Raw genomic sequence first — 72,089 nt, 5'->3', positions numbered from 1 at the left:
CACAGAGCAGCTGCCTGGGGATTCTTGTTTCACCCGTGCGGATTACATGGCCAGTGCAGCGTAGCTGGGTCTGGAAGATCCTTGCCTCAATGCTTGTGCTGCTGACTCTGTCAAGGGCTTCCTGGTTGGTGATTCGGTCCTGCCATTGAATCCTCATGATCAACCGCCGAGAGCACATGTGAATCTGCTCCAGCTGTTTGACGTGCCTGTGGTACAGGGTCCAGGTTTTGCAGCTGTACAGAAGAGAGGTGAGGACCACAGCCTTGTACACCTTGAGCTTGGTTGAAAGCTGAATGTCCTTGTGCTCCAGAACTTTGACACAGAGTTTCCCGAGTGCCTGACTGGCTCTCTGGATCCTTGCTATGATGTCTGTGTCAAGGGATCCGTCACAGGAGATGGTGCTTCCTAGATACTTGAAGCTCTCCACATTCTTCAGGGCAGTGCCATCGATGGTGATGCATGGCTGAGGAGGGTGACTGTTTGGTGCAGGTTGTAGGAGAATTTATGTCTTACCGAGGCTGATTGTCAGGCTGAACTGCTTTGAGGCTGCGGAGAACTTGTCGACAATCATCCGCAGGCGGTTCTCCTGGTGGGCCATGAGGGCACAGTCATCAGCAAACAGGGCTTCAGTGATTCACAGTCCTTGTTTAAACTGAGCTGTAACCCTCATATGCTGGGCAACACGCTGACAGCAACATTTAATGAAACATCCGATGTGCCGACGCTACTAACCCGATTCAAAGCATAATACCAGCATTACAAGCAGATCCTGAAGACCTGACCAAGAAAGACTCAGATCACCTTTGGACAATCTTCAGCTCTCAAAGGTGCTTGAAACATATTGAAGGCGAGCTGCAGTGAACACAGCAGTGCAACTTTAGATACACCGCAGCACAGAAAATGGGAATGTGCAGGATGTCAGCTGTGGATATATCTGATTTCCCAGCCTGCCATGTATTCAGTACTGAGTGCAAGGCCATTCCAGAATTGGAGGATGGGTAATGTTTGTACCTCCTTCTGTTTCAGTCACAGTTATAGCAAACAAATTAATTTGAATACAGTTGTTGACTTCAACAGAGTCATTCAGCTTCATTCAACCCAACATGAAAAGTTCCTGCAAACTATGGGCTCGTTTTCAAGTACTCTTCATGTTCTCTATTTTTACTGCTTATATATTTACTATTATATTGTTTTGTGATTATTCTGATAATTTTCTACTTTCAATTTTTCTTTCATCTATTTCAAAATATCCCTGAAAATGGGACTAAAAACAATGAAGATGATGTTGAGAGACATCCTAAGATGCACTGGGACACTTTATCAGTGATGTAACCTGGGGTCGTTGGGTGTTTTGACATCAGACACACTTGCCCAGAGGACCCAGCTAGGGTTAAAGTTATAGAGTCATTGAAAAGTATAGCACAGAAGCAGGCCCTTCAGTCCATCTAGTCCGTACTGAACCATTTAAACTGCCTACTCCCATTGACCTATATCGGGACCATAGCCCTCCATGTCTCTAATATCCATGTATCTACCCAAACTTCAAAATGCTGAAATCGAGTTGCAATGCACCGCTTCCACTGGAATCCCCTTCCAAACTCTTATGACCCTGTGGCTGGAGAAGTTTCCTTTCATGTTCCCCTTAAACTTTTCGCCTTTCACCTTAACCTTTGGCCTTTGGTTGTAGTCCCACCCAACTTCAGTGGAAAAAAAGCCTGCTTGCATTCACTCTATCGATACTCCTCATAATTTCTATGAAATCCCCTCCAAATCTTCCACATTCCCAGGAATAAAGTCCTAACCTATTCAACCTTTCCTTATACTTCAGGTCCTCCAGGCCCAGCACTAACCTTGTAAATTATCTCTGTACTCTTTCGGACTTATTTACATCTTTCCTGTAGGACAGTGACCAAAACTGCACACAATGCTCCAAATTAGGCCTCACCAGTATCTTATACAACTTCAACATAACATCCCATCTCCTGTACTCAATACTTGGATTTATGAAGGCCCTTGTACCAAAAGCTTTATTTACGATCCTAACTACCTGTGATGACATTTTCAACAATTTTGGACTTGTATTCCCAGATCCCTTTGCTCTACCACACTCTTCAGACGTACCTTGGCTGCTCCTACTGAAGTGCAACTCCTCACAATAGTCTGCATTAAATTCCATCTGCCATTTCTCAACCCTTTTTTTTAGCAGGTCCAGATTCCACTGCAAGCCATGATAGCCTCCCTCACTGTCCATTATGCCCCCAATCTTGGCGTCATCCACAAATTTGCTGATCCAATTTACCAGATTATTGACTTGGATGATAAATAACAATGGAGCCAGCACCGATCCCTGCAGCACTTCACTAGTCACAGGCCTCCAGTCAGAGAGGCAACCACTATCACTCTCTGTCTTCTTCCACAAATCCAACGGCTAATCCAATTTGCTACCTCACCTTAAATGTTGAGCAACTGAATCTACTTGACCAACCACCTATGCAGAAACTTGTCTTGCTAAAGTCCATATAGACGGCATCCACTGCCTTGCCTTCATCAACTTGCCTGGTAACTTACTTGAAAAACTGTAAGATTGGTTAGACATAACCTACCATGCACAAAGCCATGCTAACTATCCTTAATCAGTCCAGGTTTATCCAAGTGCTTATATATCCGGTCCCTCACAATACCTTCCACTACCTTTCCCACTACTGATGTAAGGCTCACTGACCTGTAATTCCCCGGTTTATTTTTGAACCTTTCTTGAACAGCAGAACAACTTTGGCTATCCTCTAATCCTCTGATACCTCACCTGCTGCAGTCTATCTCTGCTAGGGCCCCAGCAATTTCTGCACTTGCCTCTCATAGTATCCAAGGGATCACCCTGTCAGACCCTGGGAGCCACCCTAATTTGCCTCAAAACAGCAAACACCTCCTTCTCAGTAATCTGTGTAGGGTCCATGAAGTTGTTGCTTTGGCCTACTCCATAGAATCTGTGTCAGTCTCCTAAGTAAATACAGATGCAAAAAATGAATTTAAGGTCTCCCCAACCTCTTTTGGCTCCACCCATGTATTACCATTCTGATCTTCCAGAGGACCAATTTTGTCCCTTGAAATCCTTTTACTCTTAACATTTTAATAGAATTCCTTAGGATTCTCCTTCAATTTCTCAGATAGGGCAGCCTCATGGCTTCATTTAACCCTCCTGATTTCTTCTGAAGTGAACAATTAACCTACCAACCTGTATGTTTTTGGCCTGTAAGAGAAAACTGGGGCACTTGGAAGACACCCATGCCATCATGGGGACAATGTACAAATTCCTTACAAGCAGCGGAGGGAATTGAACCCAGGTCGCCTCTACGGTAAACTTTTGTGCTAACCAGTATGCTACCATAACAGACACATACATGCTTTGTGCTCTCTAAATTTCACTTTTGAGGGCCTAACACTTACCAAGTACACTTTTGCCAGAAAACAACCTGTCCCAATCCACACTTGCGAGATCCTTTCTGATACCACAATTTAGAATCTCAACCCATGGACCACACCTATCGTTTTGCATATTTACTTTGAAACTAATGGCATTGTGATCACTGGATATAAAGTGTTCCCCTACACAAACTTCTGTCACCTGCCCTATCTCATTTCCTAAAAGCAGATAGTGCTCTCTCCCTTTGGGACTACTCAATACCGATAAAGGAAACTTTCCTGAGCATGTTTGACCAACTTGATCCCATCTAGTTTTTAACAGTTTGGGAGTCCCAGTCAATATGTGGAAAGTTAAAATTACCAACTATAACAACCTTATATTTCTTGTGTTATGAATGTACCACAGCTCTGAGGGGCCGAAGGGGCAGGAGCAGCCCCCTCCTTCCGGAGAATCGCAAGAGCACTATTAATTCGGGTCTCGGACCCAGGCAAATGAGAGACAATGTAACGGTTTTGGCCAGGGCTCTTAGAGACACTTGTGCTAAGTGCATGACCCTGCTACGTGACAGCTACCACGGATATGGACACCCTCGGGCAATGTGGGGGTGGGGATTGCATCACCCTACTTTGATGGACATCTACAACTCTGCAAGTCAAGATAAAAGGGGACTGCAAAAGGCGGTACCCCAGCGACGCACCAGAAGGACTCGATCGCTCAACGCTCCCGTGATAGCTGGAAGCCAGTCAAAAGCCACGTGCGCTCTGTAACTTCTCTGCCTGGGGAGCGGGTGGCTGATAATACCGAGAAGGACTTCGAACTAATAACAGGGAAACAACGCTCCCCTGATTCAACGGTGTTGCTTCATCAAAGACCCGGGCAAGTTTTGTTGTTTCTCCTCACTCTCTCTGAAACATGTGAAACCCAGCGATTCCCCAAAAAGACTGAAGCCTGCAGACTTCTGAGTGACTTTTATATTTCCAACGGACAATATATTATCCCCTAGACAACAGTCGAGATTATTTCTTAATGATGATTATTGCTATACCCGTGCTTTAGATTGAGTTTTGCCGATGTACATGTTCTGAATGTTTGTATTAACCTTACTTTTGTGCCCCCCTTTATGAATAAAAATGTTGAAAAATAGTGCCATCAGACTCCAACGGACCTCTCTATCTTTGCTGGTGAGTTATCCAGTTACGGGATACGTAACACTTGCAACAATCCGTGACCTCTCTGCAAATTTGTTCCTTTAGATTCCTCAGATTGATGGGCAGTCTGTAATATAGTCCCATTAATATGCTCAAACCTTTCTTATTTCTCAGTTCCAGCCATAAAGCCTCACTCAACAAGTTCTCCAGTCTGTCCTGACTGAGCACTGCTGTGACATTTTCCTGACTATTAATGCCACCTTCCCCCCTGATGCACCATCAATAACTCACACTGAGACGTAGGCGAGATATCGGCTTTTATTGACTGGAAGAAGGAACCAGGAGTGAGTGTCTATCATACAAGGTCCTGGAGACTGAGGCCGATCTTCAGGCCGCAGGTCTCCTTTATACAGGGGCCTGTGGGAGGAGCCACAGGAGCAGTCAGCAGGGGCGTGTCCCGACAGGCACATAGTTCACCACATTCACCCCCCCTTCGTTTGAAAAAGTCCTCATGTAGCGAAGGTTCTTACAAGTCAAGCCGATCAGGCGGTCGAATCTGTCGCTGCGATCTACGTAGCACCGGCTGTGACCGCATAGGTGCCGGCAACATTGGCGATTGCACAGGGGACGGGGGTTGCGCGTGTTCTTGCCCACTAGGCGCCGGTGATCCCTCATGCATGTGCGAGGCGCCTGGTATAAATGCGTACGAAACGCCCGGTATACAAGTGTCGTGAGGAGTCTGTGTAGGGCCTGGTGAGTACGGTGTCACCTCTGGTGCAGGGTTCACAGTTACCGGAGAGCCTTCAGGGTAGTGGTCTGCTGCACCTGCGGGTGCCAGGTCGCGGATGGAGACCGTGTCCTCCCGCCCATCAGGCAAGACCACGTAAGCATACTGGGGGTTCGCATGGAGAAGGTGAACCCTCTCCACCAGCGGGGAGTATTTATTGCTCCTCACATGTTTCCGGAGCAGCACTGGCCCCGGGGACGTCAGCCAAACTGGTAGGGTGGTCCCAGTGACAGACTTCCTGGGAAAAGAGAATAGGCGTTCGTGAGGGGTGGCATTGGTGGACGTACATAACAGAGAGCGGATAGAGTGCAGTGCCTCAGGGAGGACCTCCTGCCATCGAGAGACCGGCAACCCTTTGGACTTAAGGGCTAAAAGTGTGGCCTTCCACACTGTGGCATTCTCCCGCTCTACCTGGCCATTACCCCGGGGATTATAACTCGTGGTCCGACTGGTAGCAATGCCCCTAGCTAGCAAGTACTGGCGCAGCTCCTCACTCATAAAGGAGGACCCTCTATCACTGTGGATATAGCAGGGATACCCGAACAGAGTGAAGAGCTGGCGCAAGGCTTTTATGACGGACGTGGCAGTGGTGTCAGGGCAGGGGATGGCAAAGGGGAACCGTGAGAACTCGTCAATAACACTGAGAAAATAGACATTGCGGTCAGTGGAGGGAAGGGGGCCCTTAAAGTCAACACTCAGGCGTTCAAAAGGGTGGGTGGCCTTGACAAGTTGTGCCGTGTCAGGACAGTAGAAGTGCGGTTTGCACTCGGCACAAGTTTGGCAGTCCCTGGTCATCGTCCTGATGTCCTCCAGGGAGTACGGCAGGTTCCGAGCTTTCACAAAATGGTAAAATCGGGTGACCCCCGGATGGCAAAGTTGTGCATGAAGGGTGTACAGCTGGTCGAGCTGTGTGCTAGCACATGTTCCCCGGGATAGGGCATCAGGGGGCTCATTGAGTCTGCCAGGCCAGTACAGGATATCATAGGTGTAGGTGGAGAGTTCTATCCTCCACCGCAAAATCTTATCATTTTTGATCTTGCCCCGCTGTTGGTTGCTGAACAGGAACGCAACCGAGCGCTGGTCGGTCAGCACAGTGAATCTTTTGCCAGCAAGATAGTGCCTCCAGTGCCTAACAGCCTCCACTATGGCCTGGGCTTCTTTCTCCACCGCGGAGTGCCGAATTTCAGAGCCTTGGAGGGTGCGAGAAAAGAATGCTACTGGTCTGCCTTCCTGATTAAGGGTAGCAGCCAGAGCGAAATCGGAGGCATCACACTCCACTTGGAAGGGAGCGGTCTCGTCCACTGCATGCATCGTAGCTTTGGCAATGTCCGCTTTAATGCCGTTGAAGGCCGCGCAGGCCTCAGCAGAGAGGGGAAACGAGGTAGACTTGACCAGGGGGCGAGCCTTGTCTGCGTAATGGGGGACCCATTGGGCGTAATAGGAAAAAAACCCCAGGCACCGTCTGAGGGCCTTGAGAGTGGTGGGAAGAGGGAGCTCTAACAGGGGGCGCATACGTTCGGGATCAGGCCCAATAACCCCGTTTTCCACGACATACCCAAGTATAGCAAGGCGGGTGGTACCAAAAACACACTTGTCCCTGTTATAAGTAAGGTTCAGAGCTGCGGCCACTTGGAGAAACCGTTGGAGGTTGGCGTCGTGATCTGGCCTGTCATGACCACAGATGGTGATGTTATCCAGATAGGGAAATGTGGCCTGCAGTTGGTACTGGTCCACCATCCGGTCCATTTCCCTCTGGAAGACAGAGACACCATTCGTGACACCGAAAGGGACGCGCAGGAAGTGATAGAGCCGGCCGCCCGCCTCGAAGGCGGTGTAGGGGCGGTCCTCTGGGCAGATGGGGAGCTGGTGATAAGCGGATTTCAGATCTATTGTCGAGTACACCTTATACTGAGCAATCTGGTTGACCATATCCGCGATGCGGGGTAGGGGGTATGCGTCAAGCTGCGTAAACCTATTGATGGTTTGACTATAGTCCACCACCATCCTATTTTTCTGCCCAGTCCGAACAACAACCACCTGGGCCCTCCAAGGGCTTGTGCTCGGCTCAATGATCCCCTCCCTGAGCAGCCGCCGCACCTCCGACTGAATGAAGGCCCGGTCCCCCGCGCTGTACCTCCTGCTTTTGGTTGCCACAGGTTTACAGTCGGGGGTCAGGTTGGCGAACAGCGGTGGGGGAGGGATCTTGAGAGTGGAGAGGCTGCAAGTGTCGGTAGCGCAGCTGTTGGCCTGGTTCTGGATGGGATGTGTGTGTCCGTGTGTGTGTGTGGTCAGTAGCGGGGTATGTGAAGAAGTCCCACAAAACTGAGGATTCTTGACAGTGAGTGGTGGGAGGGGCCCGTCGTATACCATAGTCACACTTTCGAGATGGCTCTGGAAGTCCAGCCCCAATAGCACAGGTGCACACAGATTAGGCATGACCAGCAGTTCAAAGTCCCGATATACTGTGCCTTGCACCACCAAAGTCGCTACACAACCCGCCCGGATGTCTGCGGACTGCGACCCAGAGGCCAAATGGAACCTCCGACTGACCGGCCGCGTTGCAAGTCCGCAGCGTTGCACTGTGTCCGGGTGAATAAAACTCCCAGTGCTGCCCGTGTCAAACAGGCATCCAGTCCAATGCCCCTCCACCTGGATGTCCATCATGGATCTTGCAAGCTGGTGTGGGGCGCTTTGGTCGAGAGTCACAGTGGCCAGAGTTGGATCGCCGTCGGGGTACCCGGTCAGCATCGGAGGGTCGGGGGCGGGGCATGCTGACGCCGACAAAGATGGCCGCTCACATCCGGGGTACCCGGTCAGCATCCGAGGGTCGGGGGCGGGGCGTGCTGACGTCGACAAAGATGGCCGCCCACATCCCGGCATGCAAGATGGCGGCCCCCACGTTTCACCCGCAGCGCTGCACTCCGCTCGAGGTTGAGACTTACAGACCTTGGCGAAGTGGCCCCGCTTTCCGCAGCTGGAGCAGGTCGCTTCTCGCGCTGGACAGCGTTGTCGAGGATGTTTCTTTTGGCCACAGAAATAACAAAGCACGAGTTTCTTACGGGCCACAGCCGTGGTCTGGGTCGGGGAGCTCGTGGAATCGCGACTGGCGGCGGCGTTGGCGAATTCGCTCCCGGGAGCCGGCGGTGGCGGGGTCTGAGGCGTCCACGAAACCGGCGGGGAATCGCGCGACTGGACAGCGTCGGCGTTATGCCGCGCGGCTTCTAGAGCGTTGGCCTTCTCTATCGCCGAGCTTAAGGTAAGATCCGAGTTCTCCAGCAGTCGCTGGCGCATGTACACTGACCTCAGTCCCGTCACAAAGGCATCTCGCACCAGCAGCTCCGCATGCTGTTCTGCCGTGAGCGTCTTGCAGTCACAAGCTCGGACGAGTGTCTGTAGTGCTCGGAGAAACTCAGCGCACGATTCGCCAGGCCGCTGTTGCCGGGTAGCTAAGCGATGTCTTGCGTAGACGGTGTTCACCGGCCGCAGGTACTGTCGTTTGAGGGCGTCCAGTGCCCCTTCGTAGGTCGGCAGGTCCCGGATAAAGGAGTAAACTTTGGAGGAGACCCTCGAGAGTAGGATTCTGTGCATAACGGCGGGTTCAGTCGCACGAAGCTCCGCCAAGTACGATTGGAAGCATGCAAGCCAGTGTTCAAAAGCGAGAGCTGCGTCAGGGTCTTGAGGGTCCAAATCCAACCGGTCCGGTCGCAAAACGGGTTCCATGTTTTAAAACTTCCAGTCAATAAAATTGATGCACCATCAATAACTCACACTGAGACGTAGGCGAGATATCGGCTTTTATTGACTGGAAGAAGGAACCAGGAGTGAGTGTCTATCATACAAGGTCCTGGAGACTGAGGCCGATCTTCAGGCCGCAGGTCTCCTTTATACAGGGGCCTGTGGGAGGAGCCACAGGAGCAGTCAGCAGGGGCGTGTCCCGACAGGCACATAGTTCACCACACCCCCGCTCGGCTGTGTCTCAAACTGCTGAGCTCTGGAATATGGAGCTGCCCATCCTGCAACCAATGGCTACAGTTTCTTATTTCCAGGTGTTGATCCTGAGCTCATCTGCCTTTCGTACAATACTTCTTGCACTGAAATATGCGCATCTCAGGACATCAGTTGCACCATGTTCATCCTTTTGGTTCCTGACTTTACCTGAGATCTTACCAACATCTGTCGGCACAACCTCCTCACTAACTGTTCAGGTACTCTGGTTCCCACCCCTTGAAATGCTACCTTAAACACCTCTGTGCAGCACTATCAAACTCTTCCGCTAGGATATTAGTCCCCCTCCAGTTCAGGTGCAAACTGTCCCTTCTGTACAGGTCCCCACTTCCCTGGAAGAGAGCGTAATGATCCAAAAATCATATGCCCTCTCTCCTTAGTCACGTGTTAAACTGTATCATCTCTCTGTTGCTATCCTCACTATCATGTGGTATGGGTAGCAATTCTGAGATCCCAACCCTCGAGGTCCTGCTCTTTAACTTACACCTTACTCCCTGAGCTCCCTTTGCAGAACCTCATCACACTTCCTGCCTATGCTATTGGTACCTACACGGATCACGACCTCTGGCTGTTCACTCTTCTACTTACGAATGTTGAGGACTCGATCCGAGATGTCTCAGACCCTGGCACATGGGAGGTAACGTACCATCCAGGAATCTCATTCTCGTCCACAGAACATGCTTTCTGTTCTCCAACCTAATGAATCCCCTACCACCACAGCATCCCTCTTCTTCCTCTTCTCCCCCCTTCAGTACCAGAGACCTGACTGCTGTGACTTTCCTCTACTAGGTCTTCCCCCTCTCTCCTGTCCCAACAATATCCAAAGTGTTGTTGAGGGGGATGGCCACAGGGACACTGTACAGGTTCATTAACCCCTTTCCCCTAACCGATTGCCACCCAGTTTCCTGTGTCCTGCACCCTGGGTGTAATTTCCTCTCTATATGTCCTATCTATCACCCCTCAACCTACCAAATGATCCGGAGTTCATCCACTTTCAGCTCAAACTCCTTAACGCAGAGCGTTAGAAGCTGCAGATGGATGCACTTCTCACAGGTGTAGTCATCAGGGACCCTGGGGATCTCCCTGCCTTCCCACTGGTGCATTCCACTGTCTTGCTTGGCATCAGTACTGCTCCTAACTGAGGAACGATAAAGAAGGGAAAACTGTGAGGGAGGAAAATAAAACTCTACCTACAGCTTTTTTGCCTTCTGTCACTCAAGCCTCTCCTCACTGAAACCTCGAAGAAGTAAAGCCTCAAAAACTAAACTCCAATGATGCCTGCTCCAACAATGGCCCCTACCTTCCTTTAATTTGCCAATCTATCCCAAACGCTGATTGGGCACTGCTCAAAGCTCTAAACTGCCACAAGTCCTTGTCTTTTCGACTCGGTGGATAGGCTCTGGCTTGAGAGCAGCAGCATTGGTCCACGGGTCACAGCTGTTTATCCACAGCTATCTGGAGGCTCACTCAGCCGCATCTCTGATGGGATGGTCCTGATGGTTCTTCTCTTTGCAAGCCCTGTAATGCCTAAGAGAGAGTAGGTTCTCATACACAGTGAACAGCCAGTAAAAACATCAAAGAGAAGTAGGGCAGTCCATGTGTGCATCGTAGATTCCACATCCTGTGGACTAGTTGGCTTGCTTAGTCTGCAACTTCTTGCAGAAGGCTGCATCATTATTGCTAACAATGTGCTGAGAACCATGTGATTGCCAAGACCAAGAACAACCATCGGACCGCAGTGTGTGGTAAATAAGAGGTCAGGCTTGGGTATGTGCGATCTGACTCAATGTGTTTGATAATCAGAGATACTTAAAATAGTTCAAATAATCTTCAATAATTAAGATGCTAAAAATAATATTAATAACTATAATTAAGAATTTTATAGTCCTAGAAATTAATTAGGACCTTTACAGAGAAGTAACACGAAGATGAGCCGTGTGCCTATAATTCCTGTTTTTCGAAACAAACAAATCCATTTACTTGCTAGCAATGGCTGATGTAAAGTTAAAGGGCTAGATAAAATGGCCTGTCTCCTAAGCTCAACATGTCAAAGTTCTGCTACTTAACTAGGCAGCAGTGTGGATGTTCAAACGTGCTGGTACTTGACCTCCAGTTCAACTCTGATTCTGCATTTCTGATGAAGGCTGAGTTTGGAACAGTCAGCTAAAGGTAGGTTCTTATATGAACCATTTACTTGATGTCTGTGCTGCAATTTAAATTCACTAAGCCAGGTCCCAGAGGGCTGACAAGTGGCTAATGTTGTACCTCTACTTAAGAAGGGAACAAGAGAAATACACCGGTCAGTCTCACGTCAGCTGTAGGGAAATTGCTGGAGAAAATTCTTAGGGATTGGGTATATGAGTATATGGAGCCAAATGGCCTTGTGTGGGGCAGCTCATGTCTTACCAACTTGGTTGTGTTTTTTGACAAGGTGACGGGAGAGATTGATGAGGGTAGGGCTGTGGATGTTGTCCACGTGGATTTTAGTAATGTGTTTGACAAAGCCCCTCATGGGAGGCTAGTCCAGAATTTTAAGATGCATGGGATCCACTGTGAATTGGCTGTTTGGATTCTGAACTGGTTTGTGTATAGAAGATAGAGGGTAATGGTTGAAGGGACTAATTCAAGTTGGACGTCTGTTATTAGTAGAGTACTGCAGGGATCTGTGCTGCGACCTGTGCTGTTTGTAATTTATATATATGATCTGGATGAAAATGTAAATGGGTAGGTGAGTAAATTTGCAGATGATACCAAGATTGGTGGAGTTGTGGATAGTGTAGAAGACTGGCAAAGAATACAAATCAGTTCCATAGATGGGCTGAGAAATGGCTGATGGAGTTGAACCCAGATAAATGTGAGGTGTAGCACCTCAGTAGGGAAAATGCAAGGAGACAGTACACTGTTAAGGGCAAGATCCTTAGCTGTGTTGCTGAACAGAGAGATCTTGGGGTCCAAGGTTATAATTCCATGAAAGTGGCTACACAGGTTGACCGGGTGGTTAAGAAGGGTTATGGAATGCTTGCTTTTATTAGTCAAGGCATTGAAATCAAAATTCAAGAGGTTATGTTGTAACTTTATAAAACTCTGGTTAGGTCACATCTGGAGTAGTACATACAGTTCTGGTTGCCCCACTATAGGAAGGATTTTGAGGCTTTGGCGATGGTGCAGAAGAGTTTTACCAGGATGTTGCCTAGATTAGAGGGCATATGCTATCACAAGAGGCTGGATAAACTTGGATTGTTTTCTCTGGAGTGTCGGAGGCTGAGGGGAGATCTGACAGAGGTTTACAAGATTAGGAGAAGCATAGGTAGAGTGGACAGAGAGTATGTTTTGCCCAAGGCTGAAATCTCGAATGCCAGAGGGCACACATTGAAGGCAAGAAAGGGTAGATTCAAGAGGAATATGAAAGTTTTTTACTCAGAGAGTCATGAATGCTTAGAATGCACTGCCCGGTATGGTGTGGAGTCAAATACATTAGAGGCTTTTAAGAGACATTTAGATAGGCCCATGAGTATGAGGAAGGTGGAGGGTTTAGACATTGTGTAGGTTTGGGTTTTCTTTTTAATTTACTTTTTTGTAGGCCAAAGGGCCTGTTCCATTATTGTACTGTTCTATGCTTTATGTTCTAAACAGCCACTTCAGCACCACGTTCTCTGCAGGGAATATGGGTTCTGTATGAACAGAAGCATCACTGGCATATTTCTTCAAGCAATCATATTAATTCCTTATTGAGGCATGCTGTCCTGCTGAATACTTGCCCATTAGAATGTTTAATCCATGCTAAATCATGTAGAGAAAATTTAAAATGAATTGGGAAAAAACCCCGAGATTAACTAATAAGTAAGGCAGGAAGATAAAAAAAAAGAGTTTTCTTTCAGCAACTGTAACACCAGAAAGGATGTTTGGAACAATTTAAGTATCATCACTATGCTAAAAGTATGTTACTTTTTAACAGGCGTTTCCTCAAGTAATTAGTAGAAGCACCAAAACCATACAGCATTCCTGTATATAAATGGTGCATCTCTCTGCAGTGTGTCAGCGGAGGAGCAGGGTAATTCAATGGAATTTCAAAAGTTCAAAGTAAATTTGTTATTGAAGTACATATATGCCACAATTTACAATGCTGAGATTTATTTTTGTGAGCAAATTCAATAAATCCATAGAATAATAACCATAACAGAATCAATGAAAGACCATACCAATTTCTACGTTCAACTGGTGTGTAAAAGACAACAGACTATGTAAATACAAAAAGTAATAACAATAATAAAGAAGCAATAATTATTGAGAACATTGGATGAAGAGTCCTTAAAAGTGAGTCCAGTTTGTAATTTTTTCTTTACTGGAAAATCAATAAAAAAAAGATTGAAAATGAAAATGAAAAAATGAAAGTGAGACCATTAGTTGTGGGATCATTTCAATGATGGGGCAAGTGAAGTTGAGTGAAATAAATCCTTTTGGTCCAAGAGCCTGATGGTTGAGGGGTTCTAACTGTCTCTTAATCCTGAAGCTCCTGTACCTTCTTTCTGATGATTGCAGTGAGAAGAGAGGATGTCCTGGGTGGTGGGATCCCGGATGATGAGTGCTGCTTTCCTGCAACAATGCTCCATATACTGTAGATTTGCTCAGTGCTGGGGAGAGCTTCACTGGTGATGAACTACTCTTTGTTTCACTACTTCTTGTAGAATTTTCCATTTAAGGACATTGGTTTCTTCATACCAGGCTGTGATACATTCACTACACGTCCACAGAAGTTTGCCGAAGTTTTGGATGTCATGCAAATCTTTGAAAACTCCTTAGGAAGTAGAGATGTTGCTGGGCTTTCTTTGTAATTACACTTATGCACCAGTCTCAAGACAGATCCTCCAAAGTAATAACAACAAAGGAATTTAAAGTTGCTGCCCCTCTCCACCTCTAATCCTCCAATGAGGGCTGACTCATGGACCTCTGGTTTCCTCCTCCTGATGCCAATAATCAGCTTCTTGGTCTTACTGACATTGAGTAAGAGGTTGTTGTATTGGCACCACTCAGCCAGATTTTTAATGTAGCCCCTATCTGCAGATTCATTATCATCTATGACAGTGGCCTATCGGCAAACCCCAAAGAGGAAATTCATGAATTTATACTGTTCAATATAAGACTATAAGCCAATAAGACATGGGAGAATAATTAGGACTTTTAGCCTATCAATTCTGCTTCAATCATGGCTGAATTATTATCCTTCTGAACCCCTTCTTCCCTTCTTTTGCCTTCTCCCATATCCTTTGATGCCCTTATTAATCAAGAATCAACAATCTCCATTTTAACTATACTCAATGACTTGGCCTCTATAGCTATCTGTGGCAATGAATTCCACAGATTCACCAGCCTCTGGCTGAAAGAAACTCCCAGATGTCCACTGTATGGGATAACCGGCAGTAGCGGTGAGGTACCGGTAGGCAAAGGGACATATTCCCTCTAATTAATTATTAAATGTATTTGGGATATTTAAGTTTGCATGTACAGTATATTTCTAATTTGTGAGTATTTAATAGGTTTTTTTTAGGAGTAGTCCTGCAATTACTTTCAATCGGTGGCTTTAAAGGACCAAGGCTCTTGGATAAAGAAATTTGATTTCTTCATTCCTATGGTTATGTGTGAACACTAAAGTTTCCTGTCTTGTCGTCATGGTGAACTGAAACTAAATGTGAATGGGTAACTGTGAAAAGATTATGCAGTCATGATAGAACTAGAAATGCGCACTGAACTCGTGTATGCAACCCAGTTAAACACTGACATTCTGAAACTGCTGTACAAGTTGATCATCCTTGTCAGAAGACGTGATACTTGCCAAAAGACTCTGCATGAAATGTGTGTGGTTTCTGTGTGTATTTATTAGACTGGGAGTGCATTGAGGGCACATAGCCCAGATAATGACCAGTGAACAACTTAAGTACATAAGTTATCCACATGTAAACAGTATTTAAAATTTCAATGAGTCAAATTTGATTGCTCTGCACACCTAACATCCCTGCAATAATTAACACATCTGTAAAAGTTAGGCTTTGTATATATCAGTGCAAATATATTCATAGAATTAGTATGGTAAGTTTATGCCATTCTTTTGCAAACTGACACCTCAGCTACCCAGATTTTATGACAGAATTGACTGCACAGTAAGGGGGTCCTGTAGACCCATATCATCTACGCTGGTCCCAACACCTATCTATTCTGTTCTTGTTTGTTCAAATTGAGCCTGTATTCCTCTACTCCTTTCCTAAGTATCTATCCAAATGGCTCTCAAACATTTTAATCCAAGCCAAAGAATTAGTATCAGAATCAGGTTTAATATCACCGGCATATGTTGTGAAATTTGTTGTCTATGCAGCAGCGGTACAATGCAATGCAAAATAACAGAAAAATGTGAATTACAGTGTATACATAATAGTTAAATTTAAAAAAGTAGTACAAGAATAATAATTTAAAAGAGTAGTGAGGCAGTGTTCATGGATTCAATGTGCATTCAGAAATAAGATGGCAGAGGGGAAGAAGCTGTTCCTGAATTGTTGAGTGTGTGTTATCAGGTTTCTGTACTTCCTTCCTAATGGTACTAATGAGTGCAAGGCATGCCCTGGGTGAAAGGGGTCTTTAATGATGGATACTGCCGTTTTGAGACATCCTTCCTTGATGATGTCCTGGATACTGCAGAGGTTAGTGCTCATGATGGAGCCGACTAAGTTTACAACTCTCTCCAGCTTATTTCGATCCTGTGCAGTAACCACCAACCCCCTCCCCCCCCCCCCCCCCCCCAAACGCCATACCAGACTGTGATGGAGCTAGTTAAAATGCTTTTCACGGTATAAGCTGGAGAAATTTGCAAGTGTCTTTGGTGACACACCAAATCTCCTCTAAAAGGGTGAATACATTAATTCAACCCTTTTCTTCCTGCCTCTGTTTTTTTTTTCTCTTTGTCTCGATTTCTTTGCTCTGCCACTCTCACTCAGCGCGCTTGGTTTGGAACTGAATTCAGTTTTCTGACACTGGCTTGCCAGTCGCCCGGCCGGCTCACACACCTCGGGTGCTCTGCAGAGGGCGTCGCGAACAGCCGGAGTCTCCAGGGTCAAGCAAGCGCAAAGTGAGAAACGGCGATCAGGAAACCAGCTACGTCTCTCGGCGATTGCCGGGTTGTTTGTGGCAGAGGAAGAGGCATTTGGAAATTGTCGCCTATTGCACCAGAAATTACTGATCCGATGTGAGTTTTAAGCGAAGTAGTTAGCGTGCCGATAACTCAATGCCTCCTTGTCCTACTGCCACCAACTACATGTTGAACCTCAGTGTCCTGGTTGAAGATGGTAAGTGTTTACACCAAGAGATACATTGAAAGCTATGTATATCATTGGACCATAAGCGTCCGGACAATGAATTCGCTCATTAATTGCCAAACACTGTGTGAGAGATTGCTTATTTGTTAATAATTTTTAAGAAAGACTGTGTGTTATTGTGAATTGATATTTCCTTGACCTGGCGGGTTGTTATTTCGGAGTATGTAAATATACCACGTCTGCAGACATACAGGTCACATCACAACATTCTGTGTGCGATAGATTATATTTGTCCTTTATTAGATGCTGGGGTATATTGTAATGGAAATAATTGCACATATCACATCGTAGGGTAGAATATCTTGACAGTAGTAGAGAGACGTTGTGAATTAGCGTTCATCGTTCGATTGTGTTCCGGAATAAAATTTAAATAGGGCACGTGCTGGAAAAACGCAGCCTAAAATGGCGAGCAGAAGAAATGTAAATCGAAAATTAATTTTCCCACAGGCAAGAACTTTCTGATGAAAAATCGCATGATATTATAAATATCAGTTTGAATATAAATGCAGGCAACTTAACTACACGACACTTGCATTGTAGGTTCCGGTGTAAATCTAAAGCTTTTTGACATTTGTACACCTTAAAAAGATAGTGACGAGGGTGGTTCATATTTGAATATATTTGATAGAAGCAAATAGGTTGTGGACTAAAGTGAATCAGCCGTAAGAGTAAAGGGGCTTGAAGGATTGTAGCTTCTTATATCGAAATGATAAGTTATAAAGTACATGTGATTTTCGTTCTTGAAATATAGTTATTTTAACCAATATAAATGCAAAAATAAATTTTTAATGTTAAAATGCCTTAAGCGATAATTAACTTATACATACACACTTTCTTTTTATAGTATGGATTTATTAACAAATGTTTGAAGTCTTTGATCATAGAATCATTTGGAGAAGAAAGTTGGGAGAAATTAAGGTAATATTTGATGCTGTTACTTTTAAATGAGATATTTATTGTTTTCTTACACTGACCAAAATATAACCACAAACATTGTTGAACTACCATATTAACTTGGGACTGCTGTTTGAAATGGGCAATATTTGTGATTTCCCAGTTTCAGGGCAAATGAGTGTCTCAGACTTCTGTTGATTATTAAAGGCATACTTCTAATCCAAGCCTTTATTGGTTAAAAACAATGTAATCAATGAAACTGAGATCTGTTGAACAGATTTCAGTTTATAGCTTGTGTGTATCTACTCAATTTGCAGACGCAGGGAATTCTTTGAGCTCAGATCATATATAACACGAGAATCTATGAGAGGTACTGCCTCTATGAGAGTCAATATTTTGACGGTATAGGTGAAGCTTTGGCTATTTTTGCTTACACTTTATGGATACAACTACAGTTTTGTGTTAGCTTAAAACAAGACAAGCATTTCTTTCAAGTGGTCCACATACATCTTCAAAGTAAGCCAACAGCATGTCTTCAGTTTAGCACAATTTGTATATTTGAATGGTTATGATTAATGTGAAGATAAAACTCACTTTTCTATATATTCAGCCCATTGCTTACAATTGTGAATATCACCTGCCTAAGATACCTGTTGTGTGATAGGTCCAGTGGGAAAGTTTAAATATTTCAGCAGGTGGCACTATTCATGGGCTGTGTAATTGTGTGAAACAGGTGACAGACAGACTGCAGTCTCTTGTCAACGTTTCAATCTACAGCTCTGATACCTTTACCTTTCTTAGGCAGCATTGACAGGAGTGCTAATATGTAAGAAGTTTTAATATTGTAGCTTTATTTTCAACTTAACATTATTCTCTCTATAGAATAGCAGCTGGAGTGCCAGACAATTTTATGAATTTTAAAGTTTACTCTGATGACAATACAATGCGGATGGTAGAGCAAGCCTGCAAATTATTAGGTACTGTATGTTCTATGTTATTTTTACAGAACTACTACATTATATATTTAATATTGCAATAAGTTCAAATGTATACTTAAAAATAACATATCAGATCCAAATATTGCTCCTAAAAACTGGAAATGTGTATGTTGCGAGTACATGACAAGGAGAATCCTTACTTCCTGAGATTTAAATTTAGGTGATACTTCTCTGAAAAAGCCACAAAGATCCCAATAGACCTCATAAGCACTGTGGAAACCTGATTTGTCACATAACTGGATTTTAACTTGTGCATTTTCATAGCATCATAGTGTTAAACAGCACAAAACATGCCTTTTGGCTCAACTCTTTCTTGCTATACAAGGTGCCTGCCTAAGCCAGTCATATTTGGTTGCATTCATCCCATATTCCTCTAAAATTTTCTTATCCATGAATCTGCAAATGTTTTTTAAATGTTCTAGTTGTACCTGCCTCAACCACTTCTACAGGCACCTTGTTTCATATACCCACTAATATCTGTGTGTAAATCTTGCCCCTCAGGTTCCCTTTAAATCTTACACCCCTCTCATCTTAAATCTGTGCCCTCTAGTTGTTGGCTCCCTTGCCTTGGGAAAAAAGCTGTGACCATCCAATTCCCTCCACTCCAGGAAAAACAGCCTCAGCTCTCTTTTCTTGTAAGTCAAGTCCCCCAGTTCTGGCAACATCCTTGTGAGCATTTTCTGCACCCTCTATAGGTTAACCAAATACTTGTTACACACAGTAGTCGATTAACAATCTCACCAATATCTCAGAAACATAGAAAACCTACAGCACAATACAGGCCATTTGGCCCACAAAGCTGTGCAGAGCACGTCCCTACCTTAGAACTACCTATGCTTTACCCATAGCCCTCTATTTTTCTAAGCTCCATGTAGCCATCCAGGAGTCTCTTAAAAGACCCTATCGGTTCCACCTCCTCCACTGTCACTGGCAGCCCATTCCACGCACTCACCACTCTTTGCATAAAAAAAACTTACCCCTGACATCTCCTCTGTACCTACTTCCAAGCGCCTTAAAACTATGCCCTTTCGTACTAGCCATTTCAGCCCTGAGGAAAAGCCTCCAATTATCCATATGATCAATGCCTGTCATTACCTTTTACACCTCTATCAGGTCACCTTTCATCCTCCGTCGCTCCAAGGAGAAAAGGCCGAGTTCACTCAACCTTTTCTCATAAGGCATGCGCCCCAATCCAGGCAACATCCTTGTAAATCTCCTCTGCACCCTTTCTATGGTTTCCACGTCCTTCCTGTAGTGAGGCGACCAGAATTGATCACAGTACTCCAAGTGGGGTCTGACCAGGGTCCTATATAGCTGCAACATTACGTCTCAGCTCTTAAACTCAATCCCATGATTGATGAAGGCCAATGCACTGTATGCCTTCTTAATGACAGAGTCAACCTGTATAGCGGCTTTGAGTGTCCTATGGACTTGGACCCCAAAATCCCTCTGATCCTCCACACTGCTAAGAGTCTTACCATTAATGCTATATTCTGCCATCATATTTGATCTACCAGAATGAACCATCTCACACTTATCTGAGTTGAACTCCATCTGCCACTTCTCAGCCCAGTTTTCCATCCTATCAATGTCCAGTTTTGCATCCTATCAGGCTCCCTCTGACAGTCCTCCACACTATCCTCCACACCTCCAACCTTTGTGTCTTCAGCAAATTTACTAACCCATCCCTCCACTTCCTCATCCCGGAAATATCTTGTAGCATAACAGCCCAACTTGGGTACTCAATGACCCATCCAATGAATGACATACACCTTCTTGATCAGCTTGTCTACCTATGTTGGCACTCTTGTTTCTCTGGATCTTTCTATTCTGCAGCTCTCTCCAGGATGCTCTCACTCCCTGTGTTTGTCCTACCCCACTTTAACCTCCCAAAGTGCATCACTTTGCACTTAACTGAGTGAAATATTATTTTCCATTCTTTTGCCCACTTTTCCTCAGTTAATCTAATCCTGCTGTAACCTTAGTAAACCTTCTTCACTGTCCTCACCATCAATTTTGATGTCATTTGGAAATTTACTCATCATTCCACCTGCATTCTCAACTAAATTTTAATATATATGACAAACACTAGGTCAAGATGGGAACTTCAGGTCAGGATGGTGCAGAGCTGCAGTGTCCATCAACGTTGTGGCTCTGACATAGGTTTTTTTGGGGTCAGTGCAGGATGCTGAGAGTCAGGTTAAGGACAAGAATGAGGGAGTATTAGAGGTGGGTAGGATCCTTCATAATATTGCTGGATGTTTTCTGGCACCTTCTGTATACGTGCTGTGATGGTAGGAAGGTTACCTGTTGTAGGAACTTGCTGACCACTGCAGAGCAGTTTCCGTAGCATGCAATGGTGCAGCATGTCAGGATGCTGTCTACTGCACATCTGTAGCAGGTAGTGAGAATTGATGTGCACAGTCCAACTCTCTTCATCCTCCTCAAAGAGAAGAGGTGTTGGCAAGCTTTCTTAATCGTGTGGGATGTACTCTGGGACCATAATGAATTGTACAAGGTGTGTACTCCCATGAGTTTAAATTGCTCGCAGTTTTCACTGTTATAGTACCATTGTAAAGAGGCGTGTGAGTGGAGTGAGTTCTGCTGAAGCTGATAGTCATCTCTTTTGTCTTACTGACGTTGAGGAAGAGGTTTCTTGCCTGACACCCAGTCTGGAGCTCTTCCACCTCCTCTCTATAGGTTATCTCATTGTTTTTGGTAATGACTCGTATTGTGTGTTCAGTATTTCAGTAGTATTTGAGTAATATTGTAAATACATCGTTTGATTAAGCATTCTTGTTCATTTAAATGATTCATTATGGGTTATATGTAAAAATACATGAATTGCATACATCATGACACTACCGTGTTATATGAGCATGCCTCACTTTAAGTAAAGAACAGAGAGTCCTGGCTCTCTTGTTTTTCTTCTAATTAGTTTAATGATTTGGAGTTACACAGCATAACAAGGCCCACCACTATTAAGTCACTGGCAAACGTTACAATATGATTACTCTGGTGTTTGGCTGTGCAGTCGTGCGTGATCAGTATGTACAGCAGTGGGCTCAGCACATGGCTTATGGGGCACCCATGTTGAGGATGATGGGAGGGAGGAGCAGTTGTGCGTCCAGAATATCTGAGGTCAGTTGGTTAGGAAGTCCATCACCCAGTGCTCAGTGGTATATTTAGACTGAGGAGTACGAGTTTGTTCATCAAAATCTGTGCAACCATAGTGTTGAATGCCGAACTGAAATCCAGAAACTGCATTCTGACATACTGTAAGTGTCCTTGTTTTCTAGGTGTGTCAGGGCCAGGTGCTTGACTGATGCCATAGCATCTGTTACCGAGCAGTTCTGTCGGCAAGCATATTGGTGCACGTCCGGTATGTCAGGATAGGAATTTCAGTTATTTGCCATTCAAAACACTTCTGCTGATTGGCATCAATGTCACCGGGTGGTAGTCACTTAGTTCTGAATGTGTAAAGTTCTTTGATACAGGGGTGATGGTGGCTGATTTGAAGCACATGGGGACAGTAGCCCGGTTGAAGAAGTCCATGAAGATGTCAGTGAGCTACTGTGCACAATCCTGAGTACTTGGCCTCATCCAAACAAAATCCATTTTGTTTACCCAGTTGGGTGGGGGGGGGGGTGGTGGTTGTGGATGTGCAAAGTATTTTAAAGACATGGATTGTTAAATTTTTTTTAGATGTTAAGAGAATCAATGGACATAGGATTAGGGAAGGAAAATGATGTCAAAGTAAGAAATCAGCCTTGATCTTATTGTATAGTGGAGCCACCTGAAAGCTTGAATTGCCCTACTTCTGCCTCTACTGATATTCATGTGCAAGTTTTCACTCTCTAAATTCTCTCCCCATGACTCAGGGTTTTCTCATTATTTTTACATATTTCCCTTCCTTCTTTAAGTACCTTGGGATATTTATTTTCTGCAATAGGATAATGATAAACAGTAGAAGTTGTTGCTGAAAGCCTTTTGATGTTTTATCTTGTTGTGAACTCCAGGTATGAAGCCAGATGTGTTGCTGGACAAATTTGGGGAACATTTTTTTGTATTTTGCAAAAGATCTGGATATGATCTTATGCTCCGTACTCTGGGAAGTAATCTCATGGAGTTCATCGAGAATCTTGATTTTTTACACCGTTACCTCTCATTGTCATATCAGGCAAGTTTACTGAAGTTTTCTGAGGTTCACTGCGATCAACTTGAAGAAATTTGTATATTGAAGAATAAAGTTTGCAACAAGGTTAACCTTATTGCCGCAAAATAAACTTTTAGTTTTGGGACTGCATAATTAAGTTAACTTGCAAGCACTATTAAACCCTTAGTAATTTTTTAGTATTCCATTTATGATGCCTATCCTATTTACAATTAATAATTGCTCTACATGAAAGGATGTCATATAAAAAGATTAAATATTGTGTTTCATTAATACAGTCTTTTTACTCTTTTCATCAGCAGTGTTAAGGGAGGAGGTTTGGTTACATCCTGTAAGGGTAAATAGGCTCCAAGATAACAATCTAGACACTGGAGAACAAACCCCAAACCTAACATTAAATAGTCAGAACATGTTGCACACCATTTTCCCGTTGCTGATAGTTAATCAGACTGTGCAGAAAGAAACATAATATGACCACAGAAAATGCTGGAGGAACTCAACAGGCCAGGCAGCATGTGTAGAAATGAGTAAACAATTGACATTTTGGGCTGAGACCCTTAATTAGTTCTAGCCTGCTGAGTTCTTCCAGCTTTTTGTGTGTTTGCTTTGGATTGTCAGCATCTGCATACTTTTTTCATATTTGTGAAAAAATAATGTGATATGACAAGAAAGATCTGCTAAAGAAAGGCTGGATGCTTTACATTTGAGTCTTTGTAAATACTGTAAAACCCTTTGGATGAAAGTCCTTGAACAATGTGTAGGAACCTGGATTCAATCCTATTCTCAGATGGATCAATTATAGGTTCTCCCTGTAACCACATGGCTTTCCACTGGCTGCTCCTGTTTCCTTTCATGTCCCAACCATGCGCTGGAAGATTCTGGAATCTGGAGCAACAACCAATCTGTTGGTAGAGCTTAGGGGGTTGAGCAGCATCTATGGTGGAAGGAGCAGGAGGCGAGGAATTGTTAACATTTCAGGTTGAAAGTCTGTATCAGGGCTAGATGTAGGGTTTCAACCCAAGGCATTAACAATTTCTTTTCCTTTACAAATGCTGCTCAATCTACTGAGCTTATCCAGTAATGTTGTTATATATCTGAGCAACCTGTGAAGCATATGTAATCTCATAATATTCCTTGTGAATTGTTAGATTTGACATTTAATTTATATGTATTAGGAGTGCACTTGATATTCTTTAATCAGAAATGTTTCTTTTGGTAAGAAGGAGCAATGTATTAGATTTTAATCCCGACAGTCTTTTGGGATTAAGTATGACTTTATTACTGAGAGTAATGTTGGAATTAATCTAATTAATAAGTGCTATCTGACAAATATTCAGTTTTAATACTTTATTCATATTATTAGGAGATGAATGCACCATCCTTCAGGGTGGAAAAAAATGAAGACAATTCCATGCTATTGCACTATTACTCTGACAGGAGAGGACTATATCACATTGTCCCTGGTAAGAATGGTCAGATATTATTTTTTTATCACAGTGCACAATTTATTAAAGATTGTATCAATTAAAACAAAAATAAAGATGGAAACATTTCCATACTAATTCACATGAGCATTCTGTTGAGTGAGCGTGTATTATGTGACACTTTTATGCAGCATTACATTTCAAATGCAAATGAAGTGATGCACTACTTAAAAAATATAGGTTGTACTTATGCTGAAGCATGCAATCTTTTCTCAGCTTTTTAAACATTAAAAGCATTGGCACTAAGATTAGACTGTCACGTGATTTTTCACCTCAACCCACTTCCGATCTAAAGGTTCCCTTTATGTCATGGTGATTGGAACTAGCCATTTAAAGAGGTGGGGTTAGAATCTGTCTCTGCACTTAACGAATGGTTAGGTCATTTTAACTATTCAAGACTCTACAGTAAAGTACACTAGTTTATCATTCAGAATGATAAATAGTTGAAAATATTGTTTTTTGCCACCCGTGTTAACTTGGTGACTGCTTTGCAAGAATAGCACCAACCTTCATGCACTTTTAGTGCGTGTGTCACAAAAAGCTGGCAGGCAGAACCAGAAAGTGGTTAAGAAGGCAATTGGTATATTCCCTTCACTGCAAAGGAGTAGGAGTTTAAAAATAGGGAGGTTTTATTGCAGTTGTATGTGGTTTTGGTTGAGGCCTCACATGGAATTTCTGAATAGTTTTAGTTTTCTAACCAGAAAAGAGATAAATTAATATTGGAGGCAGTACAATGGAGACTTGTTACCGCAAAACTACAAATTCCATGACAAACATAGATCAGTGATAATAAACCTGATTCTGATTGTTGTTCCTGAGGTGAGTGGATTGTCTGACCAACAGAGATTAATATTTTGTTCATGTATTCCTTGGAACTTGGAAGAATAAGCCGTGACCTTTTTCCGAGCACTTCTGATCTTAAGGGGCTTCATATGGTAGATGTTAGGATGTTTTCACTTATGGGAGGATCTCAAACAAGGGGACATAACTATAAGATCGGGGGCCAATCATTTAAAGCTGAGGTACTGAGAAATGTCTTGCAGAGGTTAGTGAATCGATAGAATTCTCTACCCTGGTAGTTGTGAAACCTGGATTATTAGGAGCAGTTAAAAGTATTTATACTGGAGCTATTTGGTAGATCAAGGAATAAAGGGATATGGAGAACTGCTGCATGTATACTCTCGGCTCTTAAGTCACGTCTGGGTTTTATTTGTTTTGTAACGGGTGAGCAGAGGTCTGCTGGAACTTCAGTAAAATTAGGAACGTAACAGATGTGCTGAACAGATGTTTATTGTCTGTGTGCTCTGATCAGCTTTGCCGCAGCAAGGTGTGTTACTCTCACGGAGAAAACAATGTGCTGTTTCCAGCACACACTACGCAAGTGCACAAGTTGACGTTGTTACGTATCCCGTAACTGGATAACTCACCAGCAAAGATAGAGAGGTCCGTTGGAGATATAAAAGTCACTCAGAAGTCTGCAGGCTTCAGTCTTTTTGGGGAATCGCTGGGTTTCATGTGTTTCAGAGAGAGTGAGGAGAAACAACAAAACTTGCCCGGGTCTTTGACGTAGCAACTCCGTTGAATCGGGGGGCGTTGTTTCCCTGTTATTAGTTCGAAGTCCTTCTCGGTATTATCAGCCACCCGCTCCCCAGGCAGAGAAGTTACGGAGCGCACGTGGCTTTTGACTGGCTTCCAGCTATCACGGGAGCGTTGAGCGATCGAGTCCTTCTGGTGCGTCTCTCTGGGGTACCGCCTTCTGCAGTCCCCTTTTATCTTGACTTGCAGAGTTGTAGATGTCCATCAAAGTAGGGTGATGCAATCCCCACCCCCACATTGCCCGAGGGTGTCCATATCCGTGGTAGCTGTCACGTAGCAGGGACAGGCAATTCACACAGGTGTCACTAAGAGCCCTGGCCAAAACCTTTACATTGTCTCTCATTTGCCTGGGTCTGAGATCCGAATTAATAGTGCTCTTGCGATTCTCCGGAAGGAGGGGGCTGCTCCCGCCCCTTCGGCCCCTCAGAGCTGTGGTACATTCATAACAACGTTAAGTCAGTAACTGCTGTTACCGAAGGACTGCACTCCGTTACAGTAGTTCTTGCATAAGAAACCCTGTATGAACATTTTGGGATGACATTTTTTTTTGGTATCGCTGCAGGCTTGACTGCTGAGCTTGCTTCTTCTGACAAATGCTACAGTGTTACTCCTTTACAGCTTGGTGCTTCAATGAAAAAAGAACTTGGTATAACTCTGGTCAACGCTGGCATCTGCTGCCAGCTTCTCTGGTTTCCAACTTGATCGACAGTGTTAAAATCAAGATCGGGAAAAAATCCTGTCAGCTTATTTAGGTATTTGACCTCTGCCTATTGCAAGTGCAGATATGTTCCAATGTCTCCAGGTCATGTGTAAAACTTCTGAGGAGCATGGGAGAAAATTGTGACCCAGTTTGCCAACTGGAAACCTATGGGATCAGATGGAATGTCTGCTTTTCTATCCATCCCAATTTTACTTTCCAGTGTCTACTTAGATTAAACTAGTCCAGAGCAGTAAATCCATTTTTTGGAGGGAAGTTGGGGGGGGTGGGGTAGGGTGGGGGTTAGAGAATAGTGATATTGCATATTTGTAGAGTGAATTAACGGGCATTAACATGCACAGTGGAGAGTAGACAGATCATCAGTTCACCTCATATACAGCAAGCACACGAGATGCTGGAAATCTTGAGCAACACATGCAAAATGATGGAAGTTATCTGCAAATCAAACATCACCTATGAAGGGGAATAAGCAGTCGAGGTTTCGGGCAGAGGCCCTTCATCAGCTGTATAAAAATGGCATTTCTTTGTTCAAACTTCAGAACGGTTTAGTGACATAGACCATGCTGTTCTTGTGCACAAGTAAATAAAGTATGGTTGAGGAACAAGAGCAAGTGTATAGCAGAATATAGTATTAATGGTAAAACTCTTGGCAGTGTGGAGGACCAGAGGGATCTTGGGGTTCGAGTCCATAGGACACTCAAAGCAGCTGCGCAGGTTGACTCTGGTTAAGAAGGCATATGGTGTATTGGCCTTTATCAATTGTGGAATTGAATTTAGGAGCTGATATGTAATGTTGCAGCTACATAGGACCCTGGTCAGACTCCACTTGGAGTACTGTGCTCAGTTCTGGTTGCCTCACTACAGGATGTGGAAACCATAGAAAGGGTGCAGAGGAGATTTACAAGGATGTTGCCTGGATTGGGGAGCATGCCTTATGAGAATAAGTTGAGTGAACTCGGCCTTTTGTCCTTGGAGTGAAGGAGGATGAGAGGTGACCTGATAGAGGTGTATAACATGGTGAGAGGCACTGATTGTGTGGATTGTCAGAGGCTTTTCCCCAAGGCTGAAATGGTTGCAACAAGAGGACACAGGTTTAAGGTGCTGGGGCATAGGTACAGAGGAGAAATCAGGGGTAAGTTTTTTACTCAGAGAGTGGGGAGTGTGTGGAATGGGCTGCTGGCAACGGTGGTGGAGGTGGATACGATAGGGTCTTTTAAGAGACTTTTAGATAGGTACGTAGAGCTTCGTAAAATAGAGGGATATAGGTAAGCCTAGTAATTTCTAATATAGAGACGTGTTTGGCACAACTTTGTGGGTTGAAGGACCTGTATTACGTTGTAGGTTTTCTACGTTTCTATGTAAGTGGTCAGAGTCCAGTTGACTGGCGAACACATCACCAAACCTCATAAAAGCAAGCAGCTGAGGAAGAGGAACATAAGATTAAATAGAAGAAATAGGAGTGAGGAGGCAACCCAGAAGGTGAGAGTCATAAGAATATGCAGCATAGACACAGGCTCTTCAGCCTGCCAAAATTGTGCGGACTGGGAACTATCTATCTATACTGATGCTTCGATAATCCCAATTTTTATTATCTCCACATTCTCAACAACTACTCCTAGATTATACACTTACATACAGACTAAGAGCAATTTGCTGTGGCCAATTAATCTAACAGCCCATATGCCCTGGGGATGTGTGAAGAAACCAGGGTAAGATTAGGAAAACAACATGGTCACAGGGAGAACATGCAAACACCAGACAGACCTGCACTTGGGTTGTTTACTCTGGGGCAGTGGGGGCTGAGGGGAGACCTGACAAAAGTTTACAAGATTATGAGAGACATAGATAGAGTATCTTTTTCCCAGAGTTGAAATGTCTAATATTAGAGGGCATGTCTTGAAGGTGACTGGGGTTAAATTCAGAGAAGTGTGGGACATGTTTATTACACTCAAGATAATGGGTGCCTGGATTGTGCTGCCAGGAGCGATAGTGGATGCAAATACAATAGGGCATTTAAGAGGCTTTTAGATAGGTACATAAATGTGCAAACAGTGGAGGGTTGTCAACATTGTGCAGGCAGAACAGATTAGTATAGTTAGGCATCTAATTACTCATTTACACAAAGTACACTGCAGGTGCTGTGGTCAAGTCAAAACATACAAAAAAGCTGGATGACCTCAATGTGCACATTTCAATGGATGCTGCCCGACCTGCTGAGTTCATCCAGCTTTTTTGTACATCTTAATTACTATTTAATTAGCCTGGGACAACATTGAGTGCCAAAGACCCTGTTCCTGTGCTGTAGTATTCTATGTTGTATAACAACATCCCCACACACACATTCATCTGCCTGTCTTGTTTCATTCTCCCCTTTGTTCACTTCTCCCAAGACTCCTTCCCCCTCCACTGGGCTCCATCCACTCATCATCCCTTCCTCATCCGGTTCCAGATATTATCTACCATCCTCTTATACTGTTAATCTTTCCTCTTTCCTCTCAGTCCTGAATTGTTAACTCATACCTTATGCCTCCATAGATGCTGCTGGAGCCACTGAGTTTTCCCAGTGTTTTTTTTGTTCTAGAATGACTTTATTTATGCTCTTTATTTATTGTCTCTTCTTCAGTCTTGTTCTCAAATAACACAAGCTGGCTTTCTAGTTGCTCACTACATTGATCTTGCAGATGCATTCTGCTGACCAACAATGCACTTGAAGCTCTCCCAATGCAGAAATCATTAAAATGAGAATCAAGTAGAAGATAACATATCATCTTCATGGCAACCAACCACTATACGTGAATTTCATGGTATAGATATTCAATCTTTTGCACAACTCAAGATTTCTACATATTGCAAGCATTGGTAATTAGTTTCAACTTGGCTCTGAACAGGCTGAGAAATCCTGGCTAACTTGTACTGGATTTTGACATTTTTCTGTGTCAAATAACATTAAGTTAGGGTTCCCACTGGAAGGTTGAAATCCTAACTCGATGTCAACTGCTTTTGTGGTTCTGCTGAATGCACTCAGAAAGCGATTCCTTGAGGAGTCCAATATGAACTTGCTTCATTTCCATCCCACAAAGACTGGAATGTTTTCCTCTTAAACTTGTGTACAGGAACAGCAAGACTTTCAATGTGAGTGGAGGAAAAAAGATGACGGGCAAGGGTAAATGTTTAGCTTGACTTAATCGATTAATTTAGTTATGTTTATGTCTTTTGGTGACCGTGCTTTTGCTATTGTAGCCGCTAGACTGTGGAACAACATTCTGCTCCCTATCAGATCTGCCCCCCTCCCCCCCATCGATTCTTTTAAATCCAGGCTCAAAACTTACTTTTATTCACTAACGTTTGAATCCTCCTGATGTGGTTGATTTTTGGCTTGTGCCTAAGCCCTTGTGATGTCTTTTTTGTGCCTATATGCAGTTTTCTTTGTTGGTTATGTCTCCGTTTCTTGTATTTGTGATTTTAGCTATCTGCTCTGATCTGTACGGCACTTTGGTCAATGTGGATTGTTTTTAAATGTGCTATATAAATAAATTTGACTTGACTTATGATCTTAATTTTTAACATAATCCTGTTATAAATTTTGAATAGTTTTTGAATGTTTCTGAAAACCAAGTGCCACAAGGAGCACATCTTTAAAACCTATTACAGTCATAGAAAGCACTGAAACAGGCCTTTTGGCCCAATTGCTCCATGCCGATCATAGCTTTCTCCCTGCTTGTCCTATTTTCTGTGTTAAGCACATAACCATCCATGTACCTATTCAAATGTGTCTTAAATGTTGCAATAGTACCCACCTTGACCACTTCTGGCAGCTCACTCTGAGCACTCATTACCTTAGGTGTAAAGAAGTTGCCTCTCATGTCTCTTTTAAATTGTTTCAGACTCCCCAACATGAGGTGAAGACTATGGTCAGCCACCTTATGCATACCCCTCATGACTTGCTAAACATTTATGAGTTCAGCTCTTATTCTTGTGAGTAAAAGAATAAGAAAGAGTCATAGCACAGTAACAGGCCCCTCAGTCCAACTAGTTCTTTCCAACCTGATCTTCTGCCTAGTCCCTTCTACCTGCGTCAACACCATGTCCATCCAAACCCCTCCAAACCATGTAGCTATCTCTTAAAGGAAGGGTTAATTTTACAGATGATACCAAAGCAGGTGGGGGGGGGGGGGTGAAGTGTTGGAGGGGTGAAAATATCGAAGAGGTACCTAACATTGAGGAAGAATTCATTGGAATACAAGAATTGAAGGTGTTTGGAAATGTAAACGGTCCTTGACAAAACTGACAGACAGTTAAGCCTTGAACTGTGGCTTAGCCAGTTGACTGAAGTTGATTTTGTATGGGTGATAGCCCCTCATCTTACATTGTTTCCATTCCAAGCACAAGAAGCAGCATGTTGAGGCATATCATTAGGTTGAGAAAAGCATTTGGCAGGTAGTTCATAATGATGTACCTACATAATTTATATAAGTACCTTACCAAAAAGTGCAGTAGTTCAAGGTGGCTGCTCACCTTCACCTTCTGAAGGGCAATTAAGGATGGGTAATAAATTTTGGCTTTGCCAACAATGCCCAGATCTTTTAAAAAAATGAATTTTAAAATGCAATTGATTTAAAAAAATAATTTTTGACGAGCAAACAAATTGGAACCAATTGAGCATTTTATGGAATTTTAGCTGGGCTACTCTTGTCTCCTAGCAACTTTACTGAAATTTGAGAAGTAAATTCTCCATGATTGTCTAGAAATTTATTTAAATGATAAAACAAAACAGTCATGCCAGAGTTTCAAATAATACTTTTTAGTAGTTGTTCTCCACATCAAAATCAAAGTCAGAGGTTATTGTGTAATAATTTAATAAAATTAGAAAATGTCTGTGATGCACTATGAATTGTTAGAAGGTCATGATTTTATTAGTGTCAAATTCAGTTGCACCTAATAATTATTTAGTGTCAGAAAATAGTTAAAAATAGATAAAAGCTTCAGTTTTTGACATACAGTGACAGCAGCAAGCACGATACAAATAAATGCAAGTAAAATATCTTTTCTGTGACAATGTTCCTTGACACCAATTTTGGAAGGGCAACAGAAAATTAATTTTCATTTCACCCTTTTGTGATTGACATTGCAAATTTAGAAAATTTATTTCAACAGGGACAATGTGTATTTTAACAATATCAGTTCAGTTTTCATTAAAGACAAACATAGAGCCTCTTGAGTTCTTCCAGAAGGTCCACGTCCATCTGTATCCTCAGACCCAGTTACCTTGGGTCTGCTTCTTTATTCAACATGGCCATAGCTGACTGCCCAATTTAGTACTGCTTCCACCTTCCCATGTCCCTTGATAACTTTGGCACTAAGAAATTTTTTCACCTCCTTAAATATGTATCTTGATAGTGTACCCTGCTATCTGTTCTCTGGTGTGAAAAAAATTCTCCTGTTCTGGCATAAACTGAATCCTGAGAATGTGACCTTTGATTCTGGACACCACACCTTCCCACTATCTTGTTTATAAGGCCAATTGTATGGTTTTCTATGAAACTCCCACATACTCTTCTGAAAAATGAATATAGACCTCATTGATCTAACTCTCTTTGTATGTCAGCGTTCGGGTTATAGAGGTGAACATGTTGGAATGGACTCATCATGTCTATCATGCCTGCCTATATTCATCCCATTTTCCTGTATTAATCCCATATTTCTCTATGACATGTTTACTCAAGTAATTGTCAGGATGCCACCTAAATGTTGTTACTGTAATTGGCTACATCACCTCCTGTATTTCTTCTGGCAACTCATTTTACATACCAAATAATCTTCGTGTGAACAGTTTATCCCTTAAATCCCCTTTAAACATCCCCCCCCCCCCCCCAACTCACCTTAAACCTGTAATCTCTAGTCTTAGCTACTTCTACCATGGAATTCAGGCAGTGAGTATCTATCCCGTCTATCTCTCTCATAGTTTTATACACCGCTGTTGATGCGCCATCAATAACTCTGAGACATGGGTTAAGGTAGGCTTTTATTGGCTGGAAGAAAGCACAAGCAGCAAGTGACCATCACACGACATCCTGGAGACTGAGGGTCAGTCTAAGGCTCCAATCACCTTTATACAGGGGTCTGTGGCAGGAGCCACAGGAGCAGTCAGCGGGTGGGGGGGGGGGGGCGTGTCCAGACAGGTATATGTAGTTCACCACACCTGTCTTTTGACCTCTCAGGCCCCTTCACTCTAAGGGAAATAGACCAGGCCTCTCGTACCTTTCCTTTTTCCTATCTATCACCATTTAGATAGTAATTTGCCTTTCTATTTTTAGAATTGTTACGTATCCCGTAACTGGATAACTCACCAGCAAAGATAGAGAGGTCCGATGGAGTCTGATGGCACTATTTTCGAATGGTTTTATTCATAAAGGGGGCACAAAAGTAAGGTTAATACAAACATTCAGAACATATACATCGGCAAAACTCAATCTAAAGCATGGGTATAGCAATAATCATCATTAAGAAATAATCTCGACTGTTGTCTGGGGGATAATATATTGTCCGTTGGAAATATAAAAGTCACTCAGAAGTCTGCAGGCTTCAGTCTTTTTGGGGAATCGCTGGGTTTCACGTGTTTCAGAGAGAGTGAGGAGAAACGACAAAACTTGCCCGGGTCTTTGATGAAGCAACACCGTTGAATCAGGGGAGCGTTGTTTCCCTGTTATTAGTTCGAAGTCCTTCCCGGTATTATCAGCCACCCGCTCCCCAGGCAGAGAAGTTACAGAGCGCACGTGGCTTTTGACTGGCTTCCAGCTATCACGGGAGTGTTGAGCGATCGAGTCCTTCTGGTGCGTCTCTCTGGGGTACCGCCTTCTGCAGTCCCCTTTTATCTTGACTTGCAGAGTTGTAGATGTCCATCAAAGTAGGGTGATGCAATCCCCACCCCCACATTGCCCGAGGGTGTCCATATCCGTGGTAGCTGTCACGTAGCAGGGTCATGCACTTAGCACAAGTGTCTCTAAGAGCCCTGGCCAAAACCGTTACATTGTCTCTCATTTGCCTGGGTCCGAGACCCAAATTAATAGTGCTCTTGCGATCCTCCGGAAGGAGGGGGCTGCTCCCGCCCCTTCGGCCCCTCAGAGCTGTGGTACATTCATAACACCTCCCCTCTAAAAAAGCATTTTTTACCAGCGGTTAAAAACGGAGTTGTACAGAGTCTTACAGGATTTTTAATCTAACACAATTACCCAAGCTTTTTCTTTTAATTACAGAGCCATACAGTTATACACGTAGTTCAGCATCGAGATAAACAATCCGCTAGCACATTATCACTCCCCTTAATGTGCTGTATCTTAATATCGAATTCCTGCAGCATCAGACTCCAGCTCAATAACCTCCTGTTTTTATTTTCCATATTGGCCAGGAATACCAACGTGTTGTGATCGGTTTTCATGGCCGCACCGACCACCGCGGGGGTAGTGTCATGGTACCTTTTCATCATGTTCACGTGAACTAACTGTGTCGGCTTTCGCTGATCGGGGGTTTCCATCACGTAATTCAGCGAGTCTATTTTCTTACGCACTGTATATGGTCCTTGAAACCTCGCCTGAAGGGGATGGGTAACTACCGGAAATAGGACCAAAACCTTGTCGTCTACGTAAAACTCTCGTTCTCTCGCTCTCGGGTTATACCACTAGCTCATTTTTTCCTGGGATTCTTTAAGGTTTTCCTTTGCCAAGGCGCGTACTTTATGCAGCCTCTCCCGGAATTTCAGAACATAGTCGATCACACTGACTTGAACGGTCGGGCTAGACCACTTTTCTCTCAGGAGGGTTAGAGGGCCCCTGGGTCTGTGACCGAAAACGAGCTCAAACGGACTGAACCCCAGTGAGCACTGGACTGTATCCCTGACGGCAAATAACAGAAGGGGTAAAGCCTCATCCCAGTCTCAAACGTTCTCCTGACAATAAGTTTTAAGCACGGTCTTTAGTGTAGCACGGAACCTTTCCAACGCCCCTTGGGATTCCGGGTGGTACGCGGAGGCTAGAATTTGTTTCACCCCTAGCTGGGTCGTCATCTGCCGAAATGCGTTAGATGTGAAGGTACTCCCCTGATCCGATTGTATCTCCTTAGGCAGCCCCACTGTGGTAAAGAATTTGATGAGGGCCCTCACCACCACAGCGGTCCTAATATTACCCAGAGGCACAGCCTCTGGAAATCGTGTAGCGGTACACATCATGGTCATGATATACTGCCGCCCCCTCGCAGTTTTAGGTAGGGGTCCCACAAAATCCACAATGATTCGGGAGAAAGGCTCCTCGCACGCGGGGATGGGTCGGAGGGGTGCCTTAGGGATAACTTGGTTCGGCTTACCCACCATTTGGCAGGTATGACACCTTTTACAATATTCAGTAATCTCTTTTCTCATGTTTGGCTAATAGAACTCTCTTTGAACCCAATCCACTGTCTTCGTTATTCCCAGATGCCCACCTAACGGTCCCTTATGAGCTAAGTTCAGAATTTCGTCCCGATACGCTTTCGGGACTACTATCTGATGTACCACCGCCCAGTCCTCATCGACCGACACCTTGGGGGGCCTCCACTCCCTCATCAACACACCCTCCTTCAGGTAGTAACCTTCGGGCTCGGTTTCAACCTTGGTCTCCGAAAGAACCAACTCTCTCAAGGCTATCAGCTCTTCGTCCTTTTCCTGTTCCCATATAAACTCTCGTCTGGCTAAGGGCAGGTCTACCTCCCCCTGTTTACTCTCTCCCCCCTCCTTACTGTCCGGTTTACCTTCCTCGAACCCTCGCTGGTACAGAGTCGGTAAAAACGTGTCGGCCAAATCAAAACCGGCCAGATTTAGACTGCTCTCTCTCTCTCAGCTGTCTATTTCGACATGCTGTGAGTGACCGCGCAGGCGGGGTATATCTTCAGATCTGAGGGAGGGGCCTCAATCCTCGCAAGCTGAGTTGTCAGCTTCACGGCTGTTCCCATTTTCCCTCCCGCTAGGTCGTTCCCCAGAAGGACATCCACGCCTTCCCCCGGCAACTCCGGCAGGACCCCCGGCTCCACTGGTCCCGACACCAACTCACAATCTAGAAGGAGCCTATGCAGGGGGACCAATTCGTAAGCCCGGAGAATGGCCTCCTTTACTTCAGCATAATTCTCTGCTTCCCCCTCCTCCAGGGACAACGCCGAATATGCTCGTTGGGCCTTCCCCTTTAACACACTTTGTAACAACGCCACCCACTGCTCTTTTGGCCACTTCTGATTTACTGCCACCTTTTCAAAAAGCAAGAAATAACTATCGACATCTGTCTCCTCGAACGGGGGTACCAATCTCAACTCCCTACTAACATTAAACCGCTCCGCTCGGTCTAACTCTTGATCTCTTCGCTCGTTCCTTATCTTCTCCATCTCCCAATCAAGTTGCCTCTGTTTCTCCTTCTCGGCTGCTTCTAGCTCCTTTAGGTGAATTTCATGCTGTCTTTGCCTCTCCCTTTCTCTCTCTCTCTCAACCCTTTCTCTCTCTTTCTCAGCCGCTTCCAGCTCTTTTAACTTAATTTCATGTTCCAGCCTTAATTTCTCCACCTCTAACTGAACCGTCCCACTTGATGGTACCTTTTCAGGGATATCATCCAATACCTCAGCTTCAAACACCTTCTTCCCAATGTAATACTGAGTTATGGCCCTTCACACCTCCCGCTTTTTCATGGACGACCTCACTTCTGCGAGGTTCAACCCCTTCGCCAAATTTAACAATTCTGATTTGGTGGCCACTTCTAGCGCCCCCCCAGTCGGGTTTTTCATAAATTCACCCATGTCCATCTTTGCTGGTTTCCCGTCTGGCTACCCGCGTAACCAGATTCAAGTTTTTGACTACAAGCCCGATTCACTGGCCTCCCAATTTGGTGTCAAATCCCGAGACGAGAAACCCCAAGTTATTACGTATCCCGTAACTGGATAACTCACCAGCAAAGATAGAGAGGTCCGTTGGAGTCTGATGGCACTATTTTCGAACGGTTTTATTCATAAAGGGGGCACAAAAGTAAGGTTAATACAAACATTCAGAACATATACATCGGCAAAACTCAATCTAAAGCACGGATATAGCAATAATCATCATTAAGAAATAATCTCGACTGTTGTCTAGGGGATAATATATTGTCCGTTGGAAATATAAAAGTCACTCAGAAGTCTGCAGGCTTCAGTCTTTTTGGGGAATCGCTGGGATTCACGTGTTTCAGAGAGTGAGGAGAAATGGGAAAAACTTGCCCGGGTCTTTGACGAAGCAACTCCGTTGAATCAGGGGAGCGTTGTTTCCCTGTTATTAGTTCGAAGTCCTTCTCGGTATTATCAGCCACCCGCTCCCCAGGCAGAAAAGTTACGGAACGCATGTGGCTTTTTGACTGGCTTCCAGCTATCACGGGAGCGTTGAGCGATCGAGTCCTTCTGGTGCGTCTCTCTGGGGTACTGCCTTCTGCAGTCCCCTTTTATCTTGACTCGCAGAGTTGTAGATGTCCATCAAAGTAGGGTGATGCAATCCCCACCCCCACATTGCCCGAGGGTGTCCATATCCGTGGTAGCTGTCATGTAGCAGGGTCATGCCCTGAGCACAGGTGTCACTAAGAGCCAAGGCCAAAACCATTACATTTTCTCTCATTTGCCTGGGTCCGAGACCCGAATTAATAGTGCTCTTGCGATTCTCCGGAAGGAGGGGGCTGCTCCCGCCCCTTCAGCCCCTCAGAGCTGTGGTACATTCATAACAGAATCTAAGTGGATAATCTCATATTTCCACCATACAGTTGTTCATCCACTTGTCCATATCACTTTGGAATGTCCTTGCATCCTCCTCACAGCTCTCGCTCCAGTTTTTTGTCATCTGTAAACTGGAATTCAGTATGTATTACTTAGTTTCCTTACTAATCTATTGATGTGTATTGGATGAAAAGTTAGCGCCCAGGCACTGAAGAAAGAATCAATGGTTTTGAAATTTCTTTATTCATAATACTAATTTCCCACCTTTCTGAAGGTAGAGAGTTGCATTGAAAAAGTGCAGCTCCCAACACTCAGAAACGTGGGATATTTTTCTATTCACCTAGTTAAAGATACTTTCGGAGACTTTTAAAATTCTCTTCATGTCTCTTCTCATTCTCCACCTTTCCCCTCTTATTGTGGTTTCTTATCTCTACTGTGCTGAATTCTAAACTTCTCCTAATCCTTAAACCAGCTGTTTTTTTCTGGAAATTATATAGTTGAGCCCTCTTTCCTGGGACAATTTTATGCCAGATAAGAATGAATCATTGCTGTAATTTACATACGCTCTCTTTAAATATCTATTGCCTACTCATATTCAACTCATTTAGTGAAGTTTCAGAGTCTATCCTCACCAGGTTATGCCTTATATTCTATATTTTCTTTTCGTCTGATGCAAGAATCCAGTATTTGATTTTAGTACTGCACTCCACTGTAGTGAAGAATTCTATTAACTTATGGTTGTTCCCTGAAGGGCCACACACAACAAGACAGACCATAAGAACGTAAGACATATGAGCAAAATAAGGCCACAATACTCCAAGTGGGGCCTCACCAGTGCCTTACAAAGCCCCAGCATTGCATTCTTGCTTGCATATTCTAGTTCTCTCAAACTGAATGCCGACATTGCATTTGCCTTCCTCACCACCAGCTCAGCCTTCAAGTTAGACTTTAGGGAATTCTGCACGAGGATTCCAAAATCCTTTTGCCCTCATATTTTTGAATTTTCTCCCCATTTAGTAAATGGTCCACTTTCCTTCTTATAAAGTATATTTCCATACACTTACCAACACTGCATTCCATCTGCCACCTCTTTGCTCATTATCTAATCTATCTGACTTCTTCTGCAGCCTCCCTGCTTTCTCAACATTACATGCCACTCCACCTATCTTTGTATTGTCTGCAGACTTGGCCATAAAGCCATCAATTATGTCATTCAAATCATTGGCATACAACTTAAAAAGAAGCAGTCCTAACACCAAGCTCTGGGGAATAACACTAGTCACTGGCAGCCAATTGGAAAAGGCTCCTTTTTATACACACATCTTTTCTCCTGCCATTCAGCCATGCTATATCCATGGTAATATCTTTCCTGCAATACCATGGGCTTTTATCTTATTAAGCAGCCTCATGTGTGGCACATTAACAAAGGCCTTCCGAAAATCCAAGTACACATCATCCACCAATTCTCCTTTGTCATTCCTACTTGTTTTTCCTTCAAATAATTCCAACAGATTTATTAGGCAAGACTTTTTCTTAAGGAAATCATGCTGACTTTGGCCTACTTTATTCTGTGCCTCTAAGTACCCAGAAATCACATCTTTAACAATTGACTCCCACATGTTCCCAACTCCTGAGGCCAGATAAATTAACCTGTAACTTCCTTTCTTCTGACTTCCCCTCCTTCTTGAAGAGTGAAGTGACACTTGCAATTTTTCAATCCTCTGGAAACATGCCAGAGTCTAGTGAGTCTTGAACAATCATTACTAATACCTCCACAATCTTTTCAGCTAACACTTTCAGTTCATTTGGTCTAGGTGACTTATTTACCTTCAGACCTTTCAGTTTCCTAAGCACTTTCTCCCTAGTAATAGCAGCTATATTCACTTCTGCCTCCTGACACTCTTGAATATCCAACATACTGCTAGTCTCTTCCACAGTGAAGAACAATGCAACATCTTATTCAGTTCATCCACCATTTCCTTGGCTGCCATCACCACTTTGTTTCCAGCAGACTCATATCTCCTCTAGCCTCTCTTTTATTCTTAATAGATCTGAAAAAACTTATGGTATCCTCTTTGATATTATTGGCTAACTTACCTTCATATTTCATCTTTTCTTTCCTGACGGCTTTTTAGTTGCCTCCTGTTGATTTTTAAAAGTTGACCAATCCTCTAGCTTCCCACTAATTTTGCTCGACTATTTGCCTTCTCTTTTGTTTTTAAGTTGCTTTGACTTTATTTGTTAGCCAGGGTTGTGCTATCCTGCCTTTAGAATATTTCTTCCTCTTTGGAATGTATATATATATATACCTCGTGTCTTCCGAATTGCTGCCAGAGATTCTAGCCATTGCTGCTCAGTTGTCATCCCTGTAGATGTCCCCTTCCAGTCAACACCGGCTAGCTCTTGTCTCATGACTCTCTCATGCCTCCTTCGCTTCACTCCACTGTAATACTGACACATCTAACTTTAGCTTCTCCCTCTCAAAATGCAAGATGAATTCTGTGATTTATTTCAGTGAAGAATGAGATAATGATAATTACATTTGGATTGTTTTGGGTGAGACTTAGAGCAGGGCAAAGCACACCACAAATCAAGAAAATGTGAATGTTAAAAATCACACCTTAAGTGTGCCTGTAGAAAGAAAGTCAGATTTAACTTTAAGAATCTAATGGAAGGTCTTTAACCTGAAATATTATCTCTATCTCTTTCTACAAGTGCTGCTGATATGCTGAATGATCCAACATTATTTGTAATTAACATGCGAGTTTACTGATAATACTCCACCCAAGCTCAGTGGTAGTGTGAATTTTGAGGAGTATCCAGAGGTGAGAAAGGAAAGATGGCTGGTAGAATATAATGCAGTAAAACTTGTTTTAATAGAACAAGATAGAAAAACAGAATTGTCTTTAAATGGTGAGAGATTGAACAATGAAGATATTCAGATGGGCTTGAGAGTCCTTTTCCATAAAACACTGAATGTGAGCACGCAGGCAGGCAAATAATTAAGCGTAAAACGGATATATGCAAATACACCTGCATGCAAAAGAGGAAAAAATAGTTTTTTTCAAAATTCTGAGCTTATTGTCACATACCCAAATGCACATATGCAGAACTGCAATGAAAGGCTTACTTGTATATGGCATCATGTAAGCAGTATTCACATGCAAAACATGAATTACATGTAAATTATACACTATGTATAGAAGGAAACAAAATTAGAACAAAATATAACACACACAAAATGCTGGTAGAACACAGCAGGCTAGGCAGCATCTATAGGGAGAAGTGCTGTCGACGTTTCAGGCCGAGACCCTTCGTCAGGACTAACCGAAAGGAAAGATAGTAAGAGATTTGAAAGTAGTGGGGGGAGGGGGAAATGCGAAATGATAGGAGAAGACCGGAGGGAGTGGGATGAAGCTAAGAGCTGGAAAGGTGATTGGCGAAAGTGATACAGAGCTGGAGAAGGGAAAGGATCATGGGATGGGAGGCCTCGGGAGAAAGAAAGGAGGGGGGGAGCACGAGAGGGAGATGGAGAACAGGCAAACAACTAAATATGACAGGGATGAGGTAAGAAGGGGAGGAGGGGCACTAATGGAAGTTAGAGAAGTCAATGTTCATGTCATCAGGTTGGAGGCTACCCAGCCGGTATATAAGGTGTTGTTCCTCCAACCTGAGTTTGGATTCATTTTGACAATAGAGGAGGCCATGGATAGACATATCAGAATGGAAATGGGATGTGGAATTAAACTGTGTGGCCACTGGGAGATCCTGTTTTTTCTGGCGGACTGAGCGTAGGTGTTCAGCGAAACGGTCTCCCAGTCTGCGTCGTGTCTCACCAATATATAAAAGGCCACAACGGGAGCACCGGATGCAGTATACCACACCAGCCGACTCACAGGTGAAGTGTCGCCTCACCTGGAAGGACTGTCTGGGGTCCTGAATGGTGGTGAGGGAGGAAGTGTAAGGGCAGGTGTAGCACTTGTTCCGCTTGCAAGGATAAGTGCCAGGAGGGAGATCGGAGGGAAGGGATGGGGGGGACGAGTGGACAAGTGAGTCGCGTAGGGAGCGATCCCTGCGAAAAACAGAAGGGGGGGGGGGGGGAGGGAAAATGTGTTTGGTAGTGTGATCCCGTTGGAAGTGGCGGAAGTTATGGAGAATTATATGTTGGACCTGGAGGCTGGTGGGGTGGTAGGTAAGGACAAGGGGAACCCTATCCCGAGTGGGGTGGTGGGTGGATGGAGTGAGGGCAGATGTGTGGGAAATGGGAGAGATGCATTTGAGAGCAGAGTTGATGGTGGAAGAAGGGAAGCCCCTTTGTTTAAAAAAGGAAGACATCTCCTTCATCCTGGAATGAAAAGCCTCATGCTGAGAGCAGATGCAGTGGAGACGGAGGAATTGTGAGAAGGGGATAGCATTTTTGCAAGAGACAGGGTGGGAAGAGGAATAGTCCAGGTAGCTGTGAGAGTCTGTAGGCTTATAGTAGATATAAACGCATCTCTCCCATTTCCCGCACATCTGCCCTCACTCCATCCACCCGCCACCCCACTTGGGATAGGGTTCCCCTTGTCCTTACCTACCACCCCACCAGCCTCCGGGTCCAACATATAATTCTCCGTAACTTCCGCCATCTCCAACGGGATCCCACTACCAAACACATTTTTCCCTCCTCCCCCTTTCTGCTTTTCGCAGGGATTGCTCCCTAAGCGACTCCCTTGTCCACTTGTCCCCCCCCCCATCCCTTCCCACCGATCTCCCTCCTGGCACTTATCCTTGTAAGCGGAACAAGTGCTACACCTGCCCTTACACTTCCTCCCTCACCACCATTCAGGGCCGCAGACAGCCCTTCCAGGTGAGGCAACAATTCACCTGTGATTCGGCTGGTGTGGTATACTGTGTCCGGTGCTCCCGGTGTGGCTTCAGGTTTCTGTACCTTCTGCCTGATGGCATAGCCTGGTTGGTGAGGATTTTTAATGATAAGTGTCGCTTTCTAGATGCGGTGCCTCCTGTAGATATTACCAATGGAGGGCCATGGTTGTGCCCAAAATGTATTGGGCAGAGTCCATACTCTCTACAGCTTCTTACATTCTATGTATTTGAATTGCCATACCAGATCATGATGCAGCCAGTGAGGATACTTTCAACAGCACCTCTCAATGACAAACCAAACCTCCTTATCCTCATAGGAAAGTAAAGATGCTGGTGAGGTTTCTTTATGATTGCATCTATGTGCTGGGTCTAGGACAGGTTTCCCAATATGTTAAAATCCAGGCAATTAAACTTGTTGAATCTCATCACAACTGATCACCCCAATGTAAACTGGTGCATGTCCGCGCTCCTCCCCCTTGCTGAAATCAACAATCAGCTTTTGAGTTTTGCTGACAATGAGTGAGGGATTGTTTTTGAGCCTCCACTCAACCACATGAGTACCACGTTCTGGTAAGCGGATTCATCACTGTTATGTATTTAGTATTGAGATACTGTACGTTCACAGTCTCAAGTCTCACCTGCCAAGCAGAGTGAACCTCCCTTGTCAGGAAAGGAGTTATCCATGAAGACTAAGAAATCCTCCACAGCAATCAAATCTTTAGGCCTGAATGAGACAACTTGAACTTTACTATGCTGTATAGTAATTGTACAATATGGTATCCTGTGCATATTTTTGAGATGTATTTTCTGTTGAGTTAGAGTTTATAGCTAAGCAGGGAGAAATGTTGTGTACTTAGTATTTAAGTAAAATTTGAGTAATCTATATTTTGGTCAATTAAGTATCCTTGTTCAATTAAGTATCTGATTACAAGTTATACTTATAAATATGTGGATTGCATATGTCATCATGCTACCACATGAAATGTGTGCACCTCCCTTAAAGTAAACATGAAGTTAGATCTGCATTTCAGACTCCCATGTCTTCCTTTGAATGAGTTTAATGTTCTGAGGTTACAAAAGATTACAATCACCACATGTGATTCATCCATCACCAGCAGTGTCATCAGTGAACTTGAAGATGGCTTTAGAGCTGTGCTTAGCAACACAGTTGTGTGGGTGTAGGGAGTGCTTTTGAAGTGTTCCTTCCAATTGGCAAGACTGCTTCACGATCCGTGATGATTCTATCCCATTCCTGAGTCTCAATAGAATGAGCTCTTAGGATTTAGTCCATAGATGGCCATCTCTACATAATGTGCTATGAGGCAAAAAAAAAGACAAAAAATAGGAACGTGACTTTAAGTGTATTGCCTGACAATTTCCTGCTGCTTATTTATTGCTGATATTTATGACAGCTGTTTTGGCTCATCTGAGGATGGTCTTTTGATCTGTGCAAAACTTCGTAGAAGACAGAGTTTAAATGTTTTGTACACTATAAGTGTTCTTGAACCTGGGTAATGTAATGTTTGCTGGAAACCCTTGTATCACTTTTATTGTACTTTTCCTTTGTATCCCCAAATTCTTGTTTATTGATGTTTTCAGTTTTTCAGTTTTCAGTTTTCAATTTTAAGTTTTTTCGAGAGAACATATAGCCTCTATGACATTGCACAAAAATCTGCTTATCTTCCACAGGGATAATCAGAGCAGCAGCAATGGACTTCTTTAACAGTGAAGTCACCATGGAAATTGTGGGACATATGGAAGAAGAAGAGCAAACGGGTAAAAAGGAGCATGTTGTATTTTTGGTTTCTCAGAAGCAAATATATTCAAAGAAACTTGGCAAATTGTCTACAATCCCACAGCACTTGGCTGAGACTCACAACCAAAGTGAAAAACAGTTAAATAAAATGGTAGGTTCACGGTTCTGTTGATATTGCAATAACAACCAGTTTAAACTTTGAGTCCATGAAAGATCCACTTTATGTGTCCACCACTTAGGAAAGACCAAAGGCATTAAGTTCACATTTTTCCTATCAAACTCACTACACCCCAATCCTTTGCTTTAAGCATAGCCAACTGTTGAGATGCATGGTCAGCTCCATAATCCTCTTTAACATACAGAAGGACAATTTTGACACTTGTAACGTTGGGAATGTACATTCAGTGGCCACTTTACTAGTTACAGCAGTACCTAATAAAGTGTCCACTGAACCTCTTGATCATGTCTGCATGCCTTTATGCATTGAGTTGCTGCAACATACAAACATAATTGGCTGATTAGATATTTGCATTATTGTGCAAGTGTAGAGCCATACCTAATAAAATGGCCATGAGTGCTGTGTTTAATTGTATAAAAATTGCATGATTTTTTACTGTAGACCTCAAGATAAATAGCGCTTTCCTCACCACTCAGACATTCTCCACACCAGTAAATATCATTTTACCTATACGTTTGCTGTTTATATTCTGCTCCCACCCAAAACCTCTAGAGAGATAAATATGGCACAAATCCCATCTACAATATTGTTAATTAAAGATGAACATTTTTAGATATATTTTCACCAGTGATGTCATCGTTATAACCTCCTTCAGCCTTGATCTTACTATTCCTGTAATTTGGTCTGTGTTTACTCCTCCATTGGTACTCATACCCTCTATCTCTAATTTTCTTTTAGCTACTTTGAGACAACATCTACCTATTTAATGATGGATTTAATACATATTTGTATAACTCACGCTACCATTTTCCTCCTTTTTCTTTTCTGTTATTATTCATCCACATATTGTCAATGTTGTCACAAGGCCAGCGTTTTATGCTAGATCTATTCATATACTTGGATTTCAATTCCTCAGAGTGTGATTCAAATTTATTCTCTTATCAAAAGTCTGGATCTTTGGATGCTTGCCCAATAATGAGGTCATTATACTCCCATACTCTTGTGTTTTTATGGTGTACATTGCAATTTTTGACAGAAAGTATGCTTTAAGTTTACAAGTTTGTTACAGAGGACAGAGAAATAAATCTAATTGTATCACGCAGTTTGATTAACTATTGATTTTTTGTGCCACATATTTAAATGATCAAAAACTTAAAAAATGTATTAAGTGGATATTCAACAAGTCCATGTGTTTCAGGAAATAGAAAAAATGATGAATAGAGGCACGAACAAAACTTGTAACTCTAGAAGCCCTGCCACGATAAACCACTGGGATACAATTCGTTGGATTGTCAAAACAGGAAAAGGTAATAATTGTACTGTTGTTCCCCAGTAGAAAACAACAAGTGGTGTTAACTCTAACCTGTATACAATCAATTACTTTTCATGTGTTGTAGAGCTTTGTTCCAGTAACGATGTAGTAATGTCTATCAGTTTCATTCATCTATGTTTTGAGTGATCTCTAATCAGCTTCAGCAATTTTTAATTACGCATTTGTAACTTCAAATGGTTTTACAATATATTATGCGGTAGTCTCTTGAATATTGAATTCCTTTTTCTTCATAGGAAGACTGTTAAGAGATTTTGAACCAGTTTATCCTGACAAACTATGGATAGAGACAGCAACATTTTGTAATTCTTTTCCTTATCACATTGTCTTCAACCAGGAGGTGGGTTTTCATTCTATTTGTTCTTTCAATTGTTTCTGAGCCGCTCTTTGCATGACTATTAAACCATATTTTCTTCTGAGTTGTCACATTTCTTTTCTGAAGACTAGAAATTAAGAACATCATACAGTTGTTGAACGATAGGCCAAGAATATTTCATCTGAAAGCCCAGTAATTGAAATTTCAGTTGTGCACAGGTCCAGAGCTATTGACAAAATCTTGCACCAAGGAAGATGCTCCTCACCTGCTTTGCCATTGCTGAACATGGAAAGATCTAGCAGAAAAAATGGAGATCATGGTCGAGAGAGGTCAGTGGTGGAGGTGGTCAGGATTCAGGACAGGCATGATATTAAGGGTGATGAGAAGGGTAAGGGGTGGGAGATAAATTGTTCGAGGAATTAGGGAAGATGTCAGTTGCCAGGGGCGGGAGAGGGGTTGCTGATGGATAGGCCACCATGTACATATCATCACCTTGTGCATTTGGCATCAGGTGTCTGAAAGAGCTGAAATAAAACTAGATTGTATGCATTTCACATAAATCGCTACTTAATTTACCTTAACTATATTTAGTTTTTTTAAAACATGCAATTGCATAATAAAGAATAACAAAGCATTACATGATCCAAGTTTAAAGATGACTACTTTCCATGTGTAAATGCCATGAAATAATTCACCCTGAATTCTATTATTCTTATGCAAGTTCATGTAGGATCACTTGCTAGCAGCAGCAAAATTAGAAACCTAATTCAACCCTGGAACATCTGGATAGTAGATGCATACATCAAGATGCTCTTTATCGATTAAAGCTCAGCATTGAATATTCTCATCCTCTCAAAACTAACCAATAAGCTTCAAGACCTTGGCCTCAGGACCTCCTTGTGCAATTGAATCCTCAATTTCCTCACTTGCAGACTACAATCAGTTTGGATTGGCAGTAACATCCATCAGCACAGCCACAAGGCTGTGTGCTTTTTATTTGACTGTGAGGCTAAGCACAGCTCCAATGTGATATTTAAGCTTGCTGGTGACTCCACTGTCACTGGCTGAATCAAAGGTGGTGACAAATCAGCATAAAGTATATAGGAGGGAGATCAAAAATCTGGCTGAGTGGTGCCATAACAACAACAACAATAATGTCAGCAAGACCAAGGAGCTGATTATTGAGTTCAGGAAGAGGAAACCAGAGGTTCATGAGCCAGTTCTCAGCGGGGATCAGAAGTGAAGAGGGTCAGCACCTTTAGATTCCTCAGTGTTATCATCTCAGAGGATTTGACCTGGGCCCAGCGAATAGGTGCAATTACAAAGAAAGCACAGCAGTGCATCTACTTCCTTAGAAGTTTGCCAAGATTCGGCATGACATCTAAAAGTTTGACAAACTTCTACGAAGGTGTGCTGGGGAGTATATTGGCTAGTTGTATCAAGGCCTGGTATGGTCACACCAATGCCCTTGAATGGTGAAGCCTACAAAAAGTAGAGAATATAATCCAGTCCATTACAGATAAAGTCCTCCGTGATGGGGAGCTCTCAATATGCACACTCCTTACACAAATGCATTCACACGCACGCAAACATTGCCTTATTGTTCTGCTGAGCTGATCTTTTCTTTTAATGGGTCCTAAACTGAGCTGATGTGCTTGGGTTGGTTTTATGGTGCCTTTCCCACCAGACACGGGGAATATGCAGTTTCTTTAGTAATGGGGATATGTAAATATGTATTATGTTGTTTGAATACTGTATTTAACGTAGATACTTCTGATTATTTTGTAATATAGTTGTAGCAACATTGTGGGCACATCATATTCTAATTCATGTCTTAAGTTAACTTTGTTGGTAATTAAAGATGGTATGTTCTTGTGTTAAAACGAAAGGAAGATGATTGCCCTCATCAGGGGAAAGAGATAGGTGCTGCCAAGAGTTCAAGCTGGATAAGAATAAGAATGGAGCTATTATTGTGTTTTCTGGTAGATACCTTTTTGGTAAATATTGACAGTTTTCACTATTTTCGCTAATTTTTGTAAGTTTGATTTTTGACGCACTGAATAAACATCCTTGCGCGAACGTGCTAAGCAACTCCATTTTTCCTTTGGTCACAACCCATGTATCTAAAATCTAGTGGCAGTGGTGGGATGGCCAGTTGCAAGACAGTGCGTTAACTTGGGGGAGGGTGGAATTGTGGTCCCAACCCAGCCAAACCCCTGAGGCTAAATATGAAGCAGATGCCCAGGAAGCAGCAGAGATCTCAGAGGAGGAAGAACTTCAGCCCAGGGCCAAGCTCAGGCCAGGAGCAAAAGGGCCTTCCAGTAGCACCAGCTCTAAACCCTCCCTGGAAAATCTGTCTGCCCAGCAAAGGAACTTCAAAGCCTGTGGAAGGGTCTCAAGATGCCTTCTTATCAAATAGGGTGATGTTTTTGGGAACTTTTCCTCAGGTTGAGAGGGTGTGGCTTGGATATGGGAATGGCCAGAGGAGGAGTGGGTCTGCCAGCTAGTGTCACTTTGGATGGGTAGAGCTTTCATAGCCTGCACTGCAATGGATGAAGAGAGGTCCACAACTATCCTGACGTGAAGGAGGTGCTGCTGGCTAAATTTCAGCAGAAACCTATCACCAATGCTTCTGTTCCAGTACTCTACCACCAGGGGGTCACCCACCTGAGGTGTGTCTACCGTCAATAGATTCAACCAGAGCAGAAGTCCAAGGAGGAGATTAAGGAAGCCATTATTCTGGAGCGGCTGCTGTTGGTTCATCCTCCAGACAGCAGGACATGGGTTCAAGAGCACGAGCCAGCAGAACGGCTCAGCCTGACTTGCCCTGCAGTACCTCAATGCCCACTAGAGGGCGCCATTATGACCATCATTCTGAAGCACCAGAGACCTTAACCCTCCAAGGACTCTCAGGGCAACTCTTCAGAAGTGGTGGGGGGGGGGGGGGGTGGGGGGAGAAGAAAAAAGGGCAAAGTACCTTTGCTAGTTCCTTCTAAGACTTTCATTTGTTACCATTGTCAGCAGCCAGGTCATAAGTCTTCTGTGTGTCCTCTCAAGAAGCCCAAATTTTCAGTTATGTGCAAGGTACCAAGAGACAAAGAACATGATGATGGTGATAATGAATGTAATGATTGTTAGCATGTTAATGGAAAACAAGCAGAATGTGAGGAGAAAGAGCCTATGTTTATAATAACCAAAGGGAATGGGAAACCGGTCAAAGCTCTTTTCGACTCTGGTAACTCACTGTAATTAAATAAGAAAAATTATTAACCCTGCCTTTGGTGTTGATTACGATCACCAATGGATAGAGGAGGACAGGTGGATGTTGTATACTAGGATTTCTAGAAGGCATTCAATAAGATGCCACATAAAAGACTTATGCATAAGATAAAGATGCATAGAGTTGGGTGTAATGTATTAGCATGGGTAGAGGATAGGTTAACCAACAGAAGGCAGAGAGCTGGGATAAATAGATGTTTCTCTGTTTGGCAGTCAGTGATGAGTGGAGTGTCACAGGAGTCAGTGGTGGGCCCACAGTTCTTCACAATATACATTAATGATTTGGAAGAGAGGACCAAGTGCTGTGCATCTAAGTTTGCTGATGACATTAAATTGAATGGAAAAGCAAATTGTGCAGAGGATGGGGAGATTCTGCACAGACATATAGATAGATTAAGTGAATGAGCAAGGGTCTGGCAGATGGAGTACAATATTGGTAAATGCAAGGTGATGCACTTTGGAAGGAAAAACAGTAGATATGATTATTAGTTAAATAGTGAAAGATTGCAACATGCTGTTGTGCAGAGAAACTTGGGAATGCATGAATCACTAAAGGCTGGTTTGCAGGTGCAACAGGCTATCAAGAAGGCAACTGGAATGTTGGCCTTCATTGCTAGAGGGAGTAAATTTAAGACAGGGAAGTTATGCTTAACTGTACTGGGTGCTGGCCAGGCCCCGCCCGGAATACTGCATGCAATGCTGGTCTCCTTGCTTGAAGAAAGATATACTGCCTTTGGAGGTAGTGCAGAGGAGGTTTATGAGGTTGATTCTAGAGAAGAGGGGGTTAACTTATAAAGAGAGATTGACTCGGCTGGGACTATGCTTACTGAAATTCAGAAGAATAAGACTACTACTATGTTGACTCAGGACTAGGGGATTGGCGTTGGGAACTTTCATGCCTTACAAGGTGCGAAACGAAAGACTGTGTGGTGCGCCACTCCTAACACAGACAGTAGGTTTTGATTTTAGTCTTGCTCGGCGCCTACACACCCTTCTCCCTGGTTAACCGAAGTGCACCAGGGGCTGTGCTGGTTTAGTTGCCCATAACCCGACCGATGAGAGGGGGTCTTGTAGAAACATAAAAAATTATAAAGCAATACGTAATGTAGAGGCAGGAAAGTTGTTTCCACCGGTAGGTGAGACTAGAGCTACGGAACATAGATCGAGATTAGCAGGAATCAAATTAGGATGGCAATAAGGACAAACAGCTTTTCCCAGAAAATCGTGAATCTTTGAAATTTGTTTTCCAGGGAAGAAGTAGAGACTACCTCATTAAACATATTTAAGACAAAATTGGATAGATTTTTTGCACAGCAGGAAAATTAAGGGTTAAAGGGAAAAGGCAAGCAGTGGAGCTCAGTCCACAGCCAGTTCAGCTGTGATCTGATTGCATGGTAGAACAGGTTGGAGGACCGACTTCAGCTCCTGTATCTTACATGAGGAGAATAATTGCCACACAGATTGTGGTTAATATATGAGATTCTGTAACTACCTGATAGTGGTGGAATCATATTCCAGAAAGCTTCCAAAGCACAACTGGACACATTGAAAAAAGACTCATTTGTAGGGTCAAGGGAGAAATTTGGTTACGTTCAACAAATTCATCAGTTCTTTCAATGGGCCAGAACAAGTTTTCTACCAAGTACTTTCCTTACAAGATCAAATGTTTTATCATATCCTACTTCTGACAAAACGAGTTGGGAATTTTCATTTCCTGTTAACCAAAATGTATTAAATTTAACTGATTTATCAGTGCTATTGACTTGTGTTATCAGTGCATACTTATTATACAAATTGTATATGGACTTTTAAAATATATTCTGGTTAATACTTTGCTTGTCTTTTAAGCTTAGAGTAAAACAAGCAGGAACCAAAATACAGAAGATTGTCCCAGGTCTTGCAACAATGGACATCCAACTTGATGCATATTTCACCATTGTTCACCCAGCAGTAACATTCAACATTTCAACTATACGGAAATTTATTAATAGCCCATTCCTGTTAAGAACGAAACAGGCAATGATGCTAGAATCATGGAAGCATTGTCCAATGCTGGAACTAAGAGGTGTGTGAGAAAAACAAGGAGTAGAAGATATAAGTCTAAAGTTAAATATAGGTTGCAATGTAAGTTTAATGAGAAAAACTATAACTGAATTTACAAATTACAACTCTTCCCATATAATTTATTTCTGCTGTCCTATACCTGATCACATATCTGCACCTCACCTGCTTTCCGATTTTGATATTCTCATATAATCTCTTCTATTTTCCTGAATATTGTAATGAGAATTCATCACTATTAATAGGATGAGGTGGAATTTCATTATCCAGAGGGCGGTGAATCTGTGGACTTATTTGCCATGGGTGGCTGTGGAGGCCAAGTCATTGGGTATATTTAATGTGTAGATTGATAGGCTCTTGATAAGTAAGGGTATTAGAAGTTATGGGGAGAAGCAGGAGAATGGAGTTGAGGGGGATAATAACATTGCTATAATGGAATGGTGGAGCGGACACAATGGCCTAATTCTACTCCTACGTCTTATAGTGTTTTTGGGTATCAACCACCTAACTCCTCCTGATTTTAATTCCAATTAATTCTATGAAATCTAACTCTGGGATGGATATACTTTAGATGGTTGATACTAAAGTCCTTATTTGATAGTGACCAAAAATAGCTTCCTACTGCTACGTGTGGCTTCCCTACATTTTGAACCACGTTTTGTGTCAAATGTTTGCATTTCCTGTGTCCTAATCACTACAATATTATGCCTCAGAGCACCTCTCTCTTTTTACCTTACACATCCATCTTCTTTGACAAAGGGTTTTATTGTTATCCTTCATTTCTTTTCCAGCCTTGTCATATGCTTTCCTTGCCTGAATTTACGAAGAAGTTTGAGGTGTCCCCAGTTGTTGCTATTGTGATATAAATACATGTTGTTAATATGAGCAAATCAAAAATATTAAAGCATTTTAAGTTGCAACCAAAGCAATATGTTCTACAAAATGCATTGCCAATGCTCAGTTTTAGAATGTTTTCTTTCTAATTTGATAACAAGTTAGAGGGATTGCTTTGTCGACACCCTTTGCTCCATATATCATAAAGCCAGGATCTCCCAGTCACCATCCATTTTAATTCCACTTCTTATTCACACATTCACATGTCAATCTATAACCCCCTCCTCTACTGCCATGTTGAGCCCAGATGTAGACTAGAGGAGGAACACTTCTTATTCCATCTTAGTGGTTTCCACCTAATGGTTTCAACATTGTTTTCTCTAACTTCTGGAAACTACAGTACTCCCTTCCCTCTCTGCCCCCACATTTCTTTTCACTTATCCCTCTGGCCCTTTAATGCTTTTTTTCCCCTTTCTCTCCCTCTTCACTTGCCCATCACCCGCTCCTTTCTCATTCTCGTTTCCCACCCTGTTCCTTTTATTCCATGACCAACTGTTCTCATCTACCAGATTCCTTCTTCTTCAACCCTTTGCCTCTTCCATCAACAGTCATCCAGTTTTCTACATCATTTCCTATCCCCGTTCCACCTTAAGTGGATTCACCTATCACCTGTGCTGCTCCCTCTTCCCCACCTGCCCTTTTATTCTTGCTTCTGCCCTCTTTCTTCCCACCCTGATGTAGGACCTCAATTCGAACTGTTGACTTGTTCATTTTTCTCCATTAAGACTGCCTGGCCCACTGAGTTAATCTCATGTAATCTTTTCCATTTAGGATGATAAGCATTTTATAAGAACAGATATTTTGCTGATATCCAAATATCAGATTGACTGCCCAGTGCCATTATGGCATCTTAAGTACAGGGAGTTCAGCAGGTTCATTTTGGAATTGCCAGGGGTGGGCAAACTTTTTGACTTGTGGGCCACAAAGGGTTCTAAAATTTGACAGGGGGGCTGGACCAGGAGCAGATGGATGGAGTGTTTTGGTAATACACCTCATAAGAGAAAATAAAATATCATGGGATATGTAGAAAACATGTGCTTTAATTTCAATTGAAAATTAACAAATGCATTACAACAAAATATCTGTCTTTGAAGTCCCATGGTATTTAGCTATTTATTGAAATGACTTTTAAAACACTGAAAATTAAATGAATAAAATACAGCTTTTTTAAATAGTAACAGTTATTATTTTAAAGCACTGAAAATTCTGTTATCCTTCAAGATATTATCATCATCACTCTCCTCCTGACTGTCTTTATTTCAAAAACGGTAGGAGATGCAGGTCTACTTGTCCTGCTCCTTCTTATTCAATTGTCCCCTGTGCCAAAACTCAACAACGACCAGCACAAAGACAGAACAGGGACAGCGCGCCAGTATGCGGAGCGCGTTATTTGATCTGGAGTGCATTTTTTATTTTGAGAACGTACGTGCACCTGCGCACTACTCATGTCCATCACTTAACAGAAATGACATGTAACATGTAAGGATTATTGAAAAAAATATTTTCAAATGCATTTTTACATAACACAACGAAGAAACTTATTTTTAATTTCAGTGGGAACAGTGTTGTTGGTCTCCCTTTTTAGCTAGCGCATCAAAGTCTGGATTTAGTTTTGTTGTGGAGATTCTCAGGATGGATCTGAGGTGTTGGTCAGTTAACTTGGATCTGTGGCTGGCTTTGTTGATGTTCATGACGCTGAACGCCTGTTCACACAAATAGGTCGAGCCGAACAAAGAGTAAAGCGCAAAAGTGGAGTAATACGCTGCTCCTCAACAAAGGTCAATGTATATAGAGTGCGTCAGCTATTGTGAAAACGCCAGAATTGTGGGGAAAAAACGTTAACAAGGTTTATTAATATAATTTCATCAAGTTCTGCGGGCCGGATTAAAAAGCTTAACGGGCCGCATATGGCCCGCGGGCCGTAGTTTGCCCATGCCTGGGTTAAGCTATGAGGAAAGATTGATTGCCAATAGTTCTGGAACTCTTTGCACGATTTTATTCTCAAATTCTACTATTCTGTCATTAATGTGTTGTGTAAGCAAGCACTAAAAATACCTTGCACAGAATGCTAACATGTTGCAATCCTGGATAAATCAAGGTTCTGTTGTATCTTGTTTTTAATTCTTTTCACGGTATTTGCAGCAAACAGTGTGTGATGAAAATGTAACAAAATCCACCACAAGAAGCTTTTCATATTGGGAACCTCAAAAGACCAAATGATAACCAGATTAAGAGCTAGAGCATGGGACACAGCAGTGTACACTGTGGATGAATTTCTCAACTGATAACTATTAAGAAATAGTTTTATAGAACTGTAATATTTTTGCTAGTGTTTTAATTTGTTCTGTATTTCATTAAAATTCATAATTTGTTACTCAGTTAAATGGTAGTTTTTTTTTTATAATTTTTAAACTATTTCCATGAAACTTCAGCTAATTCAGGCAGCCACTTGGCTGGACCAAAATATACTGATCCTCAAGTATCCCAATTAAGCAGAATCCACTGTACTTGCAAATTTATAGATATTCTTAATTATAGCTATCTTGTAAGTGTAAATTAATGACACTTCTTCTGTAGCAACTTACATGTTAATGAAATTTGAAACTTCATACAATATAACTAACTTATTTATTTAACTCTATTGTTAAATAAATAACATAAAAACTGTAGAAGTTGTCAACCTGAAATAGAATCAGAAAATGCTGGAAATATCCATTGCGTTGAATCTTTGATTCCATTATTCTTTGCTGATTATGCTAATCATGGCAAATATTTCCAGCATTCTCTGTTTTGATTTCACAGCTTTAAAAAAAAATTGACTGAAGAGCTCCCACCATTTGAAATAGATAATTTTAACTTATGATGCATGGTTGGGAACATACAGCCCATTTTAAACAATGCAACACACACAAAATGCTGGAGGAACTCAGCAGGTCAGGCAGCATCTATAGAAATGTATAGATTGTTGATTTTTCGGGCCAAGCCCCCAAAAACATCGACTATTTATTTCCAAAGATGCTAACTGACCTGTTGAGTTCCGTCAAGTGAACATGATTTGGACCATGTTAGTCACATAGTTATGCTTGTACGCCACAACTTGATCTAATGTGTTCCAGGCTTTGGTTATTTTGTTCTGAGCAGCCTTTGAGTCTGCAAGTTAACATTTAACATACTCCACCATTCCTTACAATGCATGAAATATTTACACATGACTCTTGCCGTATTGAAAGGCTTCCACTTCCAACAAAACTGAATGGGAGGATATATTTTACAGTCAACTTAATTATTAAATCTGTACTTTTCTCACAAAGAGGTGCCCTGTAATGGGAGATGCTAACAGAAAATATTGGAATGGATTTTGCTTTATTCGAACATTTAAGTCAGAGAACAACCTTGTGAGGTTATTTGCAACTACTGAATTGAATTGAATTGAATTGAACTGAATTTATTTCTTACATCCTTCATATACATGAGGAATAAAAATTTTTATTTTGCGTCTCCATCTGAATGTGCAATGTGCAAATTATAGTAATTCGTAATAGTATGTACAGTAAGATATACAACAGAGAACTAATGCCACATTTCAGAATGAGGCAATGTCCTTAATGTGGAAATGCAGAGTTATTTCTTTACTTTGAAGTTTGTGACTCTTAAGTATTCATTAATCCAGTTTCACATGGGCAAGCACTGAACTAGTCATTTTCCTTAAAACTATTTTAGGTTGTATTGTTTGTACAGATCTGTTATTTTGTGTTTTCTCAAATGGCTTTCATCATTTGTTCATTTCTGAGACATCTTTGATTTTGACAGGGTAATTATGATTTCGGCTTTGTTTTAATGCTGTGAGAGACCCATTTGGACTTTCTTCCCCAGGCCACAATCCCTACATATCAAATGTGAGATTGTACGCTCTGATACCACGTATGCTACCTCATCAGTGACACCAGTGATTAAAATTTCCCCACTTTCATTCATTCTGCCGCAGCCCATGGAAACTTGCTGGGCAAGCAGAAACATTTCCAATTATACTTAAGCAGGTCTACTTTCATCAACATTCAGTTAACAAGTGAGAAAGTGTTATCCTACAGAACTCATGCACTGTGTTAATGCAAAAAGTGTTAGCTGTTATTAATTAGGTATTCAAACTCAACCCCAATGGTTCTAAGCTTTCACCTTTTAGGTTTATGTATACCATGTATGGATAGTGCCTCTTTATTTTATGTCTTATATAGAAATTAAATATTATTTAAATCTGAAATACATCTCCGTCAGATTCTTGTTTGAAATTTGCAAAGCTTTTCCTCTCAATTTACACCATAAATGTACCTTTGACAATGGCCAGTTCTAAAAGAATCTGCCTTTGGCATTATATGTAGCCCGCAGAACGTTGCTGTGGTTCACCGGTGCCATCTCGCATTGAACTTGAGAAATTCTAGAAGTTGCATCATTAAGTAGAGAGATTTCTGGAATTTTTTACACGTACCACTTTAAATATACCAACAATTTTAAGGGAGTCAGACTTAGACACAATATATTTCAATAGACAAATACATCTGAGAGAAATGTACTTAAACCTGGTAAAACCAAAGAATATTGTGACAGTTACTAAGGTTTAATTCTCATTAGGTAATCGAATAAGTGCTTCTTACACTGATTTTTATCTTTTTTTTCAGGTCAAATGGTGTGGATGGAACACTGTCAATGCATGTTGTATCTGTGCTCTCCTCTTTTGCGCAATTTACAGGAGCTCGAAGAAAGACATATGCACGTTGCGGATATTGCCGCTCATGATGTGACCAGGGATCTTATTCTTCTGAATCAGCAGAGGCTTGCTGAGATGGAATTATCCAATCAGCTCGAAAGAAAGAAAGAAGAACTGCGGATCCTCTCCAAGCACCTAGAGGAAGAGAAAATGAAAACGGAAGCATTGCTCTATGCAATGCTTCCAAAACATGTGGCTAACCAACTCAAAGAAGGCAAAAAAGTCGAGGCAGGTGAATAGATTTGAAGCAGTTAAAATGAATATTAAAGTAATCTATTGACTCTGGAGAGCTAATACTCTGTCAAAGTTCAAAACTGGTAATTAGAACATCAGGTAATGAGAATAAATCTAGCCCCCCCCCCCCCCCTCCCCTTCCCCACCTTATTCTGGTACGTTGCCCTTCCTTTTCAGTCCTGAGCAAGGGTCTTGACCCAAAACATTAATTGTTTATTCATTTCCATAGATGCTGCCTGACCTGCTGAGTTCCTCCAGCATTTTGTGTGTGTTGCATTGTTTAAAATGGGCTGTATGTTCCCAACCACGCATTATAAGTTAAAATTATCCATTTCAAATGGTGGGAGCTCTTCAGTCAAATTTTTTTAAAAGCTGTGAAATCAAAACAGAGAATGCTGTAAATATTTGCCATGATTAGCATAATCAAGAAAGAATAATGGAATCAAACATTCAACGCAATGGATATTGCCAGCATTTTTTGGTTCTATTTCACATTGACAACTTCTACTGTTTTTATGTTATTTATTTAACAATAGGGTTAAATAAATAAATTATTTATATTGTATGGAGTTTCAAATTTCATTAACGTGTAAGTTGCTACAGAAGAAGTGTCATTAATTTACATTTACAATATAGCTATAATTAAGAATATCTATAAATTTGTAAGTACAGTGGATTCTGCTTAATTGGGATACTTGAGAATCAGTATATTTTGGCCCAGCCATGCGGCTACCTGAATTAGCTGAAGTTTCATGGAAATAGTTTAAAAATTATAAAAGAAACAAACTACCATTTAACTGGGTAGCAAATTATGAATTTTAATGAAATACAGAACAAATTAGAACACTAGCAATAATATTACAGTTCTATAAAACTATTTCTTAATAGTTATCAGTTGAGGAATTCATCCACAGTGTACACTGCTGTGTTCTTTTGATTGACCTGTTAATATATCAGTGTGTTGGCGCTTGGCCAAGTGGTTAAGGCTTTTGTCTAGTTATCTGAAGGTCACTAGTTTGAGCCTTGGCTGAAGCTGCGTGTGTGTCCTTGAGCAAGGCACTTAACCACACATTGCTCTGTGACGACACCAGTGCCAAGCTGCATGGGTCCTAATGCCCTTCCCTTGGACAACATCAGTAGAGTGGAGAGGGGAGACTTGCAGCTTGGGCAATTGCCAGTCTTCCATAAAATAACCTTTCCAAGGTGCAAATCCATGGTTTATCAAGACTAACGGAGGCCTACTACCTACAATGTATCAGTGCTGGCATCTGGTGCAGATAACGGACTGCCTTCATATAATGCATTCAAAGTTTGACTCCTCCATTTTCATTGTAATATTCAAGATTGTCAAATCCTTCAAATTCTTTGTAGCTCCTAACTTGATGAAGTAGTGAAATCATTTCATTTTCATTTCCAGCCATTTCTGAAATCTCCAAGCCTGAATGTTTGAAACCACAGTGAGCAAATCAGTTCCAAAATGTTCTTCTGCTTATTTGTTGCCAGCAGTGACAAAACTCACTATATTTGAACAGAAATCCACACAACTGATGCTATTTAGCTAGCGCCTTACGCTACTTGACTGACACACAACAGACGATATTTGGTGTTGGTGGTGTGCACTTATGAGGCGCTACACATCACGCTGTGCTCTAAGCACACGTGCATGTGACTAATACTAGTTAGAAACTTCAGTGACTTGTGTGACCACTAAACACCAAGCTGTAAGCACACATGCATGCAACTGATGCTAGCTGGAAACTTTGGCAACTAGGTAGAGACACCTGGCCAATTAAGTAGCATAGTGTCCCAAAAAAATGAAGCGAATACCAGCAATTTTGTTGATTAGATTTTGTTCTTTAATATTTGTGCGAAAAAAGCAGCTGCCTCAATTAACCTGAATGACCTGAAAAATTGATAAAAATTGGTGTAAGAAGCACTTATTCAATTACCTCATGAAATTAAACTTCAGTAACTGTCACAGTATTCTTCGGTTTTGCCAAGTTGAAGTATATTTCTTTCAGATATATTCTTCCATTGAAATACATTGCAACTATGTCTGTCTCTCAATTAACTATTATAAAGACAAATGAGAAAAATATTAAGCAAATATCCTTTCAGTAATTTAAGGACTAAATTAAGTAATTTACGTAAAAGAATAGTTTAAGGAATAATTTCCAAGGGGGCTTAGTAGAAGCAGACAACTTCCCAGGGAAGTTTCATCCATGGTGCATTTAGAGGGCAGTGTGGTCACTTGGCCTGTCTAATGCCATCAGCGAGAAACCAAACCACCTGAACTTTAACCACCTTGATCAATGCAAGTCAATGATAATCACCTTGATCAATGCAAATCAATGCCAAATAAAAAGTTACAATGTGGCTGGACCTTAATTGATCTTATTAGTTATATGAGTACAATGGCCTCCAGCCCCTAGGTTATAAATATAAGAGTTGGATTGTAATTTCTGAGCAGAATATAGAGCAGCTTCAAGCTGATTTAGAGAAGTAGACTGCGAAAGTATATATATGACAGATGCAGTATGTGTTGAAAAAAATATGAAATGTTGTTGAAAAGGCCATTCCTAGCTAACGTAGGTAGGGGAAAAATACCTTGATACTGCCTTTGCAGAGAAACAGTCAAACTTTGAGTTTCATGAATGAATAACATAAACATTGTTTTCAGGAACTCAGTGAAATTATTGCTGATGTTATGTTTTTTATTCTACTGTAGGTGAATTCAAAGAGTGCACCATACTGTTCAGTGACGTTGTGGCATTCACTAGTATTTGTGCTCAATGTGAACCAATTCAAATAGTGGTTATGCTCAACACCATGTACCTAAAGTTTGACAGGTTAACCACAGTTCATGATGTTTACAAGGTATCATGATTCTTCATTCAATGATTGTAAAGGAAGGCAGTAATATGTGTTATTTCTTTAACAGTAGGGTTAATGCTGTACTGTAAAAAGTTAAAATTTCATTAACATCGAAACTGCCACAAGAGAAAAGATGTCACTAATTCAGAATGACAATAATGGTTTAGTCTCATTAATATATTGAAGTGCCCTGATAAATGCCTTTGCTGGTGCAATTAAGGGGAGGAGGAGGACGGTCAATGTTTTTGCTGCTGCTTGTGCATGGAAGGCGGGGGGGGGGAGGTAGTTTTGGGGTACTGACCTTTTTGTCAGTCATTCTTTGGGCTTTCTTTCCATTTTCTGGATGTCTGCAAAGAGTAAGAATTTCAGGTTGTATACCGTATACGTTCTCTGATATTAAGCTGAAACACTAAATATGGTATTAATGAAGTATCTTTGTCCAAATTGCAAAGGTAGAGACAATAGGAGATGCGTACATGGTAGTCGGAGGAGTTCCTGTTCCAGTTTCTTCTCACGCTGAAAGGGTAGCAAATTTTAGCTTGGCGATGATCATAGCAGCTAAAGGTGTAACAAATCCTGTGACTGGAAAACCTATCCAGGTATCTTATTTTAAATTTGAATTTTATTAAAAATAAAATACTTATTGATCAATACACATTGGATTCTGCTAAATATTAGATCATATGAAAGGGGATACTTTTGATTGATCTTATTAGTTATATGAATACAAATGCCTCTCTTTTTTATAAAGATAAGAGTTGGAGTAACAACAGGCCCAGTCTTGGCTGGAGTCGTTGGGGAAAAGATGCCTCGATATTGCCTTTTTGGAGACACAGTCAACACAGCTTCCAGAATGGAAAGTCATGGAGTGCCAAACAAAATTCACCTCAGTCCCAGTGCTTTCAAGTAAGATATGCAATTCAATGTATTTGTAGCATAAATGTAATAATATGCATAAGAAGTCCTACAGTGTTTAAAAAAACCAAAAAGGTAGCTAGCCTTAAAGCAAATTTCCATTGAAGCGATGAGGACCCTAGCTTCAATGAAAAACTGAGATTTAATTTTATTTGGTTTCTGTTTCAGTGCACTCAAAGATAAAAGCTTTGAAATACATGAAAGAGGTGAGATTGATGTTAAAGGGAAAGGGAAGATGTGCACTTATTTCCTCATTAGAAATTTGATGGCATCAGAAAATGAAATCCTGGGAAGGCCACAAAGGGAATCAGATTCCGGCCAAGACTCTGTCTTGTCTCTGTTTGAAGCAAACACAGAAGGTGCCAGTCATAAAGGTATATATTAATTCATAAGTCAAAAAAAACTTATAATATTAACATCCTAAATTAGGGAGGATTGAGGCTTCAGACTTGGAGTTCTCATGCAAAATAAATATAATCCTGGAAATTTGTAGTTATGATTGTAAAAATGTCTGTGTTTTATGTTGATAAACTTTGCAATTGACATCAACTGGGCTGTTAAATATATCTGGATGTTGCTGTCAGTACTGTCATAGTCTTTGCTAAGACATTAATTGCAGAATTTGTACAATAACATAAATTTCATCCTTTTTCACTCTTCATTGTAAAAAACAACAGTTATGTCTTATTAAATAATGATATGCAACCTCATAATTATGGTGATCATATCCTTACCCTTAGAAAAGGTAGTTTCATACTTTTGAGCTGTTTCTAAGAACTCTTCCAGCAGAAGTACTTTTTAGTTGCCCAGTTTCTAGAATTTATGTTTGAATATATGGTATTGCCTTTTTTAGAAGCATTTTTCTTTTGGTTAGTTGCTAAATGCAGTGAATCCCAGGATCGGCAATCCACAGTTTTAATGAAATACAACAGTACACACGAGGATGCCTGTGAAAACTATTATCCAGCAACAAAACACTGCACAGGTACACTGCAGCTTTTTCAATAAACCATCGACTTGATGGAAAGACATGACATATTGAGATTTCTTTCTCATTCACAGGAAGGACACATGACTCAGAAAGTTACGGGAGCTTCCACAGTGTCCATATCACTCAGCAGTCATGTGATGTGAATCAGATTCCAAAAGATCTCAATGAACAAGCAACAGGGAAACACAATCAGAAGAAAGTGAAGTCAAACTTATGTGTTTTACAATAAATGCTCCAAATAAGAACAAAATATTACTACGACTTCTTAGTTTTCACAAAGCTATGTGTTGTGCGAAATTGTCAGTCTAAATTTTCCAAATGTCAAATAAAAAATGGATCATGATATACAAATTCACAGCTACAGTTTTAACATTTGTTTAATATTGTTAGTTAAATTGTAATTTTTAATTAACAGCACATTCTGACACTGTGTGAATTTTAAACATGTAATACACAGTATTTATGTTTCAAGAATCCAGAGACGGCCATGTATGTACAGCCAGATGACGATGCAATTTTAATATTTTTAGAAACTTTAAACAATTTTAACTGAAGACATTATGTAAAATGAACATTCATATTTATGCATCATTAAAATGTTCCACATGTTAAAGACTGTGTTGTCCCAGTTCAACATGACTCCCAGATATAATGGTTTCCTCCTTCTTCTATAGCAAGGGTTGATGATCCTGAGCCTGAGGTGGTTTAAGTCACTTCCTTGAAAGTGTAATGCAATTATTCTCTTTCCACTGAACTCTCAGAGGTTTTGTCTGCCTTTTAAATAAACAACCCACCTTTGAAAATTTAGTCACATCTGCTTTACTATGCTGTTTGGCAAGTGTGCTAAACATCATTATTACCTCAGCTTAAGAACTAACATTTCTCTTGTTGACCCATTAATGCGTAGTGTGTTTGACTCACCAGTATTCAGAAAATACATTCATTATTTCAATTTTGGAAGGAGAAAGTACGTCTGGCTATGCAAGTGCCACAGTTCATAAAAATGATGCAAATGTTCTTCCAATGTCATTTTCCCAACATACATTTATAGAAAAAACTTTGAATGGTAAATAAAAGGCACATATATGGTGTAATCACAGAATTCTCCTCAACTGAATTGAATAATTATATTTTGGGCTTCTTATTCACACTTTACCACAGCTTTAGTAAATTTGAAATTCTTATCAGTGGCATCACACATAAAGAATTTCCTTAGTATATTGTATACTGAAGATGTACATTTGAACCATGTTAAATCCGTCATGGAAATGCACGTATCACAGACCTAATAATGGCATCTTGACCTTTATGAAAACCATTAGTAAAATAACAGAATAATTCTTTGCAAACACGTTTGTAAAACAGTTCAAATGGAAAGTAAATCACTTAGAAGTCGACTTCCTGAATAGGAGGCAGCTGATCACAATTCTGATACCCTGAACACTGGAAAGAGCCTTGATTTTCAGAATGGGATACAACATCAACTGGCAAAAGGAATGTTACCGACTTCATTTTATACCTGTTGAAAAAGTACCAATAAATCTGATTAGGACTCTATATAGAATAGACTGCTTTTCTTTACTTTGCGACGATAATCTATCTGTGATTGTCTCTGAACAGTTGTCAGTGTATATCTAACAGGTCAAAGTTGGATCATAACATTTAAACAACAAGTTTGAAATCAGAAAATTCTAGGTTGGAAATATGAAATTTAAGCAGAAAATGCGGGGATCTTTATTGAAGAGTCTGCAATCTAAAACTTTGCTTCTTTCCAGAGGAACTGCCTGTTTGCTGAGTGCTTTTTTTTAATAATGGCTGAACATAAATACAGATTTACATGAGGATTGTGTAAATTAAAGGCAATGGTTGTATTTTTGTATATTTCAAATGGTTGAATTTGCTCCATATCTTTTCTAACTACTACTGTACACAGTTCATCTAATAATTATACTTTTGCATGCTAATCTACGTTGTGTTATCATCTGATAAGTGGCATGTGCTTAATAGTGAAATAGTGAGAGTTCAGAGTCAGAATTTCACTGCAAGAGTTAGGAACAAAGATGATATGTTTAGGGAACCTTGGTTAAGAAAGAATATTAATGGTTTAAAGTCTTATAGGGGATTTAAAAAAGAACTTACTGCAGTTGAATATCCTATATTCCTTCATAAGAAATTAGAAGGGCTAAAAAGGACCATAAATTGACCTTGATAAGTTGGATCAAGGAGAATCTGAAAACTTTTCAAAAGTGTATTAGAAGCAAGACGTTAGCTGAGGAAGAAATGGGTCTCATCAGGAACCAAAGGGTAGTCTATAAGTGGAGCCTGGGGATATAAGCAAGGAGCAAAATGAATACCATTGGTATTCACCAGGGAGAAGGCTGTGGAGGATGAAGCAAGGGGAATGCTGATATTCTGGAACAGTCTATGTAAGGAAGAAGGACATGTTCTAAATACTGGAGCACTTCAGAGCAGATAAATCTGCTCTGCCTTATAGGGTCTACCCAGGATGCTAAGGGAAGCAAGGGAGAGGAGTGCTATGTCTTGACAGAGGTTTTTGCATCTTCTTTAGCCTGGGATGAGGTATCAGAAGACTGGAGAATAGCTAATACCATATTCAGTAAGGATATGTAAACCACAGGCTGGAAGCTTTACATCCATGGTAGAAATGTTGTTGGAGAAAATTCTGAGAGACAGGATGCATGATCACTTGGAAAGAAAGAGACTGAATAGAAGGTGACAGCATGATTTTGTGCAGGGGATCTAACTGGAAGTCTGTAATAGATGACATACATCTAGGATGCTTTTATTGTAGTATATATATAAATTAGATGGTTCGAATACAGGTGATTCAACATTGTTGGCAGATGGTACAAAAGCTGGTGGAATCAGAGATTACAAAGGTATTTGTCCAAGGATATAGTGGGACAGATCAGTGGGACAGTTGGACAGAGTGGCAGCAAATGGAATTTAATCCAGGCAAGTGTGATGTATTACTATTTGGCAAGTAAATTCTGGTAGGCACATAGAGTAAATGGTAAGAATCTTAGGAATACTGATGGATCCCGGGGTGAAATCTATCACTCAATGAAGGTAGTGACACAAATGGATTAGGTAGTAAAAAGAAGCATTTTTGTATGCTCATCTTCATAGGTTGAATCAGCCAGGAGCTGGCTCATGATGTTGAATCTGCACAGATCACATGTTGGATCACATCTGGAGTACTGTCTACAGTTCTGCTTGCCAGACTACAGGAAGAATGTGGTAGCCACAGAGAGAGTGCAGAAGCTTCACCTGGATGCTGCCTGGAATGAAGGGCTGTAGTTATAGGGAGGGACTGGATAAACAGGGTTTATCTAGCAGAATGTAGGAGGCCAAATGATGACCAGACTAGAGGTTTAATAAATTATAAAGGGCAGAGGTAGAATAAATAGTCTTTTTCTCCAGGGTAGGGGAATCTAGAACTAGACAACACAGGTTTAAGGTGAAAGGAGAGAAACTTAAAGGAGATCTGATGGGTCAGATTTCATTCAGATGGTGGTGGTTATCTGAAATGAACCACCTGAAGAGGAGTTAGAGGCAGAAGCAATTAAAACCTTTAAAGTACACTTGCACAGGAGAGGTATTGGGGCATATAGGCATAATATCGGCAAATGGCAATAGTGTGCATAGGAATCACCAAAAGGGCCTGTTTCTGTGCTGTATATTTCTGTGGTTGTATGCTTGTTTGCTCGTTGCAGAAATTTTGAATAAAAATTTGATTTACAAGAGGAAACATTTGCAAAATGTGAATTAAATATCACCTACTTTTGCCCCTCCACAGCTACTGACTGAGTCAGTGTGTGTCTGGAGCATTTTCTGCTAGATTTCCAGTTTCAACATACCCACTCAAGACACAACTAACTTCAGCTCTACATCATTATTTGAATGCATGTTTCATATTTACTGTAGATACCTGTTTTAAATATACAACCTTAACTAATATTATATAGACTCTAATTGATTTATTTTATGAAATCATTACATTCTTCTGAACTTTATATGCAAAAATTGGTCTAATATGAAGTTATTTTTGCAACATTGTTTATATCTTTGATCTTAGTCTTTTAATGCTTACTTGCACTTATGTTCATATTCTTGGAATGGTGCATCTTGAGGATGTTTCTCTTCAGAGCTTTCAGCAGCTGGCAATTCAGCAAGAATCCCCTGGCCTTTCATGACTTTCATTATTGTGCAAGAGTGATTGTTTGCAGCTGATTCTGGTCCCTCTTGTTCACTCCTTTGATGGGTTTGATTTTGATCGGGAGCTTTGTGACATTTATTACCAATTGTGAAGGCATGTAAAGAAGATATGGAGTAGCGTCGCACTGTCATCCTGTTATCTGTAAACGAATATCAGTTATATCCAAATGCAAAAACTAGACTTGTTGAAACCCAGAAGTGGATCCTGCTGTCATTCCTCTTGTGTTCAAAGGCAAGTAATACTTGGTTGGTACAGGTGTCCCCCGCTTAACGAATGTTTGTTTTACGCCACTTTGCTTTTACAAAAGACCTACATTTAGTAACCTGTTTTCGCATTACAAAGAGGTTTTTCACTTTTACAAAAAATCTCCCCATATAAGTTAGTGGTTCTTCGCTTTACGCCATTTCGGCTTAAGAAATGTTTCATAGGAGCGCTCAACCTTTGTAAAGGTGGGGGACACCTGTAATAGCAATTTACAAACTGGTATTGACCCCTTATACACTTTGAGTGTAAACCTCCTGAAAGAGACACTATTGTTCTGTATGCTGTTCTCTAAACATCCCTAGGATCAGAATGTGCATCATTTTAATGAGATCACTTTATTTCACTCTGGAATAGATTTTTTTGGAGAATTCTAGGAAAACGTTTTCATAATATAACTACATAGATGGGCAACAAATGCAGCATCTGATTCTGGAAGGTAAACTATTCTTTTGACTCCATGGATGCTGCTTCAGCCATAGAATTCCTCCAGCACATTTTTACTCCAGATTCCAGCGTTTGCAATCTCTTGTGTCTCCAGAGTACAATTCATTGTACCTATGAATTAGTGAAATGCCAGAATGTATTCTGGTAAAACATGTTTCTTTTAAACATAAATCATACATCTGTTCCTCTTTTGTTTGTCTGCTTATATTAGAATGAAGCAAATTAGCAAATTTGTTGAAGATGCAAGATTATTGGAATATGCTGATAATGTCGATAAACAGCACAAGGTTTAGAAACTAAGATAGTAAGTGGACAGGAAATCAAACCCCCTACAGATGCTGGAAATCTGAAAATTTAATAAAAAACAGAAGTGACTGGAAATACTCAGCAAGTTAGGCAGGGTGAGTGGGAAGAGAAACAATGCTACCATTTCAGGTTGAGGAACCTTCCTCAGAACTGGGGATGGAAAAAAAGAGTTTTTAGTTGATAAGAAGGTGGGGAGGAAGGAATTGAGCAGAGGAAATAGATCTGATACGATGGGACCTAAAGGAGTAATCCAGTAGTTAGTGGAACATAATTCTTCTTTGCCCAGATTATTTGATGCTGGGATTTTGTCCAGCAGGCCCGGCTACATTAGTGTAGAGAAACAAAAGAACCAAAATCACAGACTGACGTAAGTGGACATCTATTGCAGGGGTAAAAGGAAAACTGAGGAACGGCGTTTAAGTATGGAAAGTTAGGAAATAGCCGAACATTGAAAATGATAGCGATCATGAGTAAATGCAGAATAAAATATTTCCCATTTCCCTTGTTCTGTGTACCTCGGGTTTCTTCTTCCAGTACGGGGGCCGAGATATTCCTGCGCAGGTTAGCGTGCGTTAACGCCTCCTCGGATTTTAGCTGTTGGTGCAGAGCCGAAATTGTTGCTTCATCCAACGTTTCTGTTCGTTTACCGTTCTGACTTAGCTTCACTCGGAGGGCCTTGTTTTCTGACTCCAATTTTTTCAAGTCGGAGCGCATTTCTTTGATGATCTGCCTGAGGCGCTTGTTGCTTTCCATGGTGCTGAAACCTGACAGCGCAGCAGGCGGCTACACATTCAAACTCGCGTCCCTGTGGCTGTGTTCGTTCACTCTGAGCAATTTTCAATATTCACTCCTCGTCCAACCTATCAATGAATCCAGCTTCACACGCCAGAAGGTCACATTTATCAGCTGGTGATCAATAGGTTCGAGTAAAGAGACACAAAACCTTTTCAATAATTTATTTGCGAATTCAGATGGTTTCAGTTTTCAGTCTGACACTGGTTTGTAAGTTTAACCAAATGACAAGTGTAACGTGACACGCAGCATTGTTGGACTTGTCTTTTTATTTACAAATTTGATGCATTTCTCTGATAACTTCGCTGCTCTGTAAAAATCTACCGTGTCAGAGAGCAGCCACATTGTACACGTCTGGTTTCCATTTTTGTTTTCCACGTGGTAACTTCCATATTAGTACTTCATCACTCAAATGCCTTTATAAATCTTGACAGGAAAATGCACCATTCCGTATGTCAAAGTGTTTCTTTTCTCCAACTCAGATTCTCAATTATTCATACTTTCCAAGGATCCAATGCAACCCTGTGTATTTATATTATGCAACAATACCCTGCTATAAACTGATTTAGGACGTATGAAGTACCTACTCTTTAAGCTATTCACCATGCTACTTCATGATCAATGCTACCTTCTATGTATTCACTAAGACGTGAGAATAGAAAAGTGGTGGGTAAATTTGAGATGCCACGTTCCGGCGTTTAATATTGCATGCCTCTGTTTGTTTGCAGTGCAGACGTCAGTGACTATGATCTGTGTTTCATGCCCTGTACAGACATGGTGCTTAACGTTTCTTGCAGAGTAGATTGCCCGTGCACCAAAGGAGATGGCAAGTTCACTTTCGAATTTGGAAAGAACCTGAAACAATTGATAAAGTATCAGAGCAAATAAATGAATCATTCTGCTCATTATTTACAAACTGAATTGGCGATATCAAACTAAAGAGACGAGATATTTCATTGCTTTCCTCTGGAATGTGAGACCTTCCGATTTTTACAACCACCGAGAAAGATATAGCTATTGCATGCTACCAGGATTACGTAGAATCTAAAAAGATTGAAGTAAACCCAAGAGCATTATACCCCATTGGAACAACATGTTTGGTGGCATATAAGGGTATTTGCATTTAAAGAAAACATTTTGCCCCCCAATCCTTTAAAGTTTAGGTACCAGTATAAACTAATGAGAACAATTTAGCCTTAAGCAACATGAAAAAGTACAACTTTGATTTTACCAATTAAGCTATATCAGTTTTTCCACCTCAAAAATGAACACACCTGCTTAATAATGTTGCCAAATATTATACTGAACTGAAATATGATTCCTATTCTCTTTGCATAGATGCTGCCAGTACTTTTTGATTTTAGTTTTGATTTCTAGCATCTACAGTTTTTGATTTCCATTGCAAGGTATTAAATCTGAATTAAATGGATTACTTCAACATCACCATAGAACAATCATATACTTCTCTCATACTGCAACTACATTTAGCCTCTTCAGTCATCAGTCAGTATAACAAGAACAATTTCAATGTGATTTGGATTAACAGTCTGGTGCACCATTTAATACAATTCAAGGGAAAACAATTTCTTATGTTAACAAAATTTCAATCTTTAAAACAAAGGTGTTATAGCCATAATCATCTGGCAATTGTTTCATGTATGTAATCATTCATTAAGTGGGAGTTTTTAAAAAAGTAATTAGTCAAAACAGGAGGTGTCACTGATATGACCATCATTAACTTTTCACCTGTAATTGGCCTTGAGAAACAAACTACCTTCTCTGGGAGGAGGAGATGTTTCTCTGACTGCAGACTGGAACTGCAAGGGTGAAGAGTGAGGAAGGTTGCCTGCTGAGCAATTTTTCAGATGATACAAAAATTGGTGGAGTTGTGAATAGTGAGGAAGGTTGTCAAAAGATAAAACAGAACAAGGGCCATTTAGAAATTTTGGCAGAAGAATGGCAGGTGGAGATTAATTCAGATGAGTGGGAGGTATTGCATTTCAGAATGACATAGCTTGCAACATTTAAGAAGTATGTAGATGGAAACAGGAATAGGGAGGGGGCAAAGGAATATTGTCCATGCGTGGGTAGATGGGATCAGTTAGAGAGGAAGTTTTGTAGTACAAGAAATTCATACCTTCCCCCTGCTTCAGGCAAGAGGCAAGCATAACATGTTCTCTGCAGTGCAACCTCTTTCCATAAGTAGATCAAAGAAGTTGTAGTGTCAGATAGACATAAATAGAGGAGCACCAGCTGCTGGAAGACCTGGTAAGTAGAGAGCATACAAATATTGAATGATATTAAATATGTACCAATTTAATGAAATATTAAATAGCTGACAGCTTAGCAAGAAGAACATACCAAGTTAATTTTCATATATTTTATTTACTTTAGCTTGATGGAGCTCAATAAGGAAGAAAACATCCAATAGTTGCAAGGATGATGTTAGCTGATATGTGGGACTGTTAACAAACTGATGAAATGGTTCATTTAAATGGACTTTTCCCCCATAATATTTCCACCTTAGAGTTCTGGAAGTTTACAGCTCTGGCTAAACCTCAAAGTTATAATAAAAAGGATTGATTGTATATGATCAAACATATACAATTAATCCCTTTTCTCTTCTCAACTTGCAGGGCAAATTCACTTTATCTTCATCCCATTTTCACCAAGGTTTTAATGAAATATCAACTTAGAACATGTTAGAATAATGAGTAGCTTTCATGCCCAATAGGAACTAATCTGAGATTGCATCAACTCATTTCAGTTAAAACCCTTTGTGCTGAAAAAGAAATTATAATTTCCATTCCATCAATCTAGATTAAATGCAAGCAGAGGTGAAAAAAAATGCTCCAGATCACATTACTAGCCATTTCCTCACTAACACTTTATATTATTTCTCCCTTAATCCTGCTGTAGTGATATAATTTATATTAATGACATTTATGATTGTATACTAAAGATTGTAGTAATTCTTGCAGAGAATTCACTTTATCTCAGTAGCAGAAGATTAATGATTCAGGCATTATTTCTCTTTGTCAAAGAAAATTAGGATACACTTCAGAAATACATCATGTTAAGAAGTTTGAAATTCAACATTCCTCATTTAGAGGACTGTGGCAGCAATCAAGAATGGTGCTTTAAGAAGGCTACAAATTCCTGTGATATAAAACTTGGTGATAAAAGTGATTAATTTTTATTCCACTGACAGAATTCAAAAACAGAGCGTGCTGAGAATCAAATGAACTCCTGATTGGAAATATTGTGGGTGTGGGGCCAATGTGTACCCTGCTTACATACTCATTAGGAAACAGGACCATGATTATAAGATTAAGGCATAACACATAGTATTTTGAAATTACATCGATGAACAAAATAGTTGTTACATTTTAAAAGCATGCACATTTATCTCAGACTCACCAAGCATCATTGTAGATAACATTTAGGAAAATCTAAATGAGGCAAAGAAAGTGCTTGTTGATATCTAGTTTCACTTAAGAAATATCACAAATGATTAGGAAGTTAGGTAGGGCCTGAGGAGAAAGAAACAAAGTTAATAGTTCAGATCAATGACGCTTTATCAGACTAAGAATAGTGAAAGTGGACATTTTTAAAAGTTGCATAGAGTAGAGCCATAGAGAGAACAAATATATGTTTATGAAGGAAAGGAGAGTAAAGACGCACAGGTGACCCAATGCTTTTGGTATGTTCAAGATAATTGAGGAATAACCTGTCCTCACTCATACATCAAAAAGGGCGTAGAAAGTATTTACCAGAATTAATCCAGAGATGACGGACTTCAGCTATGTAGATCAACTGGAATAGATAGGATTCTTTTCTGTGGATTAGAGGAGATTGCAGGGAGTCATTTAAGCTCATGAAGAGTGCAGACAAAGCAGATGGAGGGAAATTGCTCCCCGCTGCGGAAGAATCAAGAACTAGGGAACATGGAAGAAGAATGATAAAAAAACAAAAGATAAAAGATTAAAAAAATAAAATTTCTGAATGAGAGGCTAAGTTCTGGATTGAAGGCAAGATCAGTAGTGGAGGCAGATTCATCTATTGCTTCAGGAAACTGATTGGCAGCAATTTACAGGTTATGAAGAGAGGGCAGGGCAGAATCAGATGGACTGTTATTGCAAATAACGGGTATGAAATTGATTAGTCAAATGGCCTCCTTCATTGCTGTAACCATTCTGAATCCGGTTTAACATCACAGGAAAATGTCCTCATTGGAGGATCAGAGTTGGAGAGGGTC

At 41.4% G+C, this 72,089-nt stretch overlaps 2 protein-coding genes across 2 annotated transcripts; one reads left to right on the top strand and one right to left on the bottom strand.

The window, feature by feature from the left end:
* Nucleotides 1-16,522: 16,522 nt before the first annotated feature.
* On the top strand, nt 16,523-62,384 carry LOC132404814 (guanylate cyclase soluble subunit beta-2-like). Its single transcript, XM_059989326.1, has 16 exons — nt 16,523-16,692; nt 17,567-17,640; nt 18,499-18,593; nt 22,634-22,794; nt 24,152-24,251; nt 43,885-44,102; nt 45,328-45,436; nt 45,696-45,799; nt 50,903-51,119; nt 56,683-57,003; nt 59,734-59,882; nt 60,332-60,478; nt 60,631-60,785; nt 60,963-61,168; nt 61,669-61,779; nt 61,857-62,384. The coding sequence occupies exons 1-16, from the start codon at nt 16,690-16,692 to the stop codon at nt 62,012-62,014; spliced, it is 2,328 nt and encodes a 775-aa protein (XP_059845309.1). The 5' UTR covers nt 16,523-16,689; the 3' UTR covers nt 62,015-62,384.
* Nucleotides 62,385-63,171: 787 nt separating this feature from the next.
* Nucleotides 63,172-67,792, bottom strand: LOC132404808 (putative coiled-coil domain-containing protein 195). Its single transcript, XM_059989316.1, has 3 exons — nt 67,555-67,792; nt 65,900-66,164; nt 63,172-63,304 (listed from the first exon to the last, which is right to left on the bottom strand). Exons 1-3 carry the CDS (start codon nt 67,790-67,792, stop codon nt 63,172-63,174), a joined length of 636 nt encoding a protein of 211 aa, XP_059845299.1.
* Nucleotides 67,793-72,089: the final 4,297 nt, after the last annotated feature.

This window comes from Hypanus sabinus, chromosome 2 (assembly GCF_030144855.1).
Source record: "Hypanus sabinus isolate sHypSab1 chromosome 2, sHypSab1.hap1, whole genome shotgun sequence".
Taxonomy (NCBI): Eukaryota; Metazoa; Chordata; class Chondrichthyes; order Myliobatiformes; family Dasyatidae; genus Hypanus; species Hypanus sabinus.
The sequence above is the reverse complement of the archived record's forward strand: the minus strand, read 5'-3'. Positions and strand labels throughout refer to the sequence as shown.

What these genes read in the sequence shown, in the direction of transcription:
- LOC132404814 (XM_059989326.1), top strand. An exon ending in AAAAACAGTTAAATAAAATG is followed by an intron (nt 44,103 to 45,327) that starts GTAGGTTCACGG and finishes CATGTGTTTCAG; the next exon opens with GAAATAGAAAAAATGATGAA. An exon ending in CTCAGTCCCAGTGCTTTCAA is followed by an intron (nt 60,786 to 60,962) that starts GTAAGATATGCA and finishes TTTCTGTTTCAG; the next exon opens with TGCACTCAAAGATAAAAGCT.
- LOC132404808 (XM_059989316.1), bottom strand. Translation starts at nt 67,792, where the DNA reads ATGGAAAGCAACAAGCGCCTCAGGCAGATCATCAAAGAAATGCGCTCC. An exon ending in ACTGGAAGAAGAAACCCGAG is followed by an intron (nt 66,165 to 67,554) that starts GTACACAGAACA and finishes ATTCGTTTACAG; the next exon opens with ATAACAGGATGACAGTGCGA. An exon ending in GAATATGAACATAAGTGCAA is followed by an intron (nt 63,305 to 65,899) that starts GTAAGCATTAAA and finishes CTTTTTCAACAG; the next exon opens with GTATAAAATGAAGTCGGTAA.